This window comes from Pogoniulus pusillus, chromosome 29 (assembly GCF_015220805.1).
Source record: "Pogoniulus pusillus isolate bPogPus1 chromosome 29, bPogPus1.pri, whole genome shotgun sequence".
Taxonomy (NCBI): Eukaryota; Metazoa; Chordata; class Aves; order Piciformes; family Lybiidae; genus Pogoniulus; species Pogoniulus pusillus.
In genome coordinates this window covers 6,112,462-6,184,550 of record NC_087292.1, presented here as the reverse complement: position 1 = coordinate 6,184,550, position 72,089 = coordinate 6,112,462, and the positions used below count along the sequence as shown (strand labels likewise).

Genomic DNA, 72,089 nt, shown 5'->3' with positions numbered 1-72,089 from the left:
ACAAGCCAGAGGGCCATACACTTTCACACATCAACCTGGAAGGAAACACACAGAGGCATTTCCCAAGATGCTGCTCTCTAACATGATGCTGTGTTTTGATGAGGTCTCACAGACTTCTAGCCACACATATGCCTTTGAGGATAGAATCACAGAATCATCTTCATTTCACCCCCAAAAGTTGGACCACAAGGAGATTTACAAAGTTGCTGCTAATGTCAAACTCTCTTTTTTTCACTCATTTTTTTAATGCTTCATCCTACAGGACCATAAAAGTCCAGAGGCTTTGGCCTCAGTGCTCACAGACAACCTCATCAAAGGAGAGAGAAGAGAGTAGGATGGCAAAGTGCCAGCTTGAAGCATGGGCAAGCCCCAGTTGGAGCTACTTGTCCATGGCTGACAGCTCTACTGGAGGCCTGATGTTATTTGTGCCTTCCTTCATCTCTTTGTTCTTTGCCTTTTTCACAAGCCCTCGAAACACTTTCCCAAAAGGCTCTGCATTTGTTCTGGCAACCATCCATATTTTGCTTCCTTGCACTCCTCTGGGCCTGAGGCTGCTGCTGCCTCCCTTTCTGCTCCTGGTCCCACCACTTCCTCCCCACGTCCCGTGCTTGAAGTACAACTCAACTCATAGTGACCCAGCTAAAAAAACACAGGTTATTTGTTTATGGAGCATATTACACATTCAAAGACACAGTCAAAAACAGCTTAAAGGGGATGTGGGGGCCTCCTAGGTTAAGTAAAAGTCATTTCTGATACACAGCTCTCTTGGACAGCCTGAGCCTTGCTGCGGACAGGGGACTTGCCCTGTGCATGTCCATCCATGGGGCTAGGGAGAAGAGAAGCACCTTCCACACACTAAGTGTGCCCCGGCACAGGGGGGACCCACTGAGGATGAAGGAAGGTGGTAGACTGGGTAACCTCTGCAGAGGTGGATCACAGGATCCCAGGATGTTAGGGGTTGGAAGGGACTCAAATAGATCACAGAGTCCAACCCCCCTGCCTGAGAAGGACCATAAAATCTAGCTCAGGTCACAGAGGGACACATCCAGACAAGCCAGAGAAGGAGACTCCACAATTTCTATGGGGAGCCTGTGCCAGTGCTCTGCAACCCTTGCAGTAAAGAAGTTCCCCCTTGTGTTGAGCTGGAACCTCCTGTGCTGCAGCTTCCATCCATTGCTCCTTGTCCTATCTCAGGGAGCAGTGAGCAGAGCCTGTCCCTGCCTTCCTGACCCCCAGCCCTCAGATATTTATAGGTGTTTATTAAATCTCCTCTCAGTCTTCTCTTCTCCAGACTAAAAAGCCCCAGGTCCTTCAGTCTCTCCTCACCAGGCAGTGCTCCAGTCCCTTCACCATCCTTGTAGCCCTCCACTGGACCCTCTCCAGCAGATCCCTGTGCCTCTTAAACTGGGGAGCCCAAAACTGAACACAGTACCCAAGATGAGGTCTCAGCAGGGCAGAATAGAGAGGGCGAAGGACCTCCCTTGATCTGCTGGACACACTCTTCTTAACCCCCAGGATCTCATTTGCTTTCTTGGCCACAAGGGCACATTGCTGTCCCATAGTTAACTTGCTAGCCACCAGGTGTATGGTCCATTTTCAGATCAGAAGGAGGTGATATGTGGAAGGTAAAACAGAAATAGAAGGAATTAAAATGATGCAAATAGCAGAAAAAATAACTTACCCTTTCTGATGATCTCAGAGGCAGTGTTGGCTCCTGGCTGCATTGACCTCTGACACTGATAGCTATTAAAACATAGCTTTCAAAATCCTATTTTCTGCACAAAGAAGGAAGAAGGTTGTTCAGCCTCTCATCCCTGGGAAATGCAGACTTATGTCTGTGAAGAACAGGACACTTTCCAAGCTATCTCCAAAATGTTTTTCAAGGTTTTGCCAACTTGATTCAAACAGAAAGTACTGATTTGGTTTTAACATTAAGGAGAACCTAACAAAGACTAAATGTTACTGGCTTACTGTTTTCTTTATTGTATGCATAAGTATAGAAGAAAAAGAACAAAAGGAAGGAAGGAGAGAAAAAAAAATCAACTTGAAACACAGACCTGTTAAGTCTGTAGAAAGATTGTTTTCATTTGCAGTGTTCCCCCCCCCCAAAATCAAGTGAAGACTTCTATCACTCTCAGAATTTTCCATGGGATTTGCTGCAGTGTCCACACAACTATATTCAACTGAAAAAATAGTACTTCAAAACCATATTTGAACCATCACTCACAGAATACAGCCTTTTCTCCTTTTCAGTGCTTTCTCTCATATGTCAAGTCTCTAACAGAAGTTCAAGGTCCTTCTCATTGAAAAAAGGAGGGGAATGAGACAGAAGTGAGAGCAAGCGCTGAAAGCAGGGGGAGTGCGTGTGTGAAGCAAATAGAGGAACAGCCCTGACACAGCAGAACTGCTAACAGTTCAGTGTCCTGTTGAAAATGTCCAATGAGAGCCATAGAAATCCATCAGTGTCCAGAGTGACTGGCCTCTGGAGGTTCGTACAGCGCCGCAGGAGCCATCACTTGGAATGGAAGCCAGCTGGCAGGACAGCCAGAGCTGCAGAGCTTGGCCCTACAAATGCAGCACCAGGGACTTCACCTGTCCAGGGCTGGCAAGGGGATGGCTGCACCTATGCACCACCATGGCGGGGAGAGAGGGGAAAGGGTAAGAGATGGCTGTTTGGCTCACATCATTTAGCTTTGAAATTTTAATGGGGGCTTGACTGATATTTTGGGCTTTGTCTGGACTGAAGCTTCTCTCCCTGAGGCTGGCTGCTTCTTCCCCTAGAGAGTAAAATGCCAGTCAAACCTTTCTGAATTATTGCTGCTTCTCTTGTTAGGAGATTTTTCTTCTGAAGGAGAAAGAGCAAGATCTAAAAAGGATGTAGGAGAAGCATTGTGGATGCTTTTTTCCTCTTACAGACAAACTGACACCTGAGTATGAACCCATGAGAATATGTGGAGCAGAGAACAAGGGTTAAAAGTCTTTTGGAATGGTTCTTTTTTTCATCCAGAGGATCCCACTGTCATCTGTGTCATCAGTAACACTAATTCCACTGGAGAACTATGAGGTGATAGTGAGTAAAGGATAGCCAAGACACCAAGGAAAGAAAATCTAAGGGACTCAGCAACATCAAGGACTCCGACAGTTTCTTTCACCTGTGAAGCTCACATAACAAATACACCACAATTTAGGGTATAAAATCTCCTGTGCTGCTGCTACCCTGCACAATGTAGCAATAGCTAACAGAAAACAAGGCAGTTACATCACCCACTTCTGAAGAGCAGGCATCGACTGAGCGGTGCCCAGAAGGCAGTTGAGTAGCATCCCTGTGTGACAGACCACGAAGTGAATGCTCTGCCTATGTGAAACTGCAGGGGATATTTTGAACAGGAGGCTGCTTAGAGAAGGAAAGCAAAACCATAGTGTTCCTTGCAATTACCTTCCAAAAGTGTTGGCATTTAGAGCAAAACTTGCAAGGGTTACCTTTCTTACCTATACAGCTTGTCCATGACTGCTTCCACTCTGTATCCTTACATGGGTACAACAGCCTGACAAAGTGGAGTTAGCACTCGAGCACAGGATCAGGAACACTGTTGCATCCCTGAAGGTAAGTGTTGCTTGCTCCACCTACACTCCAGCCAGTCTCAAGCACTCTTGATGTACTGACATAGCATTTTTCCTGAATCGTTAAGCCCAGAGCCCTCACAAAGGCCTCTTAGAACAGGTGCAGTGCCATTGTACAGGCTATATGGAACCCAAAACGTGGCTGGTCTGTAACAAAACCAGCTCAGCCCACCAGAACTGCAGAGAAGATGTAGCTCTACTCAGCCAGCCAGACGCACACCCGTAGATTGAAACAACATTGGCATCTTTTCAGGCTGCCTATAAAGAACACATTGCTTTCCAAAATGCTTTCTGTCCACAGCTCTGACAGAATCATAAAATCATAGACTGGTTTGGCCAAAGGACCAAAACCATCATCTAGTCCCCCCACCTCTGCAGTGAGCAGCAACACCTTCCACTAGACCAGGTTGCTCAAAGCCCCAGCCAAGCTGGCTTTGAACACTTCCAGAGAAGGGGCATCCACAATTCCTCTGGGCAACCTGTTCCAGTGTCTCACTCACAGAAAATAAATTCTTCTTAACATCTAATCTAAATCTCCCCTCATTCAGTTAAAATATCACCCTCCATCCCTAACAAAAAGACCCTCCTCTTCTTTTGTGTAGGCCCCCATTAAGTACTGGAAGGCCACAATAAAGTCTTCCTGGAATGGCATAGGGTCTGAATCTCCCTGAATGCAGCCCTTGATCTTCTGCAGACTCCAGCTACAGCCTCTCTCTGTGCCCAGACATGTTCCTGCAATGTCGGTGGCAAATCTCCCTTTTGCCTCAGCTTGTTAAGGATTTGGTCAAGTCTGGTCTTGTTTCTTTTGAAGTCAGCAGAAAAAAAATCTAGTGGGGGAAAGGATAAAATCTATTTCTCAGTTTCTAGCTTCTTTTAAATGCCACATTATCCTCATGCAATGCAACCTGAAGTCCTCCATTCTGATTGGTCCCATTCCTTCAGCCACTTGGTTTTATTGTCTGCAGTTTGTATCCTGGAGTCCCAGCAGCAGCAAAAGCAGCTGCCAACATCCTGGGAATATCTGCCTTGGAATCTCAACTACTGTGTGAAGCCACTGCTCTCCAGTTTGAGATTTGTGTTTGCAAAGGAAATCTGTCCAACAACAACATCAAGAAGGGAAGGAAAGAAAAAAAAAAAAGAGGAAAAAGGGCTTTATATAAGAGAATTAACAGAGCTGCTGCAACAGTAATGTGAAGTTAACAGGCAACTTTTCCTTCTTTTTTTCTGCCCCCACCCCAATCTCCTCCTCTAACAGCAGTTTCATTTGTTTTTGTTTCCAAGCTTCTCTTACTGGCCACTCACACAGCCCCACTCCCTTTGTCTAATTTGGATCTCCAACTTCATGCAACTGACTCTTGCTGCAACTGTAAATCTTTTTATGGCCCTTCTGCCTCTGAACTGTAAAAGCAGTGCCACTGTAAGCTGCCTAAATGGGTTGTAAATCCACTTAGTGCATTGAATGAGGAAAAAAGTTTTTAAGGGAAAGAAGAAAAAAGAGAGAGAGAGAAAAAAAAAAAGGCAAACTAAGGTGGCTGGAGGGACACAGGGGAAAAAAACCCAAGAATGTATTTGCTAAATGGAACCAAAATAATAGGAGTCAAAGGGAAAATATGAACAAGGGAAGAAAGGATGAAATGATGCATCTGGGTGGTAAAAACAGTCTTCTTCTGAAGGGCTGCTCAGGTTATTAACGCTCAGTGATTTATAGGAAGATGTTCGTTGCCCTTCATTCCTGTTGGCACAGGTAGGATCTAGTTGCACTGGGAGACTCTGAGACTGCTAATAACTAATAGACTCACTTTTTCCACTGGGTGGTCCGGGGACTGCTACCTGGGTCTAATTCTAACTCGTCTGCACTCTCTGGCTCGCAGGTTTAACTGTGGTTCCTTAGCTAAGCTTATTCACCTGTAAATGGGAAATGAAGACATCCCCCTTATTTGTGCCATTTTTTTTTCTGAGAGCTGCTAAAATGCCACCAGGGAAGGGGCAGAACTGATTCCTGTGGCAGTCAATAGCAAGGGTTTACTTTGTTTCTGTAGAATTGAAGCTAGCCTCAAGCAGGCAAGTTTTGCCTATGCAATTTATTGTATTTATCACCATGGTATCAGAGCTCTAAGAGTAGTATTCAAATTCCACAAAATTCACTGAGTGTCTTTCCACAGCTTCCAGAAAGTTTTGGATTTGACCCCAAAGTCACAAAAAAACCTGAGGAATATGTAAAGGAATGTAAGTGGGTGTGAGTTGAAATTGAGGAGTTTGGAGACTGGAATATGCAGAACAGTAGCTATTTAAGGACAAGTTTGCTACCGAGTGTTCCCTTTTAATAGGGTTATATAAATACATTCCTGTCTCAATATATGTGGAAAAACAGGCAGTGAGGTGAGACTCTATTGCTTTATTTCTTATGGGAAATATTGTGCATAGCTAAACCACTTTTTTCCCTTTCCTCACCCACCACCCACAGTCCCTGGAAGCCTTAAGCAGCTGTGTACAGTGTGAAGAGGCACATCCGGGAGCACTGCGAGAGTTAAAAAGTTCACAGTTCATAATAAAGCTCCTGTTTTCACTTCCCCTTAAAGACCTGATCTGAGTTTTGGCACTCAACAGGTCAGAATTGGGTAGGTGAGACTGGTTATGCATTATTATTGTTATTACTATTATTATTACTCTGATCTCTCATCTTGCAAGGAAAAGAGAATCATAGAATCAGCCAGGTTGGATTGATCCTCCAAGCTCATCCAGTCCAACCTATCCCCCAGCCCTATCCAGTCAACTAGACCATGGCACTGAGTGCCCCATCCAGGTTTTGAATGAACACCTCCAGGCACAGCGACTCAACCACCTCCATGGGCAGCCCATTCCAACGCCAATCACTCTCTGGCAAGAACTTCCTCCTAACATCCAGTCTAGACCTGCCCCTGCACAACTTGAGACTGTGTCCCCTTGTTCTGTTGCTGGTTGTCTGGAGAAGGGAGAAACAGTTCTTGCTTGGCTCTCATAAAGGGCAAAATTAATTTGTGTACATCTCCCTTGAGCCAGGTGTGTCCCAGCAGAGGGTGACTGCCAGAGAGGACACTGAGTGCATCTCAGTCACTATCCTCAGGAAAAAACGTCCATGGCCAAAGAGGACTGAGCAGTGAACTCCCTTCTGTTTTCACCAGTTTCATATGTGCAGTGCACTGACCAATAGCTCAGGTCAGGAGATGCTGACACTTACTAAACTGATGGAAATCACAGAGTATGAAAAGTGGGATCTGCACCTGGATAGTAATTATATTTCAAAGGAAATCCATCTGGTATTTTACTGCTTATTCTCTCCCTGCACATCTCTTACAAGAACAACACAAGAACTGGAGTATTTCATGTGGAAAGGCTTCCAAAAAGCTGTTTGCACTCTGTCAGGTCAATAAGCTCCAGAGATCTTGCAATGTTATCTCAATTATGGGCTACAATTGGAATACAGGTTTTTATAAAACCTTCCACCCTGGTGTGGATCCTTGGAGCAGCCAAACTCCTGCCAACTCCACCAAACTCTGCGAAGCTCACACACTGAAAAAGCAACTAAAACTTGAGTCTCTAAAAAGGTTTATAACTAGCTCTAAAGTGAAGCTTACACTTTACTATCAACAGTGCCAGAGCAATCTCCCTGCAGTGAGGACATAACCATGTCTGTATGTGCTGGAGAGTAGGACACAAATGTCATGAAGGCAGAGCAGAGCAATGATGGGGCAATCTTCTGGCCAGGAGAACCAGTTCCAGGGTGAAGAGTATGTCTTGAATTGTATTTGGCTTGTCTGTGTGCAAACAGATTACAAAAACCACATAGGACAAGGAAAACCAGATAAAGCACATCAGAACTGGCTAACAGTCTTTCCTGAAAGCCACATACAGCCAGAGCACCTTGATAACAACAAATGTCTTCTTAGTTGCCAATTGCAGTGATTTTATTAATCCTAGTGAATATATCACAGATCTCAAGACCAATGCTAATGACCCCAGCTGTTAGGTGACTGTTATCAATCTCAGCCTTATTTTAAACTTCAGCAGTTACCATTGAAAGAAATAGTATTAAAAGCAAACTGTGAAAACATTAAAGTAAGAAAGAGGAAAATTACAAGAACGTGCAAGAGGGATATGGATGTGCTGGAACACATCCAGAGAAGGGCCATGGGGATGATTAGAGGGTTGGAGCACCTCTCCTATGGAGACAGACCAAGAGAGTTGGGGCTGTTCAGTCTGGAGAGAAGGCTCCAAGGAGAACTCATTGTGGCCTCCCAGTATCTGAAGGAGGCTACAAGAAAGCTGGTGAGGGACTTTTTAGGATGACAGGTAGGGGATGGAATAAAACTAAAAGTGGATAGATCATATTGGGAGTTAGGAAGAAGTTCTTCATCATGAGGGTAGTGAGATAGGAACATGTTGCCCAGGGAGGAGGTAGAAGCCTCATCTCTGGAATCTTTTAAGGCCCAGATGGATGTGGCTCTGAGCAACCTCATCTAGTGTGAGGTGTCCCTGCCCATAGCAGGGGAGTTGGAGCTAGATGATGCCTGGGGTCCCTTCCAGCCCTGATTCTATGGAGATACAGTCAGGAAACCCCTACAGAAATGCAGAAGACTATATATATATATATATATAAAAAATATTTCTTACCTATCTTGAATCTTTTGTGATCCTGTTTGATGGCTGGAGTAGACATTATTGGCTAGCTGACAGCAGCAGCAACCCTGAAAAAAAAATAGGGTAACAGAATTTGGCCATAATCTACATTTGCTTTAAACTTGTGCAACCTCTAGTATAGAACTAGGAAACAGTGACAGATTTAATTTACTTTTCACTTCTGATGCTCCTTGCATATTGTGGGGGATATGAACTTGGCAAGGAGTCTGCATGTATTAGCACATATAACTTTATCAGGAATGTTTGGTCTTGCTGTTGAAGGCCAGATCTAGAACACAGGGATATGTCAGAAGCAGAGTGTCACTTTCAAAAGCAAGCTTAGAAACCATGTTTGGAGGTTTTTTTCTGTTTAAATGCTGCACAAATAAACCAACTGCACCCAGAAAGTCGAGAAAGCAGAAACAAGACATATCTCAAAAGATTCTTTTTCAAACTGTGTCATCATTTCCAAGGTTTGGTAAACCTGACTCATGATCTCTAAACACTCAGAATTAAAATCTGCTGCTAACTGTTCATCATTGTTTCACACAGCATCACCCAGACCGAAGGACAGGCTTCTGCCTCCCTAATTAAATTTCAGGGAGTAGATTTATTGAAATAATTTGCAGAATCATACTTCAGCAGCTTAGACTCAACAGCAGATGCTGGCACTTGGTCTCCTACTAACTCTTCCTGCATAAAGAACACTGCAGGCATTGAAAGGCTGAGTACCCCAGGGCAATGTGAAGTATTTTCTCCCAGGCAATCAGCAACAGAACAAAGAAACACAGTCTCAAGTTGTGCCGGGGAAGGCACAGGCTGGATGTCAGGAGGAAGTTCGTGACAGAGAGAGTGATTGGCATTGGAATGGGCTGCCCAGAGAGGCGGTGGAGTCACCATCCCTGGTTGTGTTCAAAATAAGACTGGCTGGGGCACTTAGTGCCATGGTCTGGTTGACTGGACAGGCTGGGTGCTAGGTTGGACTGGCTGAGCTTGGAGCTCTCTTCCAACCTGGTTGATTCTATGATTTTCACAGAATAGCCTGGGCTGTGAGACACCTCTAAAGGCCACCTAGTCCAACCCCCTTGCAGTGAGCAGGGACATTCTCAACTTGATCTGGACACCCAGAGTCCCGTTGAGCCTCACCCTGTATATCTCCAGCAATGGGGCCTCAACCACCTCTCTGGGCAGCCTGTTTCAGTGCTCAACCACCCTCATTGTAAAGAACTCTTCCCCTAATGTCCAATCTAAATCTGCCCTTCTCTAATTTCAAACCACTGCCCCTCATCCTACCACTGCAGGCCTTCATGAACAGTCCCTCTGCAGCCTTCTTGCAGCCTCCTTTGGTTACTGGCAGACCACTATTAGATCTCCCCAGAGCCTTCTCCTCTCCAGGCTGAAAAACCCCAGCTCCCCCAGCCTGTCCCCATAGGGTGCTCAAGCCCCTTGATCATTTCTGTGGTCCTCCTTTGGACCTGCTTCATCAGGTCCACATCCTTCCTGTATTTTGGGAGATTCAGGTAGGATATTTTGCTATTAACCATCCCGTGTGACCCTGGCTGACAAAGAGAAGCCCCCTTCGGAGAATCACAAACTGGGATCTGGACCTTGACTGCTTCTGCTTGAATTCCTAAGTGTGAAATGAAGGAAGCAGCATTGCTTAGCTGCAAACTACTAGCACACAGGTAACTGGTCACAGAGGCCAGAGCATCATGACATCACACTGGAGAAGCTGGGACGGACTCACCTTAGGAGAGCTTGTGTGTATGAAGAGTAAAATGTGGTACAGAGGTACTGACCCAGCAACTTGGACCAAATCAGGGTGGAGAAGCACTCTATGGACTCTTACACTTATGAACTGGCTCTGTCACAGATCAGTTGGTTAAGTCACTGCAGCATGGTGCAGCCCAAGAGTGCAATAGCACTGAAGGTAACACCATGCTGGAGAGAACACTGCAAGAGGCATTGAAGAGATTTCAATTTCTGAAGTTCCAAAAAGATATTCAGCAGTATTGCTACTCAGAAAAGCCCTTTCTTTCCTCCTTATGCAGGTGTAGGAAACAAAGATGTGGATGGAAATTCATGCCTAGCTCTGAACTGCTTCTTCATTTCTGCTTGCTGTGCTTTGCTCTTGCCAATGTTTAGGATGAGAAAAGCTTATTTTTGGGGTCAGCCTCAATCTTTCTTTTTCATGTCAGTTTATTTTGGATCAGATTCCTAAATTCACATACATAAACTCCAAGAGTTTACATCCATGCATAACCTACCCTTGTTATTAAAGAGAAACAGCCTCCCTCCGGCTTGAAGACAACCTGCTGTTAACAAACTCCTTCTCCTCTGAACCATGACCTTCGACTCGTCCTGTGGGAGGAGAAGGCAGAAACACAATCAGACACAGAATGCCAATATGGCCCTGTGGGGTGACAGATAGCCAATTTCCAAGCAACCATTAAAAGGCTCATATGGAATTTCATGTTTAATATGGAGCAACAAGAAACAGGAAAACCCAATGGTGAACGCGTGCAGTGTGTTACTTCTGCCCGTGAGGTTGGGATAGTGTCTGAGCCTTTCCAGGTGCTTTCTTCTGCACTGAGAGTGAGCTGTGGGAATCTTCAGCACACTTGGGGGGCTCTTACATTTTGTTGTTATTATTTTAACTAAGAAACTAGCTGCTTGGTCAATTTGAGGAGGGTGTGGCTTTGAGACAGATGTGGAACTAACCTGAAAAGATGAGGGTCAGGCAGTGGAATGTTTCCAAGACTGAATGAAACATTAACCAAGTGAAGGGAAAACATTTATGTTTCCATCTCATATTCCATAGCAAACTTGGATTTCTCAAGCTTATCTTCATATCCACATTATAACTGAAGACTAATTATGTTTTCCTCCATATTTTGCTTCAGATCAAGAAACAGTTCAAATCCAGAGTCTCCCTCTTCACACCAAAAGGTTTCTTTCCCCACCTCTGGCATCAGCTCAGGAAGCAGGAAGCCACTGTGCAAAGCCAGAGACACTGCTGGGCTATGGAGAACTGCTGCAGCCCATGGACCTCTGAAAATGAAGATGAAATGAGGCTCAGTTGTGTGCAGCACATTGATAAGACTTTGGCCCCCATTTCAGCATGACCCAATAGGTTTAAATTGCTTCATTTCTCAGCCAGCCAAGAGCAAATGGGTGGTAGATGTGAGATGGTTGTTCACTGGAAATCACTCTTGATTGATTTAACTTCTCCTCCTCGGTAGTGCATGGGCTCAGTATATGGCTTGGGCACATAAATTACATAGAAAACACCTTTCATGGCTGTGTATTGTGTATATATAGGCTGTCACCACATCAGAGGAGAAGCTTTTATGAAGTATTGGCTCTAAGGAACAGAAATGATCATTTTTAATTGCTCAACAAAAATAAAGCCACATTCTAACATAATTATTTTGTCTCAGAATAAAGTAAAGCCAAGCATCTTTGATAATTATTTCAGTTACACAAAGAAACAGAAAATGCTCCTGTTGGCTATAAAAACAATTTGTAAGAGCTTTTCATGTTTGTTTTTTTTTTTTAACTAATAAAAGAAGTGAAACAAAAAAAAAATCAGTTCTTATTAATAAGATTTCAACAGTCTGGGGTATTCTTCTGCCTTTTCAAAAGGACAAACAAAGATATAGTTTCAAACCACTACTATATCTCATTTTCATTTTAACATGTTTACAGCAAAAAAGGGGTCCTACTGGCACTGTTACATTGTTACTTCTGGGGAATGACTAAGATATTGGAGAATCATAGAATCAACCAGGTTGGAAGAGACCTCCAAGATCATCCAGGCCAACCTAGCACCCAGTCCTGGCCAATCAACCAGACCATGGCACTAAGTTTCTCATCCAGTCTTTTCTTGAGCACCTCCAGGGATGATGACTCCACCACCTCCCTGGGCAGCCCATTCCAATGCCAATCACTCTCTCTGACAACAACTTCCTAACAACATCCAGCCTAGACCTCCCCTGGCACAACTTGAGACTGTGTCCCCTTGTTCTGTTGCTGGTTGCCTGGCAGAAGAGACCAACCCCACCTGGTAGTTGAGCAATGAGGTCTGCCCTGAGCCACCTCTTCTCCAGCCTAAACACCCCCAGCTCCCTCAGCCTCTCCTCATAGGGTTTGTGTTCCAGACTCCTGAGCAGCTTTGTCACCCTTCTCTGAACACCTTCCAGTATCTCAACATCTCTCTTGAATCGAGGAGCCCAGAACTGGACACAGTACTCAAGGTGTGGCCTGACCAGTGTTGAGCACAAGAGAAACATAAGTATTCATAAGAGAAGTATTCATAAGATTCATTTGAGCGATTTATAAACTTTCCCATGACCAGAACAAGGACTCATTTCTTGGTCTCTACCCATAGTGAGATGACTAACAGTCACTTGAACCTAGATAAAACAACAGATTAACATGGGAGAATAATGCTTTGAGACCAGAGGTGGTTTTGTCTTGGGTTTGTGCAACACATAGCAACAGGGTCCTCTCTCTGGGCTACATTTCCCAAGGGACACACATTGGCAATTGCATGGACAGACAACAGCAGAAACTGGTCAAGGACCAGAGTCTCACCCCCAGGCTGGCTGGAGTATAAAGGAAGGCTGTGAGAAAAAGGAGTAAGGGATTTTGCAGGCCTGTGCTTATTATTCATTAAGATTAGGTTTCAGGTCAGGTGACTTTGGACAAATATACAGGTGAGAATTTTCAACTTCATTACCTGAGTGTCCCAGTTTTAAAGACACCCATGGCCCACCTAGCCCTAAGTGATACATCTCTAAGTTATTTTCCATCCTTGAGCTCAAAACTCCAAAACTACCCCAAGTAGGAAGACTCCTTTTCTCCTTACCCAAGCCACTCCTGCTGAAGGCAATGGAAAGTTTTGGTTTGTTTTGGTTTTTGGTTTGGTGGGGATGTTTTTTGTTTGGTTTTGGTTGGTTGGGTTATTTTTTTGCCCAGGTCTGGTTTGGTTTAATATTTTAATGTTCCTTCAGTTCTGCAATCAGCTGTGCTTGTCCTGTTACTGTAAGGTAACCAGTGACTCACTTCTAACTGAAGAAGCCCTGGGGAAAACAACCATCACAAGAAGCATCTCCTAATTAATACTTTTGAGCAAAATTCCACAGCTTATATCAGTGAAGGAAGCAAGGAAATTAATCTGTTTTGGTCTTAATATATCACTTGCTCAATGCAATAGAAACTCCTGCCGCATAAAGACCATCCTAATAAACCTCTGCCAGAAACCCCTAGCAGCCCTGCAGGATCCCAGGCGCCGCCTCCCCAGTTTTCCCAGGCGCAGCTCTGCACTCAGCCAAGCACACCTGCCATAAATCTCAAAGCATTACCAGCTTTCAGCGAAAACTGGTCCCATTAGGGCGGGGGGATGATGTATGGGGATGTCACCAACTCCCTCTTCGCACACACGTACCCCTTCCCCTGTGGCAGGCAGTTTTAACCGGCTCAAGTGACTCTGCTGTTAAACATCTCCCGGGCATCAAGCACAACGACAGCAGGACAGCAACTGTGCTCCCCTTCGGCCCGAAGCCAGTGGTCACAGGCTGGTGCTGATGGGAGGGTGGAGGAAGGAGATGAGCTGGGTGTAATTAATGGGCCAATTGAACGGGTTATGCCTCCCTGATTTCAATTAACCCCTGAACTTTGCTGTGGCAAGACCTCATGTTTACCAACTAACTTCAGCAGAAAAACAGATGTTCTAACTGGTTAATCCCAGGTCACAGACAGGATAGTTGGGATTTGATGATGGTCTCTTTTCAGATCACTTAATGCTCACTGGAAAAAGAATAAGGTTTGAGACTTCTTTTATACCATTATTGTGCTGTAATGGAGGTCCATCATAGGAGCTGGGGTCTGATTCTGTTCCCATTTCAAACCAGAATTCCTCAAAGAGAGAACAATGAAGTGTCTCTTGAAAAATATATTCCTGGCATTAAGGATGAAGAAATTCAAAGCCTGCAAAACAGATTAGTATATATAGGAAGATAAATACAAACATCTTCATTCAAGAAAGACTGAGATAAACACAGAGCATAAACCAATCTAGCTATGTTAAGAATAGTTTTTCAAGATTTGCCCATGTATTTTAAGAGGACTTTTTATCTTTAAAATCAGCACAGAGTTTTATAGATTGAGTACAAGAGCTCCTTTCAAAACCCTTTACAAACTACAAAGATTTTGAACTTGCAATAAAGCTGCAACTGAAAATTAAAACTGATTGAAAGAATGCAAATGAATAAAATAAAATCTCTTTTGAATTCTTCCACCTTTTGCATTCAGAAACTAGGGAGAGAAATCCTGGTTTTGTCAGCCTTTGTTTTCAATACAACTCCGTGACTTCAAAAGTTGACCATCTCTGGTTAGTGGAAATAGATTTAATTCTGCTATTATTTATAGGCCACAGTGGCTAAAGAGGATAAATTGTTATCACTCTCTGTATTGCTGCTATCACAAAGTGTTTCTCTCAAACAATGGCACTTGGTGCCATGGTCTGGTTGACTGGACAGGGCTGGGGGATGGGTTGGACTGGATGATCTTGGAGGTCTCTTCCAACCTGGTTGATTCTGTGATTCTGTGAATATTTGAAGCATCTACAGTAAATAAGGGTCAAAAGTCAAAACTTCTTTAAAGCACAATATCTCACTTTTCAATATGTAAGAAATTCCAGTAGACTGAAGAAATTCCTCATAGACACCTGCAGATGCCCTTGCTACAGCAGACTTGCACAATCATAGGCAGACATACAGAATCAACTCTGTGACTTCAAAAGTTGACCAACTCTGGTTAGTGGAAATAGATTTAATCCTGCTATCATGTATAGACCATGGCTAAAGAGGATAAATTGTTATCACTCTCCATATTGCCTTAAATGAATTTGTTCCTAATCTTTAAGCAGCTATAAATGAGAGCCAAATCTGAGTTTATGATAGGGGACCATGCATTTTCATGTAGCTGCAATTACAGCAGCAGGTATGAGAGACACTGAAGGGTGCTGAAGCAAAACCAAAAGCTATGGTGCAAAAAAAACAAAGATTCTAAACATCAGAAAATGTGACAAGACTCATAACATTTTAAACAGATGTGCTACCCTACAAGCAATTTTAAGACAACTTGAAGACAGAATCAGTGCTGAGGATATGGATAATAAACCTCTCTTTACAAATGTATGATTAAAAATATCACCTTTAGAAAGAACTATGAAGAAATTCACATCTTCACTATACATTCATTATATACTTTATATATATATTGATTAGGACCTCTCCTGTGAGGACAGATTGAAAGAGTTGGGGCTGTTCAGGCTGGAGAAGAGGAGGCTCCCAGGTGACCTCCTTGTGGCCTTTCAGTATCTGAAAAGGGCCTACAAAAAAAGGTGGAGAGGGACATTTTAGGCTCTCAGGGAGTGACAGGACTAAGGGGAATGGAGAGAAGCTGGAGATGGGTAGGTTCAGACTGGATGTGAGGAGGAAGTTGTTCAGCATGAGAGTGGTGAGAGCCTGGAATGGGTTGCCCAGGGAAGTGTTTGAGGCTCTCAACCCCTACCCTAGATCAGGCTGGATGAGGCTGGATGGGGCTCTGGCCAGCCTGATCTAGGGTAGGGTGTCCCTGCCCATGGCAGTGGATTTGGAACTAGGTGATCCTTGTGGTCCCTTCCAATCCTGACTGATTCTATGATTATGTTATAGATTAATTAAACAAAACCTACTCATTGAAAAGGGCAGACTACTGTCAACTACTTCCAAGACTTTGTTATGCAGTGCTTCAGAGCTTAACTGGCACAATTAGTCAAATTAATTGCAGGCATGAAAATTATTTATTCATAACAGTAAATAATTTTGCCTATTAAATAACTTCTTGTAGCGTAAATCTCACAAGCTAGGCTGATATCACAAAAGGTTTCTCTCATAATGGATATTTAAAGCATCTGCAGTAAATAAGGGCCTAAAGTCAAAGCTTCTTTAAAACACAACATCTCACTTTTCAATATGTAAGAAATTTCAGCAGGCTTAAGAAATTCCTGATAGACACCTGGAGCCTCCATTACAAGAAGGATGTGGATGTGCTGCAGTGTGTCCAGAGAAGGGCCACTGGGATGCTCAGAGGGCTGCAGCAGCTCTGCTATGACAGACTGAAAGAGTTGGGGCTGTTCAGTCTGGAGAAGAGGAGGCTCCCAGGTGACCTTCTCGTGGCCTTTCAGTATCTGTAGGGGGCCTACAAAAAAGCTGGGGAAGGACTTTTCAGGATATCAAGGAGTGACAAGACTGGGGGGAATGGAGCAAAGCTGGAGGTGGGCAGGTTCAGGCTGGATATGAGGAGGAAGTTGTTCAGCATGAGAGCCTGGAATGAGTTGCCCAAGGAGGTGGTGGAGGCCCCGTCCCTGGAGGTGTTTAAGGCCAGGCTGGATGGGGCTATGGCCAGCCTGATCTAGGGTAGGGTGTCCCTGGGCATGGCAGGGGAATTGGAACTGGATGATCCTTGTGGTCCCTTCCAACCCTGCCTGATTCTGTGATTCTATGTTTCTTCGCCCATGCTACAGCAGACTTAGAGAATCATAGATTCATAGAATCAACTGGGTTGGAAGAGACCTCCAGATCATTCAGTCTAACCCTTTCATTTCTTAGTTATTGCCATCCCTATCTAATAAAATCTAATGTCCCAATGACAGAAGTGTCTGGCTCTAGCTGAATATTATTGATTAGGGGAGAAAAGGCCCTTGTTCCAGCAGCAGCATAAATTACCAGAGCTATGCAAATAGACTTGCTAATGTTAATTGCCAGGGCTGATTGGTGATTAATTTTTTGATTATGATCAATCATTCTGCTGGAACCTTAATAAGACATTCAAGGCAATCTGCAAATTGGTGATAATTAGGCATCCCAACTGGTAAGACATCCACAGCCAACAGTTAAACATCTCTGTGATTGAACGTATTCCCATGGCCAGAGAGTCCCCTCTTCTGAACAATAAAAAGGAGAAGGACCAAAGCCTCTGGAGCCTGGTGGGACCATGCAGTCACATGTAACAAGAAGCCCTACTTTGGCCAGTTTTATAAGATGAGTTATGGTGTCCTCTAACACAGCTGGCCACCTTCTTTCTGCCCTTCATGTGGCAGGAAATCAAAAGAATGTTTCATTTACATGACCATGCTTTGGAAACATTACCTCAATTCACAGCCTTCCAGCCTAGGAAAATATGTGATTGATGGGAGCTCAGGATCCCGAGGAAGCCAACCTCTCCCAAGCCAGGAATTGATAGGAGCTCAGGATCCCAAGGAAGCCAACCTCTCCCAAGCCAGGAATTGTAGAAGCTCAGGATCCCAAGGAAGCCAACCTCTCCCAAGTCAGGAACATCCCTTTGCAGAGTCGTGCCAGACCTGCAAGAACACAGATAATGGCATGGTACCATGAGGATTCCAGGCTGTGCAGATTTTAAAAGGACCAATGGAGAGGTCCATGTGATTTTTTTTTGCCTAGGGCAGACCAGACAATAGCTTTAAATATCAAGCAATAAATTAGAAGCAATGTTTTTCCTCTGTGACACTTGTTTGTATACTTCAGGGTGAAAGTTCAGGCACTGTTGTAAATACAGCAGCTCAAATTGTAACATGATTTACAATATTTTCTTTAGAAATGAATTTTCTTGCAAACATAAATATCCTCATACTACATTTTAAACCCAAACACTAACTGTTGCTGTGTACAAGCTAGAAAGTACAAGTGACTGGAATGGGACATGAAGTTTACCAAACAAGACAAAACTGCAGCTCCCCAAATACCATTAACTCACTGGAGTTGTGCCAGGGACTTTGTCCAGCTGTGTAGGGCTTCTGGATGGGGCAGATCTTCATTTGCACACCCCAGTGTGGCATTTCCTGCAATAGTCAAGCACTGGACAAAGTGTTCCACTTTCCTCAACATTCAAAATGCACAGAGAGATCTTGCCACTTGCTAGGAAGAGCTAAACAGTCATTGCCTGCTGTCAAAAATGACTGACATGCAGGATGTGAAGAATGCAGAGGACAGTAAATTAAGAGCACATTGTGTCTCAGCACTGGCCTGTCATGTTCTACTCCTATCTGAGTGTTTCAAACTCCTGTCTTCACAGCCTAATTCTGATTTGCACAAAATATCCTTTTCTTACATGTCAAGGAAGGCGTAAAGGAGCTGGAATATAAATGAAAACAAATCCCCAAGGTCCACAATTCTTTCAATGTTGCCAAATGTACCATTTTATGATGAGGTCCAAGGTTTTTCTTCTTTTATTTGAAGAGCCTGTAGTTAGCATAGCAAAAGTAGCTCAGCTTTTGCTTTTACTATAAGGACAGAGTAGAGTGAGCCTCTACTTTTACGTTACATTTTCCAAAGTTAGGCTTCAGCTGAATGTTGTTTTGCACAGGAAATATCTTCTTCCTGAATACATCATCTTTTCAACATGAAACTGAGATGTGGTTTTTACAGAAGCCTCCGTTTTTAAGTGTGAGCTTTTGCACAAATAGGAAATATTTTCTTTTTCTCCCACCAGTTGCAGTAAGAAGAAGAAAGGAGAACTCCTGAAGGAGTGCCTGCTTGCTTGCTGGCTTTCCTATAGAGTAAACAAGCAATGCTTTAAAATGACAACTGTATACATGAGGGTTTTCACTATAAAATGGCTTTCAACTAGGCATTTTTAAAAGCCTAGCTCTGTTCTTTGCTTCAGCTCATTATGTTTCAGCCACTTTCAAGAATTCCAAACACTTCTAGGGGGAATTTAGTGGCCACAGAAAGCACAAAGTGGGGCAAGGGGCACGTATCACAGAATCAAAGAGGTTGGAAGAGACCTCCAAGATCATCCAGGCCAACCTAGCACCCAGCCCTATCCAGTCAACCAGACCATGGCATCAAGTGCCTCATCCAGTCTTTTCTTGAACACCTCCAGGGATGGTGCCTCCCTGGGCAGCCCATTCCAATGCCAATCACTCTCTCTGTGATGAACTTCCTCCTAAGCACCTTTACTTAGACAAAACCAGCCCATTTCTTTTCTAGTTGTCCCAGATCAAGAGCAACTCCTCTATTGTCAAGGGAGCAATTCTTTTGATTAATTGATTATTTGTTTTTAGCAAACAAATTAGGTTCATTCTTTTTAGGTTAACATTTCTTTTCTTTCTTTTTTTTTTTTAAGTCCTGCATATTTTCTTAAAGCAAATAAATTCACAAACGTTTAAGTTGCCTGTGCAGCTGAGATTCCTCACTGCTCCCTTTATAAATCTCACTGAGGAAAACCAAAATGCTAACACGTTTCTTGGATTGTGTCTGTCATTCCTCTCCAGCTCCTCGCACTTTTACAATTCACAAGGTCAGAAGTACAAAATGTGCTTGTTAACTTACACAAGAATAAAGCTGTCAGATGGGCTGAGGCCTCCTTGTGTACCAGTTTAGTGAAATATGATTATCCAAGCTGTAAAATGGATAAACCTATTAAATTAATAAATCTGCTGCCCTGTAGCCTACCACTGATGTCATTGCCTTACCTACAAGGCACCCCTTCTTAAATTAATACTTGATAAAGGAATAAATCTTTTGAAGGCATACACTGAAGCTTTGCATTGAAGAATTATCTTTTGTGCTACAAACTGTAAGCATGTTTTACTGCAAGGGATGTGAGTGAGAGAAAATGAATTCCAGGGTAAAAAGAGAAATCTTAGGAAAACATTATTACCCAGCTAACACTGTGGGCTGCTCCTTATCTGTACACAACTAATCACTTCCCTGTTTCTTTTTCTGTGTTCTAATGTGTGAGTGGACTTTAGTGCTCATGAAAGTGAAGGATAATGAGTAGGGTGGTGGATAAAGTGGAAGGGCACTGCCTTATCAATCCCAGACTGGGTCAGCTACAAATGGGCAAAAGAAATGATGATTCACTTATTTCGGCTGCTTTGATTTACTACTCTAAAGGTCCAGCAATGAAGTTTCACATCAGAAGAGAGAGAAGGGAAAAAGACTTTCAAAGGATTCAGCCTTCGTGCCTTCACAGAAAGCCTTTAGCATGTTGTGTTTGCTAGAGCGCAATATTGCCGGGCCACATTATTGTTATTAATAATCTATTACACAGATGTCCTCCTAGAAACAAAAAAAGCACTCTGCAAAGCTCCAGCCAAACACATGGCAAGACAAAATCTCTGCCCCATAAATCCTACAGTCTAAAATATGAAAATCAAAAAAGCAGGATCAAGCAGAGACGTGCAAGGGAGTTGCTTTAAGGCAAGCGAGCGGCAGAAATACAGAGGAGAGAACAGCTTCCCCGGATCCACACCACTACCTACGGATAAACTGCTTCAGTAACACTGCAAATGAGACCAAAAGAAAACCCCAGCTCATCCAGAAGCATCCAACAGTGTGCTCAAAACCAAGAAGTGAATCTGTAAAAGGAAACAGGAAATGAAAACTAAAGAGGGTTGACATGATTACGGGGTGTTAATAAGAAAAGACATAAGCCAGGGGCCTTGATGTACAACTAGACAACAAGAGGTTACGTTTGGAGTCAGGGCTATGCTAATTTGCAAACTTGGGTCCATTTCATTAAGTGAGCTGAGAGACAGGCTGTCTCAGTCCAGCAGAGAGGGATCTCATTATCCATGTAGGGAGCAAGAGATAAGAATCTTTTAATAATTGCTGGGAATTTCTTTTTTTTATGGTGATATGGAATGCCAATTTATGCCTCTCCACTCAATGTGGAGAAAAACCAGCCCCCCTCCTGGCTGTGGCCATTAGGATGTGGAGAGAAAACAGAGACTAGCGTGCTTGCCCGGGAGACCAATGCTGCAAAACTCCATTAAATGCACTTCATAGTGGAAATGTGTTTGTTTACAGTGGATGGAAAAACTCTGCCAATCCTTTTTACTTAATAATTAATAGGCACAGCTGTAGGATTTGGGGCCCAGTCCAAAGCCCAGCACAGTTAATGGGAAAGACTCCTCCTGACAAGTAGTCTTTGGATCAAATCCTTCACTATTTCTTGTCAAGGAAGGGTTCTGAACTGATACCTTTGGAAGACGTTAAAGAAGGTGTATTGCTTTGGCACAAGCACTGTTTGCATTCCTGTCCTCTTGTCCCTCTCTCCAAAACACATCAACTGCAGCCAAGAGAAAGGAGCTTTCTAGAAGCCACAGGTTTGTACAGTTGTTCCCTTTCCTGCAATAAGCATCCCACTTCCTTTGGGCTAAGCACATCACAGAATTTGTGACAGGGACAAGCTCGGTCTACAAGGGACTAATTTTAAGGCTTGCATCTTTCACACAACTGTAGCAAGCAGTTCTGTCTGCCTCTAAAAGCATTGGCATAGGAAAGCAGGGGCAAAGTTGGATAAGGTCTCCCACTCATATTTTACTGCATACTGTTTGCTAAGGGCTGAAAGACAGACACAGTAACTTACCAAAAGCACTCTAATAGCATGAAACTTTTAAAAGTAAACTTTCCCCTCTGCCCAAAATTCTGCTGCAAGGAAAGGAGGAAGCAAAACCCTTTCCACAGCCAAATCTGCTCATTGCTTGAAGCCCCTGGGCTGGACTGTACATTAGTGTTGGAAAACACTGTCCAGGGAGCTCTGAAGTTATGCTTATCTCTAAAGCTGGCTGCAGGATTTGTTTTTATGTGTTGGGTCAACCTAAGGACTATGTGCAACTTATCTATCTCCTCAGCAGGAACAGAATTGTAAGGCTTACTTCAGCTGACCTTGCCTCTTCTCCCAGTTTCTAGCTGTTCCTGAACAATCCTGAACAATCCTTACATTCCCATATGCCTAGTATTCTTTGAAATTATTTGGATAATATCTTCTGTGAAGGGCATTCCTAGCCCCCACTTAGCAGGCACGGCTGAAGAAAGGAGGACTGTTTCTGAACAAACCCCTCATATTCTGGCCCCTTAATTAGATGGGAACAAGTCTAAAGTAATCTCTATGGGTATAGATTGCTCCCTAGGATTAGAACAGTGCCTTCTGTGAGGTGTTTTCTGATGCTCACATTTAAGGAGAAGCTTCTACCTCTACAGATATTCCCAGCTTGGAGCAATGTTGGGAAGCACAGTCTGTGCCCCTTGGCAGCAGAGCTGTGAGTGGTGCAGTGACATTTGCTGCAGTGCAGTGGCACTTGGTGCAGTGACTTTGGTAATGGTGCAATGATTGCTGTGATGCAGACACAGACCAAAACTCTGACTCAGACTACAACCCACTGGATCAGGAATAGGAATGACTGGAAGGAAGGAAGCAAGCATGGGGTAAATACATCCACAAGCACAAAACTGGTGGAAAGAAACCCAGAAGACTGGAAAGGAAGAGAAGCAGAGGGCAGGAGCAGCTGAAAAGCATATCTTTTCCTTTGGAGACTGCATCTGCACTGAGATAGCTCTCAAGAACAGATGTCCCATTCCTGACCCTAGGTTGGTGCTGCTACAGTACAGCCCCTGCTCTTCCTCACAGCTGGAAAAGAGCACAGGATTTATACAAAACACCTTCTCACATTCACGCTGAAGCAGATGCCACTGTTCCTGAGGGGCTTCTGTTCAGTCCTCTTCTGAATTAACAGTGCCTGCATCGAGGGGTGAGAGAGACTCATGGCAATGAGTGTGGCTTCTTGGGCTGCTGCTGAGTGGCTTTCTCTTTGTAAGTAGCTGATTCTACAAAAAGGAGAGATAAAATGAAGTGGATGATAGAAGGAAGGTTAAGATGAGCCAGGTCCCAGGGGATGCCACCACCTTGAGATGTGCTAGCTGGGAACATGGCACAGGCTGCTGCTGCTCAGGAGCCAGGAGAGAGTTTATGGGGATTTGCCACATGCTTGCTCTTAACATTGCAAGGACAACACTTTAAATCTTCCTCACAAAGATCTGAAGTTACAGTCTCACTTCTCCACACTTCCCCCTGCCTTTTGCCACCACCACTATCCCACTCCTCAGAGATACGAAGATATTTGAGCAAAGGCTGAAGCAAATCATGTCACGCCCCTAAAAAGTCCTGATCACCGTGGAAGGAAAAGTCGAACACCAGCCTTGTGCTTAAAAATTGTCTTAAGTTCTTGATATGTTAAGACTCATCCTATTAAATTATGTTTGCAATCCTCTCTTACTAATGTTTTTTAGCTAAATGAAAATATATCTGTGTTAACAATGTCATGTGAGTTTCCTTTACCTTTCAAGACAGGGCTAAAGTATCCAAGTAACAGCCCCAGGCTTTGAGTATATTTCAGTTGATGCTCACCAAGTCAATAGGCAAATTCTACCATTCTGTAGCTTCGAGCAGACCACACCTATGCAATTGCTGCCTTGCATCACAATTCATCCCAGACAGCTGTGGGATGATGCACATCAGCTCTCACTTTAAAAAGTTTCCCAGTCCTCCCAGTGAGGGATATTGCAAGCTTTAATTTCTAATCAAAGACCTCATCCTGTTAAAACATGTGGTGATCTCTTCTACTGGGTAAGCAGTGTCCACTAGGGGCTTGTATGAGACCACTGAATTTACTTTGGCTTTTGAATTAAGTCACCAAATTTCAGCCCAGGTATTTAAAGATTAAACACTAAAATCCAAAACCTGACACTCCCCAGGCTTCATTGTTGGTTGCTCTTCTCCTCTTTCCTGTCCACAGGTTCCTGTTGTCAAGTTGGGAAACGTATCCAAGCTACATCAGTCTGAATTTATTTGCAATGTGCCAAGATAAAAGTCCAGCTGTAACATAATTGGAGTCTGGAGAGGTAATAGGCTCCAGGTTTTGCTAAAACCTATCTTCTATTAAAAGATCTTTCTCTCTCTGCTTATTTCTCATAATTGCAGTATGAATTTAAGGTACTGCAAAATTAATAGAACACTGACTCTAGAGACTGAAGTCTACACAGGCAGACAGCCAGCCTGTCCCTGCCAATGCCCTCCAGCTGTGACTGTAACCCTACACATGACAACAACTGGCTTACCTCTAGGCAAACTCATTTATTGACCCTTTAAGATGGATGTTAAAAGACCAATTGAAGCTAATAACGTGTAATGCTTTTTGTGAGCTGGATCTTTGACCATACAGAAAAGATTTTAAATTAGCCACCTCATTACATGCCACAAAAAAAGCTGTGGAGAATTCAGCCCCTGCTACTGATGATACATGTGTGTGTGTGCATATGTATGTATATGGTATGCAGAGGGAGGTTTGCAAGCTAGACAGTGCACATATGGTAAAGCCACCTTTAGCCTATGATGATAGGGCTTTAATATTTTAGTGTTGGCAAACATGAGTAACAAAACTGATCTTCATTTCTCCCTTATCTTCCAAGGTATCAAGGGCCAAAGTCTGCCAGTCCTGGTCTTTTGGCCTGCTGGTGGCATCCAGGCAGGACAGGGTAGATTGGACCATGGACTGGAGACCTTGCAGCACAATTTCCCATGACCTTGAGATGTTGCAGAGGATTTTAGAGCTGTTTCATCTGCAGGGTCTCCAGCTGCTAATTTGGCAATGACAGCTAGGATTGCTGCAGCTACAGCTCTGTGTCTATCAGGGAAGACTTCTGCCCTCTTACTTGCCTGTAGTGTGCATCCAGATCCAGTTAGGAACAAGAAAGCAGCTGTTTGCTGTGTCCTTATTTCATAAATAGGTGTGGTCTTGGCTGAAAGGTGGTGGCTGTGTGCTCTAAATACAAGAGAGAGAGATGGAAAAGGAGGCTCCTGTTAGATCCAGCCACATACTTGTGATACACACAAGTAATTCAGAGATAAAAGCACACAGGTATGTTTACTCAAGTGTGGGATACAATATAATTATAGCTAATTAAATAGTTTTTTTCCTAAGATGCATCTAGAAATCAAGTTATCATCTATTCATCAGACTGCCAGGAAACACATCTCTCACACATAAAACATGTTTAACTTCTTCAGGTAATTTCACTCATACACACCTCTATCAAAACTACCACAAAGGAGAACATCAATAATGGAGGGAATTATCCTCTACCTATTTCACACCAAGTCATGAGCGTAAGTTTGTCTGCTTCTTTTTCACTTACTGTTTCTATATTCACGCAGAGCTGAGGAAGTTCTTCACAGAGAGAGTGATTGGCATTGGAATGAGCTGCCCAGGGAGGTGGTGGAGTCACCATCCCTGGGGGTGTTCAAGAAAAGACTGGATGGGGCACTTAGTGCCATGGTCTAGTTGATTGGACAGGGCTGGGTGCTAGGTTGGACTGGATGATCTTGGAGGTCTCTTCCAACCTGCTTGATTCTATGATTATGAGCCCACCCTTGTAATGCTCATTCATGTTGGCGTCTTCAGGCAAGGGGACAGAACCCATCCAAGAACTGAGAAGTTCAGCTTTACAAAGCCCAAGTTTTACTTTGCTAGATGTGCATTCAAGCCACATTACTTACACTTCTTAAATGCAAATACATATATATCTATACACCTTTATGTTATTCACAAACATACCTACTTCTGCCATTGTATACATCTTTGCATGTCCTGTAAGTCTATACAAGCAAGCCCTGGACTGGTGGCCAGCTGATTCCAGTTCTCTGGATTATGTCAGTTCTGCCTCCATTTTAGAAGTTATGCTTACATTTTCTATGTAGAATCATAGAATCAACCAGGTTGGATTGATCCTCCAAGCTCATCCAGTCCAACCTATCACCCAGCTCTAGCCAGTCAACCAGACCATGGCACTAAGTGCCTCAGCCAGGCTTGGCTTCAACACCTCCAGGGATAGTGACTTCACCACCTCCCTGGGCAGCCCATTCCAATGCCAATCACTCTCTCTGTAAATAACTTCCTCCTAACATCCAGCCTAGACCTCTCCTGGTACAACTTGAGACTGTGTCCCCTTGTTCTGTTGCTGCTTGCCTGGCAGAAGAGCCCAACCCCACCTGGCTACAGCCTCCCCTCAGGTAGTAGTAGACAGCAATGAGCTCTGCCCTGAGCCTCCTCTTCTGCAGGCTGCACACCCCCAGCTCCCCCAGCCTCTCCTCATAGGGCTGTGCTCCAGGCCCCTCACCAGCTTCGTTGCCCTTCTCTGGACACAGGCAGTTGTTTCTGAGGCAGGTAGTGTTGCAGTCACAGATGAATAATGATGTACTACCCAAGTCCAGAAATGTCAAGCCAATGCCTTTTGTGACGTTCTGACAATGGTACCATTAAAAACTCAGTGTACAAACCTGGAGGCTGTCTGAGGCTCTCTACAACCTGGGCTTTCCCTCAACATTTACCGGCTAGACCCATTTTAATCCTACACAAACAGCTTCTGTCTTTATTCTGAATAAGTCATGGAGCTTAAACAATGTTATTTAACCTTCTGTGCCCTCTCCCCATATTTCTACCGGTGCCAAACACCCATAAACTCATTCCAAAAAGCCACACGTTACCCAACCAGAGCTGCCTAAGGAAAGCATTCAGGAGTGTTTATGGGGCAGCTGAAGTGTAATGATTTAGTAGATGTTTATAAATGTTTATACTGTACAGATTAACATTCCCCAGGGGGCCTGTAATGAAGAGAGTGCTCCAACTGGAACCAAACCAACTAGCCTGGGCTGAATGAGCATGAATGAATCCTGCTGGCCTACCCTCACGAGCTGTTTACTCGGTTTGAACGGATTTCCTCTATCCATGCTCCTTCAGCATTTTGTTTTGGGAGAGGCAGAGGAGGCTTTTGGTCTCCAAAGAAGTTTGGAAACAAACTAGAAAATCCAGCCCATCACCAGGATCACAGCAATTACTCACAAATTGCACCAGACAAAAGAACAAAGAGCCCAAACCTTCTTCTGTGGAAGCTGAGGCTGAAAATCCCATTGGCTCCAAAGGAAATTGGGTCTCAGAATGGGGTTTTCAAACATCACACCCAAGTGTAAACACCAAAAATTGTGTTGAAACAAATAAGCTTTGCTATTGGGCTAGGATCAGGACCTCAGAAGATCTCTGTTAGGTCACCACCTTTGTAAAACATGGCATTAGCTATATTGTGATGCTGTGCTGGAGGTTCACAGCAATGGGCAGTGAGCTGCTTGTTCTGGAAGAAACACTGGAGAGCAGTGCCAGAGAGCTTAGAAGCACAGAATGAGTCTGGCCAGAAAGGACTATTAAAGGTCATCTAGTCCAATCCTTCTGCATTGAACAGGGACATCTTCAACTAGTAGAGCAGGTTGCTCAGAGGCCTCTCCAACCTGACATGAAATGTTTCCATGGATGTAGCATTTACCTTCTTTTATGGGCAACACAGGCCAGTGTAAAAACTGTCTTTGATCTGTCTAGTCTAAATCTTCTTCTTGTAGTTTAGCTTCAGTAAATCTCTAGTTGAAGGTGATGAACATCTTTCAGTCAGAGTAAACAAGAAAAAAAGAAAGCAGTTCTTTTCAATGCTGGCTCCAGGAGTAAAAACATTTGCTACTGGCATTAGGATGAATGGAATGGGTTTCAAATTGCCATGTCTTTAAAAACATGGATACCAACCTCCAAAAAGCATGGCTGGGACCTGCTGGATTGATGAAGCTAAGCTTGTCTTGATGCCTCAGAAGAAACAAGCAAGTTTTAAGAGATGCTAAAAGCAATGATGTCTCTGGGAAGTATGAGAGAGATCATTTCTTTTGGATGTGGTGCCAGGGGAAAAAACAAGTCAGCCTGTGTAAGGAAACAAGCCCCTCTGGATTTCTGCTGTGGTCAGGAAAGTGACACTGTTCCTAAATGAGACATGCATACGTTCAGAAAGTGGATTGTCTCAAAGGTGCCAGGAATGGCTGGGAAGAAAACAGAAAGGATGATGCCATGGCCATAGTCAGCACTAGTCAATAAAAGTGGCCAGAAACAGCAAGCAGAGTGAACTACATCTTCAAGAGCAGTATACATCTGCCAGTGGATTTCTGCAGACTGAGGGCCCCCAGTGTTCTTCAGGCTGTGCTTTTCTGCCAACGTGATAAGATCTCTCACTTCTCCCACAATTATTCTACCTGTAGCTCTGACAGTTCCGTGTCTGCATGAAGCAGACAGGACCATCACACACTGCAGATGTTTGGACAGCACTAGGGGTGTTTCCAAAATTAAATAATAAATACTCTTTGAAAACTCCTACAGTACAGCACTAAAGACAGCAATTCTGCAGCCTCTCTAATAGATCAGACAGATGGAGAGAGCACAACACATAAATGCATTTCTTTCGGGGAGTTTCTGAGATGTTTTTGAAGACTCAAAACAAATTTGGTTTGAATCTTGGATGGAAGTAGTGGACAAAGGCAACTTTGTCAGCAGTGATTTGTTTGCCCATCTCATGAAGCAATCTGCATTAGTTACAGTGTTTGGCAAAGGCTCCTGATTCAGGTTCTGCTCTGTCACCCCACTTGGGTCCCTAGGCTAGCGGCTAAGACAGATACTTGAAATCTTCCAGAGGGCTGTAACCATCGGGTAATTAGCTGCAGCAGACTTACAAAGTAGGAAAGGCTCATGAGAGCTCTGAAAGGAAAGCACAAAATGCCTCCTGGAACTAATTTTAGAGTGGCTTGAAGTATTTAATCCTGCAAATTATTGCCAGTGAGGAAACATCAAGGTACTGCTGGATCTTAATGGTGACAAACCAGCAGGACTGGTTCACTCTAAGCTGCCTCCTGCTGATGGCTAAGCAATCAAACATGCTTTACACCACTCACAAGGTGCAGGGGCAGCTATGTTTTGCTTCCAGTGACTTGCAAAGTGGCCCGGAATTACTCCCATTGTCTTTAGGTTTGCAAAGGATGTGGTATCAGAACAGCCCCTTTGCAAACAGCAGAGAATAAGAAAGAGGAGAATAAACACTGGGGCACAGACAACACCCCAGCACTGCATGCTGCTAGACTCTAGTTCTATGGATGTCCACTATGCTTCAGAGGGCAGAGAAGGGTTTGTAGAGGGGCAAAAGCAGGCAGAGAGCTTTACTCTTTTGTAACTAAGGTTTGTCTCGTTTGGAAAGGTGCCTTTCTGCTATCTTGTTCTGCTAATAAGTCCTCATTAATGAGGTTGAGGAGATTGGATTTATCCTTTCATCCCTCTAGGAGTCAGTTTCTCCATGTGTGAAAAGGGGAAGGTAAGAGTTAGCCTTGTGAGTGTTGATTTTAGGAATAGGAAATGGTAGATATGGGACTGGAAACAAACTTCCTAAGTTCTTAAACCCAGTCTGTTCTCATACAGATCATCATATCTACAATCCCCTTCTTTATTTTCATCTGACACTGTGAGTGAGCCAGGAAATCCCATGTTTCTTCCCATTGGGAAGCCACTCAAGAATCCTGTTGCTGTGGTGGCTGAAAAAAAAAAATCATTTCTTTTCCAGATTGAATTTATTCATAGCCAAATAATAGCCATTTGTTCTTGTGCCAAAATACTCTTTTCTCTTTACAAAGCAGTCTGCCCAGCTCTGTGAAAGCTATATGCTTGTTAGCTACAGACCCTCCAAGTTCCCTCTCCTACAAGTCTTAGAAAGAAGTGTTAATAGCAGCATGTGCTCTGATAACGTTGCAGGAGCCCAGCCTGCTGTGTGCAAGAATCTCTGTACTAATTTCAAAACCATTTCCACTAGCAGCTTTCCCAGCTGGAAAGCTTTTCCTATCTTTTCCAAGTGAATGACAGGTAAGAAGCTACAGTCTAACATTTTCTGGAGATCTGTTTCCTGAATAGTATGAGATGTGATGTCTCTTCTCTCCAAAACTCACCAAGACCCCAGAAGCATCTCACCTACAGAGATGAGAATTAAGACCCTGAATATCTGTTTGAACAATAAGCAGTTTGGCTTACTTAGGTTGGTGAGGAGTTTGGACTAGATGACCTCCAGAGGTCCCTTCCAACCTCTACCATTCTATGGTTCTAACTCAGACATAGTTTCTTTTCAGGCAGAGGTATCCTTGTGCACATGTGCCATTTGTATCATAGAATTGTTTTGATTGGAAAAGAGCATTAAAATCGTTGAGTTCAACCATTATCTAACTCTACCAAGTCTGCCCTCAGCACCACAACTCTGCACCATTTAAACATCTCCAGAGATGAGGATTCAAATACCTCCTTGGGGAGTCTGTCCCAGTGTTTGAGAACCCTTTCAGTGAAGAAGCTGCTTCTTATGTCCAACTTAAACTTCCCCTGGTGCAACTTGAGGCTACTTGGGCTGAGATTTAACAAGGCTAAGTGCAGGGTTCTACACTTCGGCAGCAACAACCCCAAGCAGCACTACAGGCTGAGGACAGAGCGGCTGGAGAGCAGCCAGGAGGAAAGGGACCTAGGGGTACTGGAAGATAGTAGCTGAACATGAGCCAGCAGTGTGCCCAGGTGGGCAGGAGAGCTAATGGCATCCTGGCCTGGATCAGGAACAGTGTGGCCAGCAGCAAAAGGGAAGTTATTCTTCCCCTGTACTCAGCACTGGTCAGGCCACACCTTGAGTGCTGTGTCCAGTTCTGGGCTCCTCTGTTCAAGAGACATGTTGAGGTGCTGGAACATGTCCAGAGAAGGGCAGCAAGGATGGTGAGGGGCCTGGAGCACAGCCCTGTGAGGAGAGGCTGAGGGAGCTGGGGGTGCTCAGCCTGGAGAAGAGGAGGCTCAGGGCAGAGCTCATTGCTATCTACAACTACCTGAAGGGAGGCTGTAGCCAGGTGGGGTTGGTCTCTTCTCCCAGGCAAGCAGCAACAGAACAAGGGGACACAGTCTCAAGTTGCACCAGGGGAGGTCTAGGCTGGATGTTAGGAGGAAGTTCTTCACAGAGAGAGTGATTGGCATTGGAATGGGCTGCCCAGGGAAGTGGTGGAGTCACCATCCCTGGAGACATTGAAGAAAAGCCTGACTGAGGCACTTAGTGCCATGGTCTGGTTGATTGGCTGGGGCTGGTTGCTGGGTTGGACTGGCTGATCTTGGAGGTCTCTTCCATCCTGGTTGATTCTATGATTCTATTTGTTCTTATCCTATCTCTTGTTACCAGGGAGAAAAGACCAAAATCCAAAATACATGTGCAAAACTAAGTGAACAAAACATCAGAAGTTAACCATAAAACTTTATTCTGCATTATCATTCACCCTTTAAATATAGGAGCATATCTTGGTTTCCACTGAATTAATTCTACCTCAGGATGGACAATGCTCACTTTGTTAGTGTCACTACTCAGCATGTGGCTTGAGGCCTTATTTACTGCCTACTATTCAAAACCTGCTGGGAGACAAAATTGTTAGTTTTCTTGTGAGCCTTTCTAAGGCTCTTATCAGTATGGCAAATGAGTGCTTCACAATGTTAATTTCTCCTAACAACACCCTGTAAGATGAGTGGATATTATTATTCCTGTTTAACAGATGGGAAACTGAAACACAAAGAGATTCAGGTCAAAACATTCTGCTAACGTTGGGTACCCAAACTGAAATGACTGGAAATTGATTTCTCAGAGTGTTTAACATTGCACAGCATCATATGTCAGGAGAGATACCCCTGACAATGTGTTCTGCAAATGGGAACAGAGAAAACAAAATAAAATTAATAGCTAGTTGGGCAGAATTTAATTTAAATTGACTTATCTGAGAGGAGATGAGAGTTTTACAGTATTCTGATGCCCTAGGCATAAGATCTCCCATTTTCTTCACAACCATCTGCTCCTTCTCTCAGCGTCCACACCGCACACAGGCAAAGCCATAGAATCATAGAATCAAACAGGCTGGAAGAGACCTCCAAGATCATCCAGACCAACCTAGCACCCAGCCCTGTCCAGTCAACTAGACCATGGCACTAAGTGCCTCATCCAGTCCTTTTTTGAACACCTCCAGGGACAGCAACTCCACCACCTCCCTGGGCAGCTCATTCCAATGCCAATCACTCTCTCTGGCAAGAACTTCCTCCTAACATCCAGCCTGAACTTCCCCCAGCACAACTTGAGACTGTGTCTCCTTGTTCTGTTGCTGGTTGCCTGGCAGAAGAGCCTAACCCCCACCTGGCTACAATGTCCCTTCAGGTAGTTATAGACAGCAATGAGGTCTATCCTGAGCCTCCTCCTCTGCAGGCTGCACACCCCCAGCTCCCTCAGCCTCTTCTCATAGAGTTTGTGTTCCAGGCCCCTCACCAGCTTCATCACCCTTCTCTGGACACCTTCCAGCACCTCAACATCTCTCTTGAATTGAGGAGCCCAGAACTGGGCACAGCACTCAAGGTGTGGCCTGACCAATGTTGAGTACAGGGGCAGAATAACCTCCCTTGTCCTACTGGCCACACTGCTCCTGAGACAGGCCAGGATGCCATTGGCTCTCCTGCCCACCTAGGCACACTGCTGGCTCATCTTCAGCCTACTATCTACCAGATGATAAAAGCTTTCATGTTGAAAGTTAATTCACCTTCCAAATGCTTAACAATACCTAAAGGGTGGATGCCAAGAGGATAGGGTCAGATTCTTTCCAGTGGTGCCCAACAACAGGTGCCAAAATGCTGAAGCAGGCTGCCCAGAGTGGTTGTGGAGTCTCCTCTAGAGAGATTCCAAACCCAAATGGACATTGTGATCCTGGGCAACCTGCTCTGTGTGACTCTGCTTTAGTAGAGGGCTTGGACGAGATGATTTCCTGAGGATCATTCCAACTTCCACCACTAACCTGTGGGATTCTGTGATCAAGATTTGACTATAGGATTCAGTTCAGAATGCTCCTGTGCCTTTCTGTTTCAGGGAATCAGGAAAAACACACTTGGGTGAACAAAGACCACTTCTAGTCTGCAACCTTCTCTAGCTGAAGGCATGAAGAGAGGCAGCTCTCCAAATTTCCAGTGTGCAGGAAACCTACCTATTCCATAATTTCATTTCATTCTCAATTGGGAGAACACCTATGCCTCCTTTGCCTCAAACTTTCAAATTCTCCTCGAACTTTTATTTGTGTTAGGTTCAAATTATCCTAAATAAATCATGCAGAGGTGATATCAGCATGGGAAATTTCAGTGGGGATGTTCAGAGTCTGACAAAGTTGCAAGGGAATAAAGAAGCCTGGAAAGAGTCCAGCAGTCCTGGTTGCAGCTATATCACCAGCTCTTCCTAAAACACCACCATGGAAGCATACAAATATGGTCATAAATAGCTTATTAAATAGGCTATGTATTCTTTTCAATGCAGTGATGCCAAGGGAGGTATCATTCTGCAGGTATGTTTACTCACATAGCAGATCAAGCAATAGAGCCTTCATCCACCAGCCTGCCTCAACTCTTACAGTGGTGAAAAAAGACTCAATCCCAAACCCTTGTCACCATTTAAAGGATCCACCACTAACCTGGGAAAGAAGGAGTGGCACTTCTGGGTTTCCTCTGCAGAGACAACACTCCCGCAGCTCTCAGCACAGGTAACAGCGCTTCTGGGCAGACACAGGGTGCTTTTCAGAGCTGAAATCAGAGTTGGGGCTAGCCAGGCATTAAATGCCATGGAAAGATGGACAGTTAGCCGAGTTATTCCTCCCACTGGTAGTTTGTTCTTTTGTGTTTTCCTATCAAGAGAATGAGTGGAGTGTAGAATGTAACTTGACTCAGATGCCTTTGAAGGATACCCTGGGGCTTGCTGTGAACCTGAACTTCCCTTAGTTCACAAAGGATCAGTCAAAAGATCTGCATGAGAACTGTTCGATCAAAAAAACAAAAGAGGAAAAAAAAAGGAGAAAGAAAAAAACCCACAACCCTATGTCAGGATCTTCTATTTTGAAGGGAGGTGAGAAATTGGAATGAAATATTCAGCTGAGAATGGCTCTTTCCGTAATGCTCAGGCAGTTGAAACCGCTCAGTCCGGCTGCTGCCAGCAGCCAGTGAGGAATTCCCCTGTCATGAGGGCCATGACTCAAACGTGCCCCTGCTGCTTCTCTCCCTCAGAAGTAGGGGCCATACTTGTGGTCTGGGATGTGTCAGGAGAAAGGACCTGGCAGGGCTTGCCTCTGTTACACAACCTCTGCGATCCTGCTCAGAGGCAGAGCCCAGCCAGGGCAGGCAGCTGCTGCAGGTGACACGAGCTAGTCGATGCTTTTGCAGCTGGTATTTCTTCTCTCCCTTCACTTGCCTTCTTCTTCTGCAATAACCAGAGTAACTGGGTCACCTCCTAGGCACAGCAGTCAGGATGCTGTTCTAAAAGGCAGTGGGATTTTTAGCTCCAGTTTCAGCAGTGTAACATGAGGCTCCACGCACAGCAGCACTGAAGAAGGTATTGAGGTCCCTCATCAGTTTTGCTCAATAAATTAACAAGAGAGCTGCTGCCACAGCAGTGTGAGCAGTTTGCAACATTCATATTTGTGCTTTTGGTATTTATCACTGTGTTTTTCACAGGCCCTTTTAATGCCTCCAGGAGTAATTTATGGGGGCAGAGTAGTAGGAAAAGAGTGGATCTCACTTATTTAAATCTCTGGATGATGAAAATCGCATGAGAAGAGCTGGTTTCACATTGTTTCCTCTCTGTAAATGGCTTTCTGAGGCAGTAAAAGCCATGTAAAAGCAAATACAAACACTGTACTAACACCAAGACACTCAGGTTTGTTTGGGCTTACCCAAACCCTGCGTGGGGGTTTTCAGATGTATTCAGGTTTGGGCTCTGTTTTGCTAACTCCTTCCATTAAAACATTGCCCTTTGTAGACTCACAGAATCCTACAATCAGTCAGAGATGGAAGGGTCCAGAAGGATCATCTAATTCCAACCCCCCTGTCAAGGGCAGGGACACCCTACCCTAGATCAGGTTGTAGTTCTTGTTAACATTACTAACTAGATACAGGTACAAAAAGTTCCTTTATCTGGTTTTACTAGAGGAGAGGATCACTTCACAAAAACAGTTCTTACTATTAATCCTCTTTTCAGACTGATGAGTAATGTGACTGGTGATCTCCCCCCCCTCCTTTTCTTTTTGGCAGCTCTTCCTTCTCCTGCTGCAAAGCCTGAAGCAGACTGATCTGGACACCCAGGATGGTCCAAGTTTCCAGCAAGTGACAGGCTGGATATTTATTTTACAAACCTAGCAAATTAGTGAGGCTTGACTAACAAGCTTTTCAATCCCACGAACGCTCATGAGCAGTCACATTGAGAATGGTGACCTGGGACATTTTGCCGATTTTCCATCTTAGGGCTAGGTGATGCAGTCTTGGGGATCCCTGCCATGTACACAACCTTTACATTATTTGAGGTGTGATGTGATGGTCTGGAAATCATAGAATGGTCTAGATTGGAAGGGACCTCAAGGATTACCCAGCTCCAACCCCCTGCCATAGGCAGGGACATCTCCCATAAGAGCAGGTTGCTCAAGGCCTCATCCAACCTGGCCTTAAACACCCCCAGGGAGGAAGCATCCACAGCCTCCCTGAGCAACCTGTGCCAGTGTCTAACCACATTCACTGTAAAGAACTTCCTCCTAATGTCTAGTCTAAGTCTCACTTCTTCCAGTTCAAACCTATTACCCCTCATCCAGTCATTACCAGACCTTGTCAATAGTCCCTCCCCAGCCTTCCTGCAGGCCCCCTTCAGTTACTGGAAGGCCACTATAAGGTCTCCTCAAATCCTTCTCTTCTCCAGGCTGAAGCGCCCCACTCTCATAGCCTGTCCTCATGGCAGAGGTGCTCCAGCCAACTGATCATCTTCGTGGCCCTCCTTGAAACACATAGCTTCTGCCTACATAAGGCAAATTAAAGAAGTCTCTTTAGCCTGTCTTTTCTCATTAATTGATACTCTGACTCCCTAATTTCCTGACAAAGTCATAGACCATAAGAAATAATGTTTGTCTCCTTCGGTTCTACTATATTTCATGCCTTGCCTCCTGAGACCACATTTATTACAGTGATGGATGTAATATAAGAGTGTATTTTAAACAACCACAAGTGTACCTGCTCGGCTGCTCATTTTTCACAAAGCCATTCCAGGAAGCATTTAAAAGTCAGAAGACTGCCCCAGAATTTGTTTGAGTAATCTAGGCTCCATGATTCTGATGTTAAAAAAAAAGGATAGAAAGCTGACTCGAGAGGTTTCTTCTGCTGCCAGTCACACCAAAATGCCATAAAAGCAGCTGGATGCCTTAACACACTACTTTCAAACAGTGTGGTGGAGAGAAACTCAATCTAGACCTTCCTCCAGCAAAACCCTTGCATGCATGCTCAGCTTCCTTCACTGTTACCTCTCTGCAGTCAGAGGAAATAATCTGCAGCACATTAAGCCTCAAACACGTTCAAGTCTCTCCAAAATTACAGCTACCACAGCCGTGAGCTCTGGAAAGCTGCAGGATTATTCATAATTTCACCAGTCTGATTCAGAAGAAGGAACGTGGAACCATTTTGAGTCACATCTAAAGCTTTTTATGAGTACTGGGAAAAGTTGTGGGCCCTGAACAAAATGTATCTTGCTCTCAGCTTCTCTTCAGTGGCCTTAAGGAGAAATAAAACCTCCCTGAAACTTGGGAGGGGAAAAGGAGACAGGGGGATAGAGAAGGACAATTTATCTCTAAATTACATTGCTCTTCAGAGTAAAGCACAGAAAGCTGTAATGGGACCAGTCCTTTCCCCCCCCCCCTTTTTTTTTTTAACATGGTATAATTAATTAGAACCCATAAAACCCAATTAAACAGCACTTTTGAGACTATGGGGTGGTGCATGTTTGAAACTGCAGATATGACAGTGTAAGTACATTTTTATAGCTGGGCACACTCCTCAGGATTATTTTCAGTGCTCTACTAAAATGGGAAATGGCACCAGTTTGGCCTCTGCTCATAAATTGCTGGGAAACAGGCTGTATTAATAATCTTTATGGGGGTAGGATGGAAGCCAGATGGGGCAGAGAGGGAAGCATGAAGGTGGCATAATATATTGGCCTGGAAAACATAATCCAAGCCAAAGGAGAAATGTAATCTGGGTGTGTACTAGGAAGGGCTGGGAAGATACAAAAGGAGAAGTGATGGGCTGAGAGGGGACTCACTCTGAGAGACCAGGGACAGCATTTCCAGGGAAGGAAAGGCCTTATCCTGCTCTGTCTGCACAGGGAAGGAAACAAAGACCAATGCTCCAGCAGAATGAGCAGCCTCTAGCAAGGCAGAAGCCTTGCTCCCTTTGCTGCTGGGGAGATCTCATCACCCTTCCCAGCAGAGTTATACGCTGGATATAAGGAAGAAGCTTTTCACAGTGGTGCAGGCTAAACACAGGAACAGGTTGCCCAGCGGGGCTCTGGATGTCCCCTCCCTGGAAGCATCCACAACCAGGCTGGATGGGGCTTCGAGCAACCTGGACACGTGAAAGGTGACCCTGGCCATGGCAGAGGGGTTGGGCTAGATGAGCTTTAAAGCTCTCATCCGACTCAAACCAGTCTCTGGCTGTAGCTTGCGGTGGCGGGGAGGCGGCGGCAGTGTGTGCGTGCACACGATGGGCTCCACGCGTGCCTCCGAGCTCCCTACGCATCTGGGGCGAGTAAAAGCTCACTTTGCCCTTGTTTATTTACTCGAGGCCCCACTTGTGTTTGACTTGGCAGTGCTGAGACCTGCACCTTGTGCCAAGCACTAATTCCTTGAGTGCCCTGACAGGCCCTGGCGCACACCTGAAAGTCATTAGCGCTCGGCCCCATTTTGTTCTCACATTTCGAGGCAGTGACCCGCAGCCATGTACAGCTCCAGCAGACACTTCATCATCGCCCCTGTCATCGGCATCGAGCTCGGCAGCCCGGGCACTGCCAGAACACAGTAAGCAGGGAACTAATGAGGGTTCAGGAAAACCCTCTGTCTTAACAAGTGGCTCTCCTCTTCCACACAGGGCAACCGGTACTTAGCAGAGGCCTTCTTGCAGCATGACTTTGTTTGGGCTTGGAATAATTTGTCCTTCAGAAAGCAGCAATGCAGTGTGAGAAGTAATCAGCCTGTGACAGCCGAGCTGCAGTGACAGAACCAGGCAAATGAAGTTCTAACAGCCCCATTCCACTGCACAATACTTCTCATGCAACTTGCTCCCCACATGGGGAGCTTTATCTTAGCAGTCACTCAGAAAATTCCTCCAGAGTCACCTATCAACACAGGAAGAATATTTAACCCAGAAATGTGGAAATGTGCACTTTCAGCTGAGATTTGGAAGGAGAAGTCTAGTGAGCAGCTGGATAGAAAGTGTTGCAATGTGAATTATCTACAGGAAGAACAGAGAGGACTTGAGAGTGAAGACAACTTTCTGCAGAAATGCTGTTGCACTCTATGTGATGCTCCCTGAAGCCTTGCAGAGTGCCATCACACTCTTTAGCATGTCAGGAGGCTATTAAACTCTCAGGTTCTAAGAATCCATGTACTAAATTACAGAATCTCAGAAACATTTGCATTTCACAAGTCATAGAATCAACCAGGTTGGAAGAGACCTCCAAGATCATCCAGCCCAACCTAGCACTCAGCCCCGGCCAATCAACCAGGCCATGGCACTAAGTGCCTCAGCCAGGCTTTTCTTCAACACCTCCAGGGATGGCAACTCCACCACCTCCCTGGGCAGCCCATTCCAATGCCAATCACTCTCTCTGCCGACAACTTCCTCCTAACATCCAGCTTAGACCTCTCCTGGCACAACTTGGGACTGTGTCCCCTTGTTCTGTTGCTGGTTGCCTGGCAGAAGAGCCCAACCCCACCTGGCTACAGGCTCCCTTCAGGTAGATTCACCTGCACTGAGACTTTCTCCCCTCCATAAGTTATTTGAAGATCTCATTCTCCTTAGCAGCTCCAAGCACTGACAGTTTTGTTTGCTAGAGACATTTCTTCTGTCCTCTCCATATGTAACCTTCTCTATCTAAAATCAATAGAGACAGAGACTCTGACAAGCAAAAAGTCAGTCTTAGGCCAAAACCAGGTTTTAGATGAAGTTCTCATGACATTGACAAGGAAGGAATGGGAAACTTTAAGCCACTGGAGAGCTGCAGATTTCCATGAGGGGAATGACATTACGTATTTTGCTATAGCAGTCTCAAGGCTACACACTTCACAGTCATCACTTACTAAACATTTATTTCAAAACCAAAACATAAAAGCTGAAGAAACAAAACCTCCTTTCGGACTCTTCATGAGGGCTTTTTTGCATAACTCTTCTGAGCCCTGCACTGTTGAAGATGTGGTAATATAGAGCAAAAACTTGCTGTCAGAATGCAGCCATGATCTAATGAAAAGTTAAGACTTGCTTTCAGACATTACAAAAGCAGTATTTTCTCTGAAACATATCAAATAGATGCTGATATTGACAAGGGTCGAAGCAATCCCAAGCACAAACACAGGCTGGGCAGTGACTGGCTGAAGAGCAGCCCTGAGGAGAGGGACTTGGAGGTGCTGGTGAGCAAGAAGCTTAACATGAGTCAGCACTGTGCACTTGCAGCCCAGAAAGCCAGCCAGATCTGGGCTGCATCAGGAGAAGTGTGGCCAGCAGGTCGAGGGAGGTGATTCTCCTCCACTATTCTGCTCTGGTGAGACTCTACTTGGAGTACTGCATCCAGTTCTGGAGACCCTATTACAAGAAGGATGTGAAGATGCTTCAGTGTGTCTAGATCAGGGCCATGAGGATGCTCAGAGGGCTGCAGCAGCTCTGCTATGAGGACAGACTGAAGGAGTTGGGGCTGTTCAGGCTGGAGAAGAGAAGGCTCCCAGGTAACCTTCTTGTGGCCTTCCAGGATCTGAAGGGGGCTTATAAAAAAGCTGAGGAGGGACTTTTTAGGCTCTCAGGGAGTGACAGGACTGGGACAAATGAAGCAAAGCTGGAGGTGGGGAGATTGAGACTGGACGTGAGGAGGAAGTTGTTCAACATGAGAGTGGTGAGAGGCTGGAATGGGTTGCCCAGGGAGATGGTTGAGGCCCCATGCCTGGAGTTGTTTACAGCCAGGCTGTATGAGACTGTGGGCAGCCTGATCTAGGGTAGGGTGTCCCTGGGCATGGCAGGGGGGTTGGAACTGGATGATCTTTGTGGTCCCTTCCAACCCTGACTGATTCTATGATTCTGTGATTTATCCCTAAGTCTCTATATTCCATGTGCAAGCTTTCTATAAGCTTTGTACTTCAGGTCCCTCATTTCTTTGCTGGGATTTCCAATGTTCTTCATTCTTGCAGCATCCCCTGCAGGATTAGCCAGGGCAAAACTACCTGCTTGAAAACCAAGGCACTGGTACAACCAGGTCTTGGAGGTTAGAAATAGAAATGGGCTTGAACACGTAAAAGCTGGGATGATTTGATGCAGAATACATGAGGTCCTTGATCCAAGAGCTCACCATACAGGTTTTCACAGAGTCACAGAACATTAGAGGTTGGAAGAGACCTCCAGAGATCATTGAGCCCAACCCTGCCAAAAGCAGAACCACCCAGGGTAGTCCACATATGAATGCATCCAGGCAGGTTTCGATGGTCTCCAGAGAAGGAGACTCCACAACCTCTCTGGGCAGCCTGTTCCAGTACTCCATCATCCTCACTGTAAAGAAGTTTCTCCTCATGTTGAGGTGAAATCTTCTATCTTCAAGTTTGTACCTTTTGATCCTTGTTTTGTTACTGTGCACCACCAAAAAAGAGATTGGTCCCCTCCACGTGACACCCACCCCTCAGATATGTACAGACATTGATGAGATACCCTCTCAGTCTTCTCAAGACTAAACAGCCTCAAGGCTTTCAAGAGACCTGCTTTTCTCCCAAGAGATTTTCTTTTCCTTAACCCAAGAAAACAAACATGTGTTGTCCAAGGCACCCTGAGGTGAAGAACCTTCCTTCCCAGTGTAAACAACATACTTGGTAAGAAAAATTTGTCTGGGCATTGCAAAATTGGGCATTTAGCAGAGACTCATGCAGACACACACAGGGCCATTGCATGGTAAAGGAAGGACAGAAGAATTGCCTGAGGTTGAAATCCTGGTTTAGATGTTTCACTAAAACAGCACACTTCAAAGAGACTGGAAAGCTGGGCCTGTAGCAGACTCATGGCTTGCTTAGTTAGGGGGTAGAGGCATGAAAAATATCAGCAGCCATCAACAGGATAGCAAATGCCATTTGTATAGACATGTGTCATTCCTGTACTGCAGCCAAGTGAAACTACAAACACTATTAAAAGTACAAAGAGACTTTAATTTACATTCCTCATAAGGCATCTTTGCACTGCCAGAATACTGCAAATGAGCTTAGTATAAATGAGAATCTGGCCTTAATATTCTCAGACAGAAAAGTGAAATACACAGCCATATTGACTTGGATCAGTCTTCTCCCTTTTGTCAACCCAAGGTATCTACATTGTCCAAAACTGGGAGAAAGAATATGAAGCTCCATGTAACTACATTGCATAGAAGCATCAATGAGCACATATGATGTGCACAGTCATTCCATGCCCCTATACAGCACTGCATGTCCCAGCACCATGACAACACAGAATCCTAGAATCAAGCAGGATGGAAGAGACCTCCAAGATCATCCAGTCCAACCTAGCACCCAGCCCCAGCCAGTCAACTAGACCATGGCACTCAGTGCCTGATCCAGTCTTTTCTTGAACACCTCCAGGGACGATGACTCCACCACCTCCCTGGGCAGCCCATTCCAATGGCAAATCATAGAGCTAGAAGGACTGCCTGGGTCATCTCACTCCTGCCATCACAGCAATTACAATGCTAAACTCAGAACTTCAATATCTACCTAAACATAAGACGTTGGAGGTTCCTGGATAGCTCATAACAAGCTTCAACCTTACAGCACAAAAGACTAAAAGCCTCATATAGCAGCAGTACCTTGGGAGAAAGCAAGCTGTGTACTTCAGAAGAGAAAAGCACAACAAGAAAGCAAATTACAGTGATCACTGCCAGCGTGACTGAGGCAATACACAGCAGTCAGGAGCTTGAGGAGCTTCTCAGTACCACCAGAGGCATCTGTGCACCCTGCCCATTAGCCTACTTCTAGTTGTGGCTAGTTCCAGATGCCTCAAAGTAAGACAGAAGAACAAACTGAGAGCCAAGTTATACATGAGAATGGTGTGGGGGAGAAGAGAACAAAACAAATAAATAACCTCCTCTTGTGACCACGAGGAAGCTGTGGAGCAAAGGGATGAGATGCAGAGTTCAGAGGAGACTATGAACACAGCTTTCCCTCAGGAAGGAAAAACCATCACATAAAAGACACATGAGAGGAAAGCCAACTCCAAACACACTTAAGCAAAATGGGGATAATTCTGAGGCCTCTGAAATCAATAAAAAAACCCCAAACTCTCAGGCCTTATTTGGACCAAGATTTTGATTTCCACATATTTAAATAGTTTCCTACACTTCATTCTAAATAGGAGAACTGCAGCTCTTGAAATGTCTTCTTGGGATGTGTTAATTTTGATAGGAAGATGAAAGGTGCTAATTTGTCCCTGTCACTGTATAATATTCAACAGTTAACTGTGGTCTGAGTTTGGAAACAGTACATGGCAGACATCCTTAAAGAAATCACTCAAAATGTATCAAAAGAATAATCTTTTCCAAATCTGTCAACAAGATCCTAGCCACTGTTCCTGGCAAGAAAAAGTAGCTTAATTTGGTAAAACAATCACTTTTGCTCTCACAAACACTGTAAAACAAATGGGGTCATGGAAAGAAAAATGGAAACATTCAAGAGACCCTTGATGGATCCTCAGCAGTGTGCTGCTGTGTTACCAGGGGGTATTTCCAGGGAACCACATGGATTTAAAAGCACAAGGAACTGCAGAGGGTGGGAGGCAGATCAGCCTGCAGGCAAGGGCTGAGGCACTGCAAATTCAATCCACCGCGTGGTTTTGCTGTGAATGCTTTTCCAGGTCTCACACCATTACATAGGATGTAACATCATAATGATGTCAACTCTTGGACCAAGGAATGAGCTGATTTAAGTTTTAAGAGGGGAAGGATGAATACTTTCAAAGGAATGGTGAGTTGAATAATACAGAACTGGTAGGATCACAGTTCAGGGAACACACAGTTACGCTTTGAACTATTTTTAGCAAGGCACCGCAAGTTCAGGGATAGTTGGTAGAGAAAGGGCCTGCACAGCTCAAGTGAAGCACAGCCTCTCACAGCAACGACAATTTTCTACCAGTTTTGCAGAAAGAGAATCAAAACCTCTCTTCCTTTTCACTGAAGGTGACTGCTGTAGCAAGGCTGCTGCTTGCAAATAGCTCTCTGTGTGTGTGAATGGGCATCAGAGCCTGTGCAAGTTCTTCCTCCCTGTGCTCCATCCTGGTACAAAGGACCAACACCTACCTTTTATTTGAAGCAGCACAAGCCTCCCCTTTGCTTTCTTTGGGGTGCAACGATCCACAGTATAACAGAGAGCATGCTACAGCAAGACCCAGGCTTCCTCCACCTCTGCCATGTCTCCAGCATGAAGCAATCCCTCCTCATCTCTCTCCCGAGGATGCAGTGACTTTGCTCTTCCCACCCAAGAAGGTATTTGATGGATTCAGTTTTAGCCTCAGCACTTCCAATCTGTAAAGAAAACCACAAAATTCAGGTATAAAAGAAACCTCAGGCAGGTGGGTGGGTAGGCAGGTAGATAGGTAGGTAAGACTTCCATCAAAGCTGATGTTGTTCCTGCAGCAAGAGCATATTAATAATGACCTTCACCTCAGCCCCTTTAGCAAGTCGCTGCAGATGTTAGTTTCTGCCAGCTCATTATGCTATTCCTTCTTTAAATGCATAGTTAAGAATATCCAGTTATTGCCAATCACCAGGAATACACAAGGAATGGGTTGCTTTACAAGTTTTACTACAATTATGGATAATGTTGGAAATACACACTCTGTATTTCCTGTGTGGTAGGACTGCTACGAGCACAGAAAATCCACATTGAAGGGGATTTCTATGCAAGCTATGCAGCAAATGAGATTGTATTGCAAGCTTGAATTAGTGATTCAAGCTTCTTCTCCGCCTCTCCCCACCCACTTCTCTAATAGCTTTTAAACTTAAATAGCCATATAAGTGAAAATGTTCTTTTATAGGGTGAAATAAACAGATTTTATGGTTTAGAAACTGCAAGTTTAGAGATCAACACTTTACCACTAATTCATGCAGGTTCAAGCTTAGGAAATGGCTCATTTTCCTCTCTACAGTTGTTGAGATTCTGCCCCCCCCGCCCCAAAATAAACCCAAGATGTACTTTAAATTGGATGTTATGAAAACTCTAGATGCAGACAATACTTTCTCTTGACAAAGCACGTCTAGCTTGTTGCCTTCCAGATCCAAGTTCCTAGAATATCAGAGGGAAACTGCTGCTGAAAACTTCAGACAGGCTGGAAATTGGTATAAAGCATTAGAACTTATTATTCTTGTTAATGACAGGGCCTTATAACAAACAAACACACATCACAAAATCCAAGAAAACAAAGCAATAAACCTCAGAAAGCTCAGCTCATAGGAAGGTTTTCATATGCCACTCTCATCTTAGGAGTGCAAATGTAATTTCTGCTTAAACTCATTTAACTATCAAAATGTTGGAAAGAGAATTTAGCCCCAGCCCATGCATTCCAGTCCTTCCCAGTGGGCTAGTAGAAGATACCAGTTCCATCTGTACAGGGAAGCTGAGAAATAGTAGTACTGTCAAACCTCATGTCCTATACATTTCCATTGCATGAAGCATCCATCAGACTTCATGGGCAGCTCTGCTTGGCGTTTCAGTGAGTCAGGGTTAAAACCTGAGATGTCAAAAAGCCAGAGATGTGAATGCCAGCTTCACCCAGAAATAACTGGAGGGTATAAACCCCAAGAAAAGTATGGCTTGGAAAGCTTGGTATGATCTGAATGCACAGGAAGTTGTTTTCAGACCCAGGAAGAGCAAGGTCTCTGTTGTGCCATGCAGTGGGGAGACTCTAAATGCTCTGAAGAAAACTGGCAGTGCCCTGATAGTTTTATCATAAAGCTTACAGTGAATATGTTTCACTTATCCATCTATCTGTTTATTCAAGCCTCAGCATTATGGTTTTTGAGCATCTGCTAGATCCAGTAAGAGCAGGGGAGTACTTTTCCTCCCATTTATCAGCTGCATTAACCAGCATTTAAGTGGTTAAAACAGAGGCTTTTTTTCCAAGCAAAGATAATCTTGCTCCTGAGGCCACCAGTAATGGTGGTATATGACAACACAATCAGCACCACAAGGATATAAACAACTCCCAATTATCCCAAACCAAAAATTTTGAACATCTTGTTACATTTTTTCCTTAGGCCTTAAAATTACTGAGTTGTTATGGTTGGATGCTTTGTGGTGAATAAATCTAGAATAATTCCCTGGAAAGAGTGAACTGCCACCAAAGCGCCGTTACTGCGAAAGACCACAGTACTGAGCTTGGCCTGGCTTTCCCATCCACGGGGAAAAAGCTGTGCTGTGTTCCATCATGTGAGGACAGGAGGGAGCTGGGGAGGAGAGGTGGTGATCTGATTTCTAGGAAGTGGGAAGCAGTTGCACACCCAGCATGGAAAACAGGCAAGAAGGAGAGCACAATGGAAACGACATAGAATTGGAGTGCTATTGAGGTTGGAAAAGACGTTTTAGATCACCAAGTCCAACCACTACCTACCAAGAGCCTGGTGCTAACATGCAACATTGGGATTTCTTGCACACTTACTCCTGTCAAAATGCCAGAGTCTCCGAGCCTCCAGGTAAGAAAGAAATAACCAACCATTAAAACACAGCCATTGCATGCGAACACCATCTGAACCAAGTCTGAGAGGATCAGGAGGTGTCATTTCCCACAAGAGGTGCACATCAAGGCTAAGAGCTCTCACACAGATAGGAACACAAGATTTGGTTCTAGCAACAGAGATGTCACAGGGCATGATCTTCAGATGTGAAGCCAGATCAAAGCAACCATGTTGAGAGCCAAATACAGGCTTGAGCTTTGACTATACTTCCAAAAGATGGATGTTTTTGGATCTAGAGTTTGGGTTCTGTCATCTGTCTAATCTTGAAATGGGTGGATCAAAGATGTTCAGTCTGAGGCTTAGCAAAGTGCTAACAGATATTTTTGAATAGAAATGATTCAGTACACTGCTCCAAGCAAGGAATAATTTTTTTTGGTGGACAAGTTGTGAACTGAAAGAGGAATGAAACTGGCTGAGGAAATTACTCCCTACCTATTGATTGCTTTGGTACATTACCTTGTGATGTTGGGTTTACTTATAAAAGAAGGGGAAAAGCACAACAACATGGTTAGAGGATTGGACCAGACAGTTGGTAGCAGTGCCAGAAAAGACTGGAAACTAAGAAGGATGTGCAGTGGTTTGAGAGGTGGCTTGGAAGCCACTCACAATCATATGTTTGGTGCTTCATCTCAAATTTCCTGTATGATCTTGGCCAAGTCATTTAATGTCTTGGCTTCCAACTTGTCAAATGGAGGTAATAAACCTTGTTTTAAAAAAACAATAATCCTAGGGGGGAGATGAAGAAGAACTCTCTCTCACCCTTTGCAGCCTCATGACTTAGAGGTGGCCTGAAACACTCATTGAACAAAGGAGACTGGATGGCTTCCTGAATTATTCACAATAGAAATACAATTATAGGAAAGAACTGATTGCAAAACACTTAAAGCTATAGGGACAAGCCCGGTGATAGATTTTCTGACATTACACTGCTTTAAGGAAGCCCTGCTCCTGTCCAAGTTATAGGAAAAACACACACAAACAGTTGTATAGCTTGGGCTGGCAGTGGTATTTGCTCTGTGGATGGCACAAATGCTAACTTTATTTTCTGCATTATTTATGCCAATGTAAAGTGGAAATAACTGTAGGCCACCAAGGCATTAATCCTGACACACATATGGGAGATCTGGCCACATCAACCAGGTCATTTATTCCAGAACATACATTTCCTTGGCCATGATTTTGTTCAGCCCATCCTAGTCAAATGCAGTAATGTTTTTGGCCAGTTCAAACTTTTGACCTGATGTCTGTGCAGATCTGAAAGGAATTTCCCCTTCAACACACATGATCTTCCATCAAGCAAAGCCAGTTCCTTGATTCCTGGAAGAATTAAGAACAAATATCCTGTAGCTCTGGATTTTTGAAGTTAATGTTGTGGTCGTCTTTTAGGGGAGAAGATAATTCATCCACATTTGCCCAAGCAGGGCGTTTAGGGACAGCTTTACACACTCAGAGAGTAAAGGTAGAGTCCTAAATAATTCAAAGTGGAAATCTCTGATGTTGTTCATTCTTCTGTTCCAAGTGGCCAAGTGTTATGCAAATTTTGGAGAGGGGAAAATAGGTATTCAGCCTTGCAAATGGCACTGAGCCATAGATGAGTGGCTGTCCTCTGGACAAAACAAAGAACAGTAGTGTAACCTTACCTGCACACCTTTTGGGTTTACTAACCATGGAGGATTGCAACACTTCTGCTGTTACACACACTCATGTCACCAATGGTGATAATTACACAGAGCAAAACATTTCTACCACTGTGTCACCCTAACTTGGCTTAAAGCATTTGCTGATGAAAGTTTGTCTCTTGAGGCATTGCTATCTTTAGTGGAACAACACTCATAGGCAACTACTTTAGTATAGAAAGGAAGTAAGTTTAAAATGCCTACACAATAAGAAGCTGAATTTCTATTGAAAGCTAAGTGAATATTTGCAGTAAAGGTCAAGTTTGATAAAGATAATAAAGCAATAAAACCAATAGAATAATCAGTAAAATCAGAACAATGAAATGTGCTGCACAGAGACATGAAAAAAATAACAGCATGATTTTACAGCACAGTATAGCTTTGAGAAGACTCTTCCTCTTCCTCCTCCTCACTAGTCCTTCAAGTTATGATTTTCAAAATTCTCCTAATCTGCTGCCTAAGGCTGACAGCTCTGAAAAACCCTGACCACACAGCACACCAATGTGAGAATTCCCCCAGAAGGCTGCGTGTTCCTTCACTTACAGCACACAATTGAGCTGCTTGGAGGGGATAAAGCTGTTGCATTCCTACTGGAAATACCAAAGGAAACCATGTCCTAAATCTCCCTCACTCGGGGGCTGACACTTCTCAGCCTTGGGAATATAGCTTAAATTTCCTATGCTGAAGCTGAGAGCTTTCCACTGTAAACAGAAAATACTTCTCTTCCTGGAGTTAACTTTCCTCCCTACCCAGCCATGCCTCTGGTCTGCCCAGCCATGCAGTTAGGTGATTTCTCGGAGCAGTTAATTCTGCAGAGGAGATAGTGAGCCTCTGGGGTCTTCTACAGCAAGAATGCACATTCTTTGAGGTGCTACCATACCATGTGGCAAAATGAGAATGAGACACTTCTGGTAATACAGCCAGAGGTCTACTTCAGTAACCGGAGGAATTCTTCCCCCTGGAATCCATCTGGAAATTTTCTATTAGAGCAACTCATTGCAGCCTCCTCAGAGCTTTGGGCCTCTCTGAAATGGGTATCTCTATTTTGAGAGAAATTGTTTGGGTCTAAAACTTGTTATTTCCTGCCTCCTGCAGGAAGAAGGTTACTTGGCAAAGGCATTCAATGCCATGAGCATATCACATCCGCTGTGGCCATGGTGTTCTCATTGTCCAAGCAATGTCCAGATGGAAACCACACACACATAAAGATACACCAGAGAACATTCTCCCAAATGATATTCACCTTCATGCAAAAGCAAGCCAAGCAGGAGTCAGCTGTTTTCCTCACAGCATGAAAACTCCAGTAGAGACTACACACCTTCCTAATTCTAGATGGGTGAACTTTCCACCTAGTTTGCAACAAAGTTTCACATTATCAGGCAGGTTTTCCAGCATCTCTTGACAAAAACGATGGGTTTGTTGCTGTACAAAGAACACAAGGTGAGTTAAATGCTCACTGTTTTCTTATGAAATATTTAGGTGTATAAACTGTTGCAAACAGGCTGTTGTTTATATAATATTCACAGACATCTGTAATGCCTCTCATGAAAGTTAATGTGCAAGCTCTTAGCTCCAGCAAAAGGGTTTTAAAGATGCTCTGCCCGTTTTAAAGTGCAATTCTACATAGTCTGAAGAGCCACTTCAGTAACGGTTTGTTTTAAGCTTAATGTTTATTCCTCTCGCTGCTGTCTAGGTTGAAATTTGCTTACTTTATGAGTGAAGGCTCTGGTGCATTTAAAATTTAAATACCAGGACACCCTTACTCAGCAAAACACATACACATGCCTAATTTCAGGTACATGTTTATACCCTCTAGGTCTCAGGGCTCAAATCACACGCCCACGTCATTTGTGTTAACAGACAGAAAAACAGTTGGGAATACAAGTCAGAAGCCTGGAGTTCACAAAGTTAAGAAGCTCTCATGACTTGTTTTCTAGATATTGCCCAAGCATCTACCACTGTTACGAAACAATGGCCATTACAGTTCCTGAGTTACTCTAGTTTTTCTTGTTGTTTGCTCCTCAGATGAATCTATGCCTAAATTAAAACAAGATACTCAAGACTACAAGCACGCAATCTTTCCGATATCTTGCAATATACCAAGCAGAGTTGGGATTCTTCTCCCACCATCAACAGACTGCAAGGTGTCACATTTGTACCTTGTGTTGTTTCCACGTGAAACAATAGGGATAGTCAAGAATATTTGTGATCCTGAGCACACTGTTCAAAACACAGCAATGTCAGTGAGACTCTCCTCAGGTTTCTCCTTCAGCTAATTTAGAGGGCTCACAGCTGGTGCAAGAAGGGTGCAAGTCTCAACCACACAGTCTAATGCCAACAGCTAAACAGCACAGTCTGAAGAGAGTTATGGCATTCCCCTCAAGCATAGTTCCACCACACATCAAGTGTAAACATTGACCAAATGTGGTTCTGAGTTAGAAACCTTACCATGAGGAGGTCAGGATACCTTCATCTGGCTCCATTCAATGTCTTCAGAACAGCCCTGTTGGTCTATCACACCATGACTTGTTCTGATAGAGCATTTGCAGCATTCAATACTTTCAAGAGGCTAAGTGGTGGTGATGCACACCAAACCACCAGCTCCACAGAACAACAAGCTTCACACCAAACCATCAGCTCCACAGAACAACAAGCTTCACACCAAACCACCAGCTCCACAGAACAACAAGCTTCACACCAAACCATCAGCTCCACAGAACAACAAGCTACACACCAAACCATCAGCTCCACAGAACAACAAGCTTCACACCAAACCACCAGCTCCACAGAACAACAAGCTTTCTGCCTCCTTGTATGAGTCTAACAGACTGGAAACCAGCAATGCAAAATTCCACAGCACTGATTCTCTACTGTGAAGGAGCAATTTCTGTAGCTAACTCTGTAATTTCTGTATATTTCCATATCTTTCTTAAAGTTTTAAGTTACAACATAGGAGATTTCTATCCAATAGGTGATGACTGTAGCTGTGATCTCAGATCAGTGGCAAGCACTTTTCACACTACAGATGAATATACATGCACGGGACCAGGTGAAGACAAACACATGCTGGGTAGAATTCCAAATCTGAGGAGCAAGCACAAGCTGCCTCCTGGGACACTCAAGCAGGAATTGAGCAGACAAACTGTGAGCAGGTACAAGAACCTGAAATAGGGATGGGATGATCCCCTGTACTCAGCACTGGTCAGGCCTGTATCTTCCAACCTGGTTGAGCCTATGATTCTAAGCTGTGCCAGGGGAAGTCTAGGGTGGATTTTAGGAGGAAGTTCTTCCCAGAGAGAGTGATTTGCCATTGGAATGGGCTGCCCAGCAAGGTGGTGGAGTCACTGTCCCTGGAGGTGTTCAAGAAAATATTGGCTGAGGCACTTAGTGCCATGGTCTAGTTGACTGGGCTGGGTGCTAAGTTGGACTGGATGTCTTGGAGGTCCCTTCCAACCTGGTTGATTCTATGAATGAAATCCAAGTAGAACCCATGAAAGCAGCAGTTCTGAAACTCTGTGAGATGTAGAATTCCCAGGACATGACTTGCACTAAGCTAATGCAACCTTTCTCCCATAGATAGACTTTGAATTACTACTTGGATATCCACTGCTCAAACACTACTCAGTCAATGCAGTGTTTGCCCAGGGAGCCTCTGCAATCCTCATACTGGTGTGCTGTGCTTCAGTATACCATACTAGAACCTCAGACTGGTGTACCAGTGCTTTCCATGGGTGCATTGCCATTTCATAACAACAATCTGTACACTAGGTAAATGAAATGCATATTAACTATCTCCCCTATTTCCTTCCTCATCCCTACTATAGTAGTTATGGGTCTCTGACCACCTAAATGCAATCACAGATGAATATGGTGAGAGCCAGTAAAATGCTACAAGACAGCTTTGTGATTCAACTTATCCAACCAAAAGGCTGAGTAAACTGATAGAAAACATGGCACCAGACTGTAAGTAAAAACAGGTTGTGAAAGGGGCATGAGCAGATGTAAGGGACACTGTGAGAACATTTTGCCCTTCCAAAGAATACAGATGGTTCCAGTCTCAGAGCTTCCTATTTATGGTGACCCATACATAGTTTGCACTTGATTTTAAGTTAGAAAGAGTAACTTAATGTGCTGTCCTCCACGAAACATGTGGCAGAATTGGTGTCAATCTGTGTGGGGCACACATACCAGTGTTTGCTGATAGGAGAGGAAAAGCTGCACTCCACACAAAATGAACTCAGAGCAGGCTTAGAAAAGCAACCAGATGATCTTATATCACACTTTCCTACTCAAATGGCACACAAATGCAGCTCTAGACTCACAGTTATAGGCTGTATTTCTTTTTCACATCATCTTCATTTCAAGGGTGTAAGGAAGTATTTGGCACTCTTCTGTCGTCTGCACCACATGCTTAGAGATACCCCAGGAATTTCGTGGTTCAGCCCTGACATCTGTCACAGCCAGAAGTGCAGGGCATTGGAAATGGATCTTAAAGTTCTCCTGCACAACTTTTCTCCTGTGAAGAAAAACAAGTACTTGCATTGTTCCCCTGTGCAATGTATAGGACCTGTGGCTATGGAGGGGAAGTCAGCACTAAGAGGCCTACAGGGATCCCAGGACAAGAGCTATTATACTGAAAAAAGCTATTCAGAGACCTGAAGTATTTTTTTTTCATAGTTTCTACTGTGTTCCATGGAAGAAAGCTGTTTCTCCCCATCACTAGATCTGCCACATTATGGGTCTGTGTTCCCAAGAAAACTCAGCCTCTATAGCAAGTGCAGAAATGTGTCACCTAATTTCTCAGTAGATTTCCACAGAATGAAACACAAATCAAGGCCAGCAGATCACATCTCCACTTAACTCTCCCAAGCAGTGTTTCCTTCAAAGACTCAGCTCTTCTGGAGCTCCTCTTCACACACATCTAACTAGACTCCTTTATGGATTTGCAAGCCAAGCCAAAAAGAAAAAGACACCTTCCTGCTGATACCTTTGTGTTTTAATATTCAATAATTTCATCTGTAGGATCTAGACACAATGGACAGAAGAGTGCCTACTGTTTGGGTAGATGAATGACACCTGGTACACAGAGCAACACAGGGGCACAGAAATACCTGCATGGACAACTGTTCTCAAAGGTCCTCTGTACAATGTTGATAGCACTGAAAATGACCTTCATAAATGCTTGGCATAGTAAATTAATTTTCCTCAAAGCATGGATTTATAGAAGGGGGAAAAATCCCACATCAGAACTGAAGAGCTTTTATTTTAAAGACAAGGACCTTCTGACAAATTAAAATACATTTATTCTTTAAAATAGATTTAAATAACTCTAAGCTGAGGAATACCCTGAAAAGATTGCACCCCAATTCCATCCTGGCCTGGATCAGGAACAGTGTGGCCAGCAGGACAAGGGAGGTTATTCTGCCCCTGCACTCAGCACTGCTCAGGCCATAGCTTGAGTGCTGTGTTCTGAGCTCCTCAATTCAAAAGAGATGTTGAGATACTGGAAGGTGTCCAGAGAAGGGCAACAAAGCTGGTGAGGGGCCTGGAGCACAGCCCTATGAGGAGAGGTTGAGGGAGCTGGGGGTGTGCAGCCTGCAGAAGAGGAGGCTCAGGGCAGACCTCATTGCTGTCTACAACTACCTGAAGGGAGGTTGTAGACAGGTGGGGTTGGTCTCTTCTCCCAGACAACCAGCAATAGAACAAGTGGACACAGTCTCAAGTTGTGCCAAGGGCAGTCTAGGCTGGATGTTTGGATGAAGTTCCTCACAGAGAGAGTGATTGGCATTGGAATGGGCTGCCCAGGGAGGTGGTGGAGTCACCGTCCCTGGAAGTGTTCAAGAAAAGCCTGGACAAGGCACTTAGTGCCATGGTCTAGTTGACTGGCTAGGGCTGGGTGATAGGTTGGACTGGATGATCTTGGAGGTCTCTTCCAATCTGGTTGATTCTATGATTCTAAGCCTAGCCTCTTTTAGCTTAATTTAATGAGGGACACCAGTAAATACCAGTAACAGACTGATTTAGTAACTCATCATGGCCACTGCAACCCAGCTCTAATCAGACAGAAAAGTATCCAGCATTGGCCCATGCAATCATTATAAAACTCAGATTATTTTTTTAAAGAATAAAAAAGAGAAAGAATATTTTGAAAGGATCCTTGTTTAACTCCTTTCTACCTAGTTTAATTCCTTCCTCTTCTTCATGTAGTCCTTTTCCACTCATCTCTCCTATCTCTCCTACTTGCTTTGTTTAGCAATGTAGATCTTGCAAACACAGGAAAACTATTTGTATGGTCTCAATCATGCATATTCTTGAAAGGCAGGCTTGGCCTGCAGAGCACTCAGAATAAGAAGCAAGACAAGTGGAGCCAGCAAATGAATAGGAGGCAACACAGGATAAAAAAAAAGGTTACAAGGCATATAAATAAGCTGGCAAGAAGAAAAGAATCACATTTAACTGAAACACAATTTCCCTGAACCCAAAATCATTTTCAAAGACAAATCCATCTTCAGAGGGCTCTTGAGATAAGGATTTTTGAGGTTGAGTCAGCTGTGATCAAAGACAGCAACATCCCAGACATTTTAACTGACCCTCACTGCATTTTGCAGAGGTGAATTTGGAGAGTGAGAATTTCTGTTACCTGACTGATGATGGCAAGAGCCATCTTTGGGAAGGAGAACATTCATAAAGCCAGTTAGTCCACACTCTCTCTTGCTTTTACCAGAAGCCACAGCACAACACTATACAGAAATAGCTAAGCAGATTCAGGAGTGAACTTGAGTCCCAAGAGCAGTATAGACATGCTAACCTAGCAAACTCCTCAGATTCATCAGGGGGAGTTCCCCACCACACAACTGCAGACACTGCAGGGGAAGCAGCTTAGTCAGACACCTCCATCCAGTACTGCACAGCCTGCTCTGGACAGCACATACCTGTCTGCTTGACCCTGGACCATCAAAGATCAAGAAGGTCACACAACACTACACACTTCTGACACGATGCAATCAAGTCAGACAAGGATCTCTTCCCCACTCTTTTGAGCTGCTCACCCAAATACTGCCAGTAACTCTTGTTAGCAAAGATTTAGAGGATGAAAAACATCCAGCAAACTCCAGCAGTGTTGTTTGGAGGTTTTGGTTATGGGTTGTTTCCTTCTTTTTTTCTTTTTTTCCCTTTTGTCTCCTGCCCCTCCTTTTTTCCCTCTTAGGGAATTACTAATTGTTCCAAACTGCTGTTAATTGGCTTACAGTTTCCCATAGGTTGTCAGACTGCTGGTCAGCTGGCAGGCACAATGTGCTTTCCCAACAGATTTACTTCACAGCTGGATTTGCACTCTGAAAGATCTTTCCCGCTTCCAGCTCTGCAGCCCTTCCAGGCAGAGGGAAGCTAGGAACAGACAGATGCCTTTCCACAGAGATGTTACAACCCTTGCAGGTTCTCAGCATGTCAATAACAATCTAATCAGGCTGCATTATATTGGAGGCAAAATGAGATTTCTGACTTTGCCAGAGCACTTCACACATCCGCCTGCTCTTACAAACATACAGCACACTCCAGCTTCCAGATGCAGATAAGGATAACCACAGCGTGGAAAACAGTCCAAGAAGTAGTCTAGCCAATTCCTAGCTGGACCACAGCCTCTTTCCATCTCCTCTCCTTGCTCTGGAATAACAATTGCTGCCTGCAAATTTAATGACATTTCATAGACAACTCCTCTGTGTTTAACAGCATCCTGCTGCTCTGACAATACCTGGGAAAGATGACTCCATGAGCTGTCCTGTCATGTCTCTCCCCCAGCTTTGGTGTAGTCAGAGGGAAACCTGCAGACCTGGTGATGCCCAGGGAGCAGGAATTTCTCCTGGAAAATTCCTGATGGCGTCTCTAGAGAAAGAGTAGCTGCAAGGACCTCTCCTCCCAACATGGCTCACAAATCACACACAAACATCATGTACCTTGCCCACAAAAATACTGCACCAGACTTTTCTTCTGCTGGGTGTAATTCCTGACAGAGCTCCCTCCTTGGGTGCAGCTGATTAAACCTGGCCTAACCCAGGCCCTAAATCAGAGGTATCATCCCCAGATGACCACAGTTAAGCTAAATTAACCATTGGCTTGTTAACTGGTGAGCAACCAAGCACCCCAGAGAAGACAGCTGCGTGCTGGATGCATCAGTCCTTAGGAAAAAAAAAGACTTCTAAAATAATGCAATAGGATGCTGATTCCAGAGTCTCTGCCTGGAGGAAAGGGATTTTATTTCTTTCTTGGCTTATTACCTAGAGAAAGGAAAAAAAAACCCAACTAAAAGACTGGTAGCTGCAGTGAATGAAAAAGAACCTTTTAGTCCAAACGTCCTGGTCAGGTCATCCAAACTGCCGGCTGCCTTGATCTCCTTTCCAGCCAATGAGCTTCTCCCCAGTTCTGACTGATGCTGTTGTATATTTTAAAATGTGTTTATTCTGACAGTTTGCTGTGCTTTTATGTAAGAGGACAGGCAAGCTACTCATCCTCCAAACCTCAAGGAACCAGCACAAGCCTTGGCTGCTAGACTAGTTGGCTCCCTGTGGACTGTTGATGCTTGGACAAACGGTTATTCCATCCTTAAAATATGTACTTACCCTGAAAAAGAAAATGCACACACAAACACACAACTAGGTATTAAGAGCTTTGGTAGATCTGTGGCTCTGATCTTGTGACTGAGGTGTCAGCTGCTTCTGCAGAAATGGGCATGGTAGTGGAAAAAAAAAACTGAAACACACACAAAAACAAAGGAAGAGTGAACACTGAACTGGCCACAGCTGGACTGAGCTGAACTTCCACTGCTGAGCCGCTAACACTAGGTTTTCCTCATGGCTTCAGTGTCAGTGAGGTTATGGAAACCAGAGAAGCAAACAAATGGGAATTTCTAAACAGATCAAGGACTAAAGGAAGGGGAAAAAAGGGTGTGGGGGAGAATACTGAAAGAACATCCGTTCTGTGGAAGGCTGTGTGTTTCTCAGGGTACCCAAGAGAAGGGGAGATATGCCTATTCAAGAGAGGTCAGTGGGTATCAGATCGCATCACCCCTTTCCTCTTTCCCTTGGCTGCTTTTAAACACTCCCTTTGGAATAACTTTCCTTTTGGTTGTGGGAAACACATAATCCACCAGCCCTGCTAAAAAGCATGTTGCAGTGGCACTGCCTGAAATAGAAACCAGATTTCTGCTGTTAAGTCCCTGGCTTTACCCTCTACAGATCAGACCTAGCCTTAATCTCAGCAGAAGCAGCAGGATCTGGGAGTCAGGCACAACCTCACCATGCACCAAAGGAGCACATGAATTATTATTCTAAAGATAGCTGATGGGGCTCCTTGATCTCTCTCACTCCTTTCCCCTAAGAAGTTTGGCCCTGGTTTAGCACCAGTGACTGCAGGGACACAGTGACACGTAGTCCCAACTCTGCACATGCATCTATGTGTTCAGGGGCTCTGCAAATGATGCCCAGACAACAATGTTGAATGGTGCACAAGGACTAGCTTAAAACAGATTTTGAGATGTGGTTCAATTTAAACAAATCCCTCTATAATGCATTCTCCACCCTATGGATCCTGATGCATTCAAAAACCTGCTTCTGCAGCCAGATCACAGGTGCTTGGAGGCAATGCAGGGAGAAACACGGCACCGTAAGACAGCAATATCAGAGAAGGGCTGCTCTAGATAGTGGCCAATGATGTCAGAGAAGCACTTCTCTAGTTAGCTGTCAATGATATCAGAGAAGCACTCCTCTAGCTAGTGGTCAATGACATCCGAGAAGAACTTCTCTAGTTAGTGGTCAATGATGTCAGAGAAGCTCTTCTCTAGACAGTGGTCAGTGATGTCAGAGAAGCATTTCTCTAGCTAGTGGTCAATGACATCAGAGAAGCACTCCTCTAGCTAGTGGTCAATGACATCAGAGAAGCACTCCTCTAGCTAGTGGTCAATGACATCAGAGAAGCTCTTCTCTAGCTAGTGGTCAATGACGTCAGAGAAGCTCTTCTCTAGCTATTGGTCAATGACATCAGAGAAGCTCTTCTCTAGCTAGTGGTCAATGACATCAGAGAAGCATTTCTCTGGACAGTGGTCAATGACATCAGAGAAGCATTTCTCTGGACAGTGGTCATTGACACCATTAGCTCCTCTGAGACTCCTCTAGCATTAGTGCCTGTTTTCACAGCACTTCATTTACCAAGCCACACTTGCCATTTAGGGCAACATTTTAGCCACTCCATTTCTCTCTGCTAGCTCCATCATGATTTGGTGTGATTCACTATGGCCTTGCTTTGCAGCAGCCAAATAGCCCTATAAATCCTAGGAGTGCTGGAGCTATGATGATCCAAGGCTACCAAGCAGCTTTCTTGCCAAAAATTTCCTGCAAAACCTTCTACCTGAGACAGTCTTGCATTTCCCAGCGATAGAAGTGCTTGCACACTCTGGGTGCTCTCAGCAGGGGAACACAACCCCCAGGGCACTGCACGGATCCCATTGATCTTCTCTGTTTTAACTCGGCAGAAAGATAAAGTTTTCAAAAACGATTCTCTTTAACCTCTGTGAAGAAGGAGAGATCTTGGGGATTTGAGTGCTGATCATCTTAGCAATGCTTTAACAGGTGAAGGAGCTTGTTTAAGATTCTGATCAGCTAAGCACAGCTTAGAGGAGCAGGTCAGAAAATGTCAAAGATGGATCAACATAGAAGAAGATGGTTGCGTTTCTCAACGACTTTCACTGATAAAAATGCTCAGGAGCAGCAAAGGAAAGAAGGAAAGGGTGCACAGTGGTGTGGAGGAAGAGAGAGAGAAAGCCTTAGCCAGCAAGACAAGCATCCTGAGTCACTCTGATGGGGAGGTGAGGCTGCCTTGCCAAGGAAAGCCTGACAGAGTAAGTCAGATGCCTGGACTCATTCCACAGCATGAAAAAAAAGAGACAGAGTTTGTTTTAAACGAAGAGTTGGCTGCTCCTGTTCGTGCATGCAAGCAAGGGGGTAAGCGCAGCCTGTGCCAGGCATCCGAACCAGCCACAACCCCAGGCTTGTGCAGTGCAGCTCCCGATGATTCAGCAGCAGGCGCCGAGCAGAGGGATCCCTCCACAGCTCCTGCAGCCCCCACCAGCATCACCGCACCGCAGGCGTCGAGAGGAGCCGTGTGCTGTGCCCCATCCCCAACACCAACCATGCCTCACCGGGGCTGGGAACTGCCATGGCTGAGAACATCTCCAAGATGAGCGTTTTTAGATGAGAGAAGAGCTCCCTGTGCTGACTCATAGATGTGATTTTCATAAAGCACAAGTCAATCTGAACTCTGATTTCACTTTGCCTGGGTTTCTACAGATGGTTTCTGCAACTATAAGTAATAAGCCTTTTTTCCTTCCCACCCTCTCCCCCCCCTTTTTTTTTTCTTTCCTGCTATAAACCCTTCTACATCTCACTGAACTTTTAATTAGAAGTGCAACAATGAAAGTCTGCATAGATAGATAGATATGTATGTATATAAAATGCTATGGTACCAACCAGGGCCTTTGAAAACATGCCATACTCTGCCCACCAGCAAACTTTAGCCTTTTTGTTTTAACTGATGGCAAAGTGCAAAGCAAATAAAAAACCCTGAGCAAAAGCAAATAATGCTTTTCCCATCATTATTGGAGCACTAATAAAGTACAACATTTCTCAGCCCGCTGAGAACTGGGGTAAAGTTGGGACTGACAACCGGAGGAAATCGGGTTTCCATTTGGCCTCACAAATGTTTCTCTTACAGTGCTTTGCTTCTGCAATGAGGGTCTGAGGACCTAGGCACGACAGTGTTTGTAGGCAGAAATAAGATCTTGCTTTAGATGAACTGGAATAGATGAGAAAATGAGATAAGTTTCCAGGTGCTTCCTAATCAGGCTCTCTCACACAGTCACTAAGACAAGCCCATTGAGATCCCTGCAGCTGAAGCATGCTGTGGCTCTGCTTAGGCTTGCTTTCAGTTCTTGTTTTCAGAAGTGTAAGTGCCTTTTACAGCTTGCTTGACCAAAGAGCAAGGATTAGATCTCAGGCTACAGGCCAGGGACAGAGTGGCTGGAAGAGCAGCCAGGCAGGGAGGGACCTGGAGCTACTGGTCAACAGCCAACTGGATATGTGCCAGCAGTGTGCCCAGGTGGCCAAGAAGAACAATGGTATCCTGGCCTGAATCAGGAATGGTGTGGCCAGCAGGACCAGGGAGGTCATTTTGCCCCTGTATTCAGCACTGGTCAGGCCACACCTTGAGCACTGTGCACAGTTTTGGGCCCCTCAATTTAAGAGAGATGTTGAGGTGCTGGAACATGTTCAGAGAAAGGCAACAACGCTGGTGAGGGACCTGGAACACAGCCCAGTGAGGAGAGGCTGAGGGAACCGAGGGTGTTCTGCCTGGAGAAGAGGAGGCTCAGGGGACACCACAGTGCTCTCTACAACTACCTGAAAGGAGGTTGTAGCCAGGCAGGGTTGGTCTCTTCTTCCAGGCACTCAGGGACAGAACATGAGGACACAGCCTCAAACTGCACTAGGGCAGGTTTAGGATGGACATTAGGAAGAAGCTCTGCATGGAGAGTGATTGGCATGGGAATGCGCTGCCTGGGGAGGCAGTGGAGTCACCATCTCTGGAGATGTTTAAGAAGAGGCTGGATGAGGCACTTAGTGCCATGGTTTAGTTAATTAGAAGGTGATAAGTTACTTTAGTTAATAATTTAGTTAATTAGGTGGTAGGTTGGACTTGATCATCCTAGAGGTCTTTTTCAACCTGGTTAGTTCTATGATTCTGTGGATTATTTGCTCTAAGCAGAAGACCATGCTCACAGTTCATCAGCCTCCAGAGCATTTTCACACCCCACCATAGGCACTTTAACAAGAAGCAGTGCAGGTAGCCCAGATGATGATTGAAGTTGGAGCCTTTCTCTGGAAGAACAATGGCAAACACATTCAGCCAGGATTTGAGTCAGCAGCTGGTCCTGACACCTGAACTATCAGCAACCCCAAGGACTGCTTTCAAAAGAGAAACAAAAATCACAAGATTGGTCAGCAGCTTTTCATTATGAAGCAGCTGAGGTCAAACATATTTCTACTTCTTTTTTAGTAGATATTGCTTAGACTTTAGGTAATTGTCCCTCCCCTGCTTCCCCTCCCCTTTCTAGTAAGTACAATTTACTACAGTTGCACAAAAAAAAAAAAAATGAGTAATACATTTGTTTCACTTAGACCCAGTATGAAATGAATCATTTCTCTCCAGCACATGACTGGGCTGTTACGTCTCTCCTAAGCATAATGCAGAAAGATAGAGAGAGATGTTACTTTCTGCCCATAAACAGACACTGTACACCATCAGCTTCTTCTAAGTGACAATGAGTTCACCTCCAGAAAAGGTCCATTTAAAATGCACCTTTCCCTGTCATACCCACATCTGCACAGCCCTGGGAAAAGGGCACACAGGTTGTTCTCACTCAGACAAACCATGGCTGTCTTTCTTGGGTTGGCAAGGGGGGAAATGTCTTTCTGACAGTAGGGTCCCAGAAGGAAATAAACATGGTACCTTATTTATAGATCTAAAGCCTGATAGCCTGAGCACAAGCTGCTCCCTCCCCTTCAGGCTTCAAGTAACCAGCAACTACTCTTGCCTTGGTCTGGGCATTTCTGCCCCTCCCATCTTTCCAGTTCTTTACATCTCAGACACACTCTGTAGAAAGGCAAAGGGTTCATCCTGGAACTATGATGGGCAGAGTTTGCATAGATCACATCATTATGTTAAAACAGCACAGGCCAGGAGCCCCGGAGACCCTGATCTTATATCAGACTCAATTTAAGGAAACCTGGACAACTGAGCCAAGAAAGTTATACTCTCTTTAAACAGAGTAGGGTAGAGCCCTTCAGCCTTTGTGCCTCAAATCCCACAGCAAAAAAAGAGTGTTTTGCCATCTGCAAGACAGCACGTGCTCTGCAGTGCCCATGGGAACTCAGCTGGGCTTAGGAGCTACTGCTGGCACAGGAGCATGGCCCTTGGCTGCTTCCATGTGCCAGATCATCATCTTACACGTGCATTAGGTTAGAGGGATCAAAACTACCTTGCTCTGTAAGGACAGAGACATTTCTGCATAATCTGTCAGGCTAAGTGCAATTTGCTGAGTTTTCTTTTTGCTTTGCCAAGTCCACTTCTGAAGAGTCCATCTGAAGCTCTATGGCAAACTTGGCTCTCAGTGGAAATCAGAGGAGGTATTCAAGGCAAAATGCAACCCAGCTATTAACCTGTTTACTTTAATACAGCCTGACAGAAACAAGCCATTGTGCCCAAAGTCTCACCTTAGGGAGAAGCTCCCATACTACTCTCACATCTTTTTTATCTTCTCTGGTCTGTTTCACATCCAAATTCACAGTGCTTTTTTTAAACACATAGGTGGATGCTCCCCATTGTCATTGACAGCTCCAGTCACTGTCAGCAAACCAACCCCAGCAAATGTCCCTGCTACAGTCTAACCTAACCTTGCCCTTCACTACCACCCAGAAGTCAGCCCATAACTTACTGACTACAGAATACATCTTCCTTTTCCTTTCCAAGGAAATCTCTTTACTAGACTAACTGATATGGCAGGAAAGACAAAAGTCCTTTTGTGTTCCAAGCCTGTTCTCAAGGTCAGGAAGAGAAGTTAGAGACTTTTAATTCACACTGAAGCATTAGTTTGCTCATTGGCATCATGTGGCTGACTGCTTTTGCCATACTCCCAAATCCATATACAGCTTTTAGCTCTCTTAAAGTACTAACAAGTGTGCCAGTTAAAGCACTTTCTATGTGAGGACAGTCACTCTGCACATGGATATCCCACCATGTTGACAGAAATTAAACTATCCACAATGTGGATGCATACTAAAACCATCCTTTGGTCCCAGTAAGGATACTTCAGTGTCCCAGTAGGAACAGAGATTTAAACCATTCTACTCTCCCCTCTCCCCCCCCCCCCCCCCCCTCCACCCTCCTGTCTTTAAGAAAAGTGGAAAAACAGAAAAAAATACAAACTCAAAACTTCATTGTCACTTTGGGTCAGAGAGTTAGAGCCTTGGGCCACAATGTAGGAAGAAATCATCAGTTTATACAGGACAATCATAATCCTCCAAATCTACACAAACGTGGCCAACACCACAGTGCCAGTAAAAATTCACAGGAACTGCTCTCCTGCCTTCACATCTGCAACACAGATCTCCAGCCCTCTTCTGCAAACTCAACTCCCACCCACTTAGCTCAATCTGTGGACCTACAAATAGGTGACTTGAAGATCCCTTTCAGATCTCAAATCCTGGACCTTTCTCTTGTATTGTTCAAAGCTTGAGGCAGCAATACTGAAATGCTGTTTTTTCTTTATCTTTTTGCACAAAGTGCCTATCACCACCTTCTCACTTCACAATCTGAGCTGGTTTTTAATCCATCACCTTCCACTACCCTAGTCCTGAGGGTGCACTGAGGTCACGTTTCTTTGAAATCATTAAACCTCTCTGGGGAGGGGAAGGTTGGGTAAAATATATTTTAAGACCTTCCAAAATTTGAGACCTGGAGCTATAAGAAAGGAGTATAGATTGCAGCACTGATGATCAAACCATGAGCTGGGAAGACTGGGCTTTCATTCAACTGAACCACAAAAGCACTTGAAACAATGACTTGCTTTTCTCCTTTTGTTTCAGATCAGCTTGGCATCTTTTCTACACATAAAATGACTCTGGTCATTTCTGCTCTGAATCATGAGCAAAGAAGTGAAAGGAAGAAAAGTGAAGATATCTCTTTCCACATCTTCATCCTACAGCATATTCCAGAGGGCACAACTTGGTCATAACTTTTCTCACTCTCCCATGACCTCTTGAAAAATAATCTCCCCTCACATGCAAGCTACAAACCATGGCAGTGCCTTTCACACTTCAAGTGAATGCTGTCAGTGATGGCAAGATAAAAGTCATCCAACAAGGCAGAGCATTTTAGCTTATCTTGAGATAAATAATGTGTCAGCCACAGACGGCAAGGGCCATGCAGAGAGATCCACAGTAAGAACTCAGACAGACCCTTCACTCCTACACTGCTTCAGCACACCACTGAGACAAGAGCGCTGTTGCCCTTAAAGGTGTGGATATGGAGGCTCCACCACAACCAAACCATATGACAGCACTCAGCCAAAGGAGCTGTCTTCCCCTCCTCAAACCTCACAAAGCACTGGTAGGACATGTGTGTACCTACCATCAGATCAGTATCCAGATGATGCATTCACATGCAACAGAAAGCCTGACACATGTCCTACAGCAGGATAACTGTGATATTAGCTTAGGTTTGAAGCTGCTTCTTACTCAAGTTTGTGCATGAAGCAAGCCTCCCTGTTTAGGATGTGCTTTCTCCTCCGTTTTCAGTCATGTGGACACAGCACATGGATATAGGAGCTAGAGGACTGTAGCCTCAGTAGAAAGAATGGAAATCTTTAGTTCTAAGAAGTGCAGATGCAGCACCACTTCCAGACATGTTCCTCTTCATAACCAGCCTCTGCTCCTGTGGAAGCAGCCTTCATTACCTACCTGTCCCTCAAACAGTTCACACCTATTTTACTGAACAGCAGAGAGGCAAACAGCGAGCCGCAGGTCACCAGTGGTATTTCAGGTTATCACAGGATGGTTTGGGTTGGAAGGGACCTTTAAAGGTCATCTAGTTCAACCTCCCTTCATTGAGCAGAAACATCTACAACCAGAGCAGATCGCTCAGAGCCCCAAACAACCTGACCTGAAATGATTCCAGGAATGCAGCATCTACCACCTCTCTGGGCAACCTGGGCTAGTGTCTCACCACCTTCAGGGTTAAAAATGTCTTCCTTCTATCTAGTCTATATGTTCCTCTTTAAGTCCTAGCCCTGCTCGAATAGGCCTTGCTAAAAAGTAAGTGCCCAGTCCCTAGCTTTCTGACAGACCCCTTTACTGAAAGGTTATCAGAAGATCTCCCTGAAGCTTTCTCTTCTCCTGAATAACTCTAACTCTCTCAGCCTTTCTTCATAGGAGAGTAATGTACCAACAGCAACACCTGAGCCAAGCCTGGCTGAAAGTTTAGACTCAGTGTGTATCCAGGGTATAAAGTACATCCTGATCCTCTATCAAGGCCCTCTGCTAGTCATCAGACCCACACTGATTACATCTAAGGAGTAAGAGAGGAGGAGTATGTTACACTTCTTTCCTTTAGACAACAATTCAGCATTGCTGTGTTTGATTAGAGAAAATACAAATGATGTGGTTGTTTAAACTGATCACCCTGGCAGGGATTTAAAAAGAAATGAAGCAGAGCCAGGAAATCCCAGATTTATAGACCTGCAGCCTGTTTCCAAATCGCATGGAAGAGGAAACCTGCCTGTACACACATGTTTTTCCAGCCCCCAGATTTGTCAGCTGTACTGGTCTTACATCCGCGATACCTCCAGGTAAGGGGGAATACAATCACAAACCTCTTTTGTACAAGCCAGACAGCACTAAGGCAGCCAAACCTACAGGCCTGCCCTTTTGTGTGCTCTTAGATACAAACATTAAGGAGACTGAGTAGGTGAAACACTGGGCCAGTCCCTCATTTCCACAGAGCAAATTACACACCTACAAGGAGCTGGCAAGCAGGCCATCTCTGCTCTGCTGTGGTGTGCTTACCTTCCCCACAGCCTCCATCCCTTCCTTTTCATCATTAGCTGTTTCACTGCATGGCCATGCCTTTAGCAAAGTGCTGTGCCTTCTCCTGGTAACATCACCCCTGGGAAGCCAAAGCACTTCAACTGCAACGGTTGGCATTGAACAAGGAGAGTTATTGTTACACTTCTTATCCCTGCTTAAGCCCGTTTGAACACAGGTTAGAAGTGCAGAGCCGAGAAGTGCTGAAAGCACAGAAAATACTGAGGGGGTTCTGGTCCAAGGCAGAAAAGGGGGAGGAAAGCAGGCTGGAGGCGCTTGCTCCCTCACCAGGCTCTGCTAATCGAAGCGAGCCATCCTCATCAATATCACTTTGCTTTGGCAGCTGTTCAGGAGAGAAAAAAAATAAAAGAGAAAGAATAGGAAGCAAGAGAAAAACTTCACTCTCCTTGTGCAACTTGCTTTCATTGCTATGCAGACTGCACTCCGAAGGGGAAATCCAGGGGGTTAGCACAACCTGATGAGCTGCATCACCTTTAGTGCTTTAAAGAGAGAATTCTTGCAGTTGGGGAGCGGGAAGGGGGAAGGTGCATCCCCCCTGACCCACAGGGCACATTCCTTGCCACTCCATCTGCCACCCCCAGCTGCTAAATCCTCCGTCACCAGCACAAGGTGATCTCAGACCCAAGCATGCTGCTAACACATGAAAGGAAACAACTTTGGCTGGTTGCCTTCTTACAAGTCCCGCTCTCCCCACCCCCTTCCTTCCCTTCCTCTCTGACATGTTTAAAGCATCTGAACGTCAAGGTACTGAGATATCACAGAGTGAGTTTCCCTTCCCAATCCTGCTCAGATGGCTCTTGTCAGCAGCTCCCTTCAGCCCTACTACTCTCAACCCTCTGCTTTCCACGAGGATTTCCCTTCCTCCTTCCATCCCTCCTGCTCTGGAGCTGCTGCTCTGGAGCTCACATTATTTCCTTTCTTGGAGCCTGCAGTCTGGAGCCAGTGAGGTTTGTCTGCTTCCCTGGGTTCAGCTAATAAATTGGGATCAGGGGGTCACACACCAGGGGACTTGGAAGCCTGAGAGCCTCTGACACCATTTTTATTAGTTTTTACTATACATACCATTTCAGGAGCCGGGATGCCATCCCAGTGGGGCCCTACCCATTGCTTAGTAACTAAGATTTTGTAATCTAAGTTTTGACAAGGTCATTTTTTACCTTGGGAGAGGGTGGGGGAGGGAGAACCCCCACGTACATTAATTACACAAACACTGTGGGGACAATGCAAATAGGAACCCATTTCCCTTTTACATCAGAGCTAAAGAATGAGCTCTTTTTTTTTTTCCTACTACAGGGCTATCACAAGCCAAACAGACCAGGCTATTTCAAGCAATACACTGATACAGTCCCATATTCTGCTTGCAGATTGGATGAATGCATTTCAGCCTTTCCCTTGTCTGTGCCTCATAAAGCACATTGTTAACAAAAGTGATCAATCCTTGTGGTGGTCACAGATACCCAGGTTATAGTGAATGCCCCCTGGTCTCTGTGGGTAGCATAGTGGTGACCCTGGTCAAGCTAAAATTAACAAAACTTCCACCAGTTTCAGCATCACAGTGCTGTTTAGTTCTGTGTTCAGGCAATCACTGGCACACAGGGTATAAAATGACCTTTTGGCATGCTCTAGACCCAACAAACCAAGATAAAGCTGAAGACCACATTGCTGCTAACCCCTCGGATTTCCCTCTTGGAGTGTGGTACCCAAAGCACGTTGGACAAGGGGAGTGCTATTTTGCTTATTTTTTCTTTCTTTGTATTTTTTTTTTCTCTTCTTGAAAAGCTGTGGAGATCCTAAACACCTACTGAGCCTTCAAGTCAGTCAGGAACAGATTTTTTCCTGATGTAACACTTCTTAGCTAGAAAGCATTGGAAAAAAGGAAGCAGCAACCGAGAGCAAGTCAGTACTGGGACAATATCATGAGAGCAAGTAGAGCTCAGAGCCAAACCAGTGGCAGCATGTGTGACAGCACGCTGCCATAGCTGCAGGCAAATGGGGCTGGGATGGAGAAGTGAGTTGCCTGACCAGCTCAACCCAGCTGAAGCAATACAAAACAGTCATCCAGGGCCACAGTCACACACGACAGTGCAGAGAAGGACCCAGTCTGCCACGCTGGGCTTTCTCTCATGCATTTACTGCTGCTTTCTTCAGCTGCACCTTTGCTGTGCGCAGTAAACCTCAGCAGTTTTCTTCTTTACTTTTTGTCTCCTGCCCTGCTCTGATAAATTCACTCTAGAAGGAGGAAAAAAAAACCAAGTCCTTCAGTAACTGCTACCTTTCCTTTCCATCCTCTCCCCTGATCCAGAGCTCTGTGAGGTGTATGCCTCTGATGTGGTTAAAGTAGAACTGAGATTAAGTAATGCTTTGAGGTCCTGCATGCATTTTTCTGGCTGTCACTTCATCGGGCTCCAGCATATGCTTTGAGGTTAAGACCCAGTGTTTGTGTTTTGGCCTTTGTTGTGGTTGCTTGATCTGTTCGTGATGGCTTCAGCTCTGCCACCCCACAAGCAACTGCAAAATTCACAAAGTGGTGACTCAGTCGTTTTATCCACTGGCAAGAGCAGCAGCAGCAGCAGCTGGCAGAAGCTCAAAACAGATCAGAGAACTGGGCAACAAGTGTCTCCAAGATGGATTTCAGACAAACAGGGGAAAATGAAGAACCCAAAAAAGCATGGAGAGAAAAAAAGCCTGATATTAAAAATAAAGAGAGAGAAAAACAGCTGGAATGTCAAGTATAAGCTGAAGAGATCAATAATAAATCAGCTCTGTGACAGACAAAGAACTGTGCCGTGCTTCGGAACATCAACACTCAGAACATGGCAGCTCACTGGCCCAAACAGCTTTTTCCATTGGTTAAACTCTGCCTGCACGTCAAGAGGAGTTGCTTTTTGCTGCCAGCACTGGGAGCTCAAAGCAGAACCTACAGATCAAACTGTTTTCTTTCTGCTTCAGGCATCAGCCCTAAAAATAAAGTGACCCTGGAGGAGTCAAAAGCTGGCTTGCTCGCTTGGCTGGTAGTACATGGAGCAGGACAGCAAGGCTTGTGCTTGTTCTCCTGCACTTATATGGGCTCTGCGGGCTTCAAATAACAAAAACACGTCCCCAGATGTGAAGAGGGAGCTTCATCCTGACCTGGTTTTACATCATGGTAACACCTTCAACCCTGGAGGAGGAAAGGGTGATCCTCCTAACATTGTCTCTGGTCTGAGCATACAGTACCAAAGGCACTTACTCAGCGGACATACAGAACTCTGGTTAACACCAGTGAGTGATCACAACAGCAAGCCACAGGATTGAGCTGAAGCTGTAAATTCTCTAGCAAAAGTAGGACATTCTGAGCTACAATGCAAATAAAAAGGACATTTCTGCATTAACCAGACTGAACACGTGAGAAAGTAGCACATATGGATTTGTAGGACAAAGTTCTTTATAATAATAAGATACTGAGTTCAGAGAGCGAGGAACGATGGTCTTGTGCTTAAGCAGAGTACCAGAGTCACGCTGCTGGAGCCTGTCCTTGCTATGACCCACAGCCATCCTGTGAGACCTCAGGCAAGTCTTGCCTTAGCTGTGTAGTGCTTGTGAAATCACTACAGAGTGCAGTGATTTCTTGTTAATGTCTTTTTCTTTCTTCTTCCCTCCCCCCCTCCCCTTTTCTTAACCAGTGCGCAGCAGTTTATGTTTAGAGAGCTTTATAACTCATTTCTGTCTGTTTGATCTCCAGCCCCAACTTTTCTGGCAAAACAGCAATTAGAGGACAAGTGCTGAGCTGGCTCTTTGTTGCTGCCCATGCCCTATCAGAGTCGGAAAATGATTGTGACTCAGTCACCTAAGCTGCATTCTGTTTATTCATGTGTAAACTGGGAATCATTATAATTGCTTTCTAAGCATTAATTGATTATCCCTCACAGCACTAGTATAGAATTCCTAGAACAGAGAACTCTATAGTAGTGCTAAGAGGAACAGAGAGGAAGGAAACCAGCAAGAGGAGCAGCTGGCAGCAAACATGCACACTGCTAATAATTTGTTGTTTACTTTTTTTCTTCTTCTTCCTCTTCTTCTGAGCACTGACATGTGAGAGGTTCTATATAGGGTGCCATGTTTTGCTCTGTGACTTCAGCCCATGCATCTCAGCCTTCCTCTGCTCAGTGAGCAGTGAAAGGCTATATTCTCAGGGGCAACAGAAGGAGTTTTCCTGGCTCCCACAAGGACAAAGCAGGTATGCCCACTTGCATCACTACCTGTATTTGCTCGAGTGAACAGATCTTCTGTCCCTATCATGAAGGTGCAAGATAGGCAGATGGATATCAAGAGATGACTTGTAAATTTTGAAGTGCAAGTGCCTCCTTCTACACCTTCTGTGTGCATCTGTATATCTCCACTGATCTCACACACATAGGCACATTTTACCTCCAGCTGGCTGAAGCTCTGCACATCTCCTTACCTGTTCGAGCAAGAGGCTGGACAGAAACTGTGACCAATATACAAAAAGAAACTAATCTCCTTCCTTGCTTGGGTTGAACTCCTTTGAATGTAGTATGAATGAAGCAGCAACTAAAATCCCTGAGCAGACAAGCAGCCAAGTCAGAACGGCAGTAGGTGTGTTACATGTGCAGATTAACTTCACACCCTTAATCATTTCCAGCAGCAAAACAGCCAAAACAAACCCCAAAACTGGCTACAAATATCACGTCTGATTCTCCCTCTGGCAAAATAAAACAGTATCTGAAGAGGGCCAACAGGAAGGCTGGGGAGGGATTATTGACAAGGTCTTGTAATGACAGGATGAGGGCCAACAGGTTTAAACTGGCAGAGAGGAGATTTAAACTAGATATTAGGAAGAAGTTCTTTGCAGTGAGGGTGGTGAGACACTGGCACAGGCTGCCCAGGGAGGTTTTGGCTGCTCCCTCCCTGGAGGTGTTCAAGGCCAGGTTGGATGAGGTCTTGAGCAACCTGCTCTAGTGGGAGGTGTCCCTGCCTATGGCAGGGGGTTGGGACTGGATGAGCTTTGAGGTCCCTTCCAACCTAAATTAGTCTATGATTTTATGAAACCAAAGCAAAACCCCAACAACAAACAACACAGACACAAAAAAAACCCCACCCAAACCAAAACAACCCCCCCAAAAAGAAAAAAACAAACAAAAAAAAAACCCCACAAACCCAAAACACCTCAAAACCAAATTTTAAAAAAATAACATAGCAATTACAAATGAGAATGAGCAGCCTTTGGGAAGCACATGAGCAGAGGATCACAGGATATTAGGAGATGGAAGGGACCCACAGAGATCGAGTCCAACCCCCTTGCCAGAGCAGGACCAGACAACCTAGCACAGGTCACAGAGGAGCATACCCAGATAGGCCTTGAAAGTGTCCAGAGGAGGAGACTCCACAACCTCTCTGGGTAGCCTGTTCCAGTGCTCTGGGACCCTTACAGGAAAGAAGTTCCCCCTTGTGTTGGGCTGGAACCTCCTGTGCTGCAACTTACACCCATTGCTTCTTGTCCTATCCCAGGGAGCAGTGAGCTGAGCCTGTCCCCCACTCCTCACCCCCAGCCCTCAAATGTTTATAAATATTTATTAAATCCCCTCTCAGACTTCTCTTCTCCAGACTGAAAAGCCCCAGGTCCCTCAGCCTCTCCTCACCAGGCAATGCTCCAGTCCCCTAATCATCCTTGTAGTTCTCTGCTGGACCCTCTCCATCAGATCCCTGTCCCTCTTCAACTGGGGAGCCCAAACTGTATTCAAGATGAGGTCTCACCAGGGCAGAGTAGAGCAGAAGGAGAACCTCCCTTGATCTGCTGGACACACTCTTCCTAATGCACCCCAGGATCCCATTGGCCTTCTTGGCCACAAGGACACCTTGCTGTGCCATGGTTAACTTGTTGTCCATCAGCACTCCCAGGCCCCTATCCACAGGGCTGCTCTCCAGCAGATCACCTCCCAGGCTGTATTATAGCTGGGTAATGCAAAGAGCCTCTTTTCTTCTAGTGGAATATATGCTTAGCTGGTAACAAATCCTGATTTACAAAGACATAGCTTTAGTTCCAATTTTTATGGTGTCAAGCTAAAAATATTTCATTATCAGAGTCATTTAGTCACAGGACAACTAGTCACACAACAGCAACTGCTATCACAGAAGACTAACTGGAAACAAGGTCTGCATATTTTAGTCCAAAAAGCATCCATTTTCTCTCACTTCAGGCAATGGTCTGAAAACCTACTGAAAGGACAAAGGGGACGTTCAAACTCCAGGCCTAGTGAGTAAAGACTCAAGCAGATTTTCTCAGCTCTCTGTAAGACACTCACTGAACTGTCCCATCTGAAACCCAGAAATTTCTCATGGCAGAGGAGAAAACTATCTGGGAAAAACACACAAGTGAAAATTCAGACATTTCTGGTAGCAGACAGCTAGCTGAACACTCACTTCTCTCCACAGAGAGTGTTTGCATGGAAACTCTGACTGATCTGGCAAAGGCTGTTCCAAGACAGTGATACTGAGTCATAAAGCAAAGCTGTAGCTACTGGACAGCCAGATCCAATGCCCCTGAAGTCAATAAGAAAGCTCTGGAACAGGCCCACAGACATCAAACGAAGTTTGCAGCACAGCTACTATTAGCTCAGACCCACTGGAGGCACTGGCAATGAAAACTGCTGGTGGTGCTTTCACAGAGACTCTTCTCACTGTCATCAGTGTCATTTCTGTCCGAGGATGTGCTGCAAATCGAGACAGGCATCAAACCAAGGGCTGTTCTCTGGATTGTGTTGTTCGAAGAGAGGTGAGGGGAAAATGGGTTCATAGCTCTAAGCTGAACATGAAAAATGTGGCAGGTG

At 44.6% G+C, this 72,089-nt stretch overlaps 2 long non-coding RNA genes across 2 annotated transcripts; both read right to left on the bottom strand.

Moving 5' to 3' along the window:
- Positions 1–8,271: 8,271 nt before the first annotated feature.
- LOC135188548 (uncharacterized) lies at positions 8,272–11,170 on the bottom strand. The gene is made up of 3 exons (XR_010307739.1): positions 10,999–11,170; positions 10,545–10,638; positions 8,272–8,345 (listed from the first exon to the last, which is right to left on the bottom strand). It is a non-coding gene; the product is annotated as an uncharacterized LOC135188548 (long non-coding RNA).
- A 13,728-nt stretch (positions 11,171–24,898) lies between these two features.
- On the bottom strand, positions 24,899–51,989 carry LOC135188505 (uncharacterized). Its single transcript, XR_010307726.1, has 3 exons — positions 51,883–51,989; positions 43,452–43,676; positions 24,899–24,952 (listed from the first exon to the last, which is right to left on the bottom strand). It is a non-coding gene; the product is annotated as an uncharacterized LOC135188505 (long non-coding RNA).
- Between the last annotated feature and the right edge of the window lie 20,100 nt (positions 51,990–72,089).